The sequence below is a fragment of the Rattus norvegicus genome, chromosome 13, assembly GCF_021556685.1.
Source record: "Rattus norvegicus strain SHRSP/BbbUtx chromosome 13, alternate assembly SHRSP_T2T, whole genome shotgun sequence".
Taxonomy (NCBI): Eukaryota; Metazoa; Chordata; class Mammalia; order Rodentia; family Muridae; genus Rattus; species Rattus norvegicus.
This window is the reverse complement of record NC_141546.1, coordinates 84,449,219-84,521,307: the sequence shown is the minus strand read 5'-3', so window position 1 is coordinate 84,521,307 and position 72,089 is coordinate 84,449,219. Positions and strand designations below refer to the sequence as shown.

At 41.4% G+C, this 72,089-nt stretch overlaps 1 protein-coding gene across 1 annotated transcript; it reads right to left on the bottom strand.

The window, feature by feature from the left end:
* Window positions 1-27,400: 27,400 nt before the first annotated feature.
* On the bottom strand, window positions 27,401-64,214 carry Rgs5 (regulator of G-protein signaling 5). Its single transcript, NM_019341.1, is given in 5 exon segments — window positions 27,401-27,562; window positions 29,138-29,304; window positions 38,151-38,212; window positions 43,887-43,997; window positions 64,171-64,214. Coding segments are annotated over 5 exon segments (546 nt in total).
* Window positions 64,215-72,089: the final 7,875 nt, after the last annotated feature.

The following is a 72,089-nucleotide window of genomic DNA, read 5'->3' as shown; positions in this document are numbered from 1 at the left end:
CTGCAATTATTTTCATCTAGTTTGCAACTTGGCATTCCATTTTCATATTTGTTTGTTTGTTTATTTATTTATTTATTTATTCAAGGACCTGCACTGATGTCTCGTCATTCCTTGCAAATTTCAATTTTCTAGTCCCCGCCCCTTGGTCTCATCCATTTTCAAAATGGCAGCCTTTCAGCATTCCTGCTATTCTTCGTCACTTCCTTTCTCTTTCATTTTGTCTCCAGACCATTATTTCACACACTGTTTTCGCTCATGTCGTTCCATGTCTTTACTTCTTTTCTTTGGGAAAATTACTTAGACCATTCACTTTAGGTAGGGTAGACTACATTCTTTCAATGGAATCTAAGTAGCTAAATTCTAAATTATTCTTTAAGAAGAAACCTGGCTACAGTGGACAGAGTTTAATAATTATTCATCTAAAAGTTTTTCTATACTTCAATAGACTTTTTGAAGAGATATTTTAAGTTTATTAGTGAGTGAGTTTGTGTGTGTCTGTGTGTGTACATGGTTGTGTGTAACATTCATGAATGTGTGTGTGAGGATGTATAAGTGTGTATGTTTGTGTGTGTGTATTTGTGTGTGTGTGCATGCATGCGAGCATGCGCAAGTATGTGTATGTGTGTAGGAGCTTGTATAAGTGTGTGTATGTGTGTGAGCATGTGTAAGTGTGTGTTTGTGAGTGTGTGCATATGTGTGAGCATGTATGACTGTGTGTGAGCATGTGTGTGTGTGCATATGTATGCATGTGTGAGCATGTGTAAAGTATGTGTGTGTGCATGTGTGTGTGTGTGTGTGTGTGTGTGTGTGACTGTGAAGGGATGGTGCATGTATTTCACTCTCTACCTATGGGAGTCAGATGAATGCTTTCTGAAGCTGTATTTCTTATTTTTCCATTACCAAGTTATACAGCTAGAATTGATTGTGTAGCTATAATTGCATTTAGTAGAAATATTTACAATTTTTACTAAGTTGAAGTTATAATTTCTTACATTCAGACAAAATTGATTTTGATACAGAATTAAGGTTTTCATTGGTCTAAATTTCTTCTATTGATACAAAAATTTTAAGAGTACAAAGATTAGACCCAGTCCTTCTCTCACTGCCATTACAAACTGATTTTAGCTGATTAAGCATATGTGTTTAGGGCCAGATAGCAAATTCATGGCTCTGAGTTAATTGTTAGGGCGTTTTCAAAATATTTTAATTAGAAATAGCTGAGAGTAGTTAACAGACAATAGTCCAGATTACTTTGCATAGATAGTTTTCAAAAATGTCAGAAACTCACAGATTATGACATGTAAAGTTATTTAATCACTTATTGTTGAGACATACCTGCTCCTGATACCCCTTTCTTGGATTCAAAGAAGAACCTGAGCATCTCTACCTCAGATTGTGGCAAAGTTGTACTTTGTGGCAAGATAGCCATTGGTCAGAAAGTGTTCATCTCCAGACATATTACTGTCTAGAAAAAGGACACACTATGCAGAAGAGGCGACTGATTATCCTTGCCAAGAGAGAGTCGTCGATCCTTCATAATTCTTCATTTCAAAAGTCTGTGAGAGGATTCTGAGCCAAATGGCAAAATTGATGCTCCAATTTGTTGAGATATGAGAGACTATATAGTTAGGCAGCTGTCTATAATTTATCTCAGTTCTGAAAGCTGTGTTAGGCTTCTCACATTTTCAGATAATATTAGTCGTTCTTGAATTTCTGACAGAGTTGGAGACTGACTATAGTGTCATAGCCCTCTCCCACCCCAAGCTGTTTAGCATTGAGAAAGAAGGTATAGATTTGAGAGGATGGTTTCAGTTAGTGTACAAGCTAAGTCAGAACATAACAGATATGGAATTATAGCCTTTTAAAGTTAGGATAGATAACAGAGTGCTTTATTTAATTGACAAAAAAAATGATGGACTGGGTGTTAGGTTAATTTTATACTTTATACATTACAGAATGGTAGTAGTTGGGCTCAATTTATATTTGAGAGGAAAGAGCCTTTTAATTGGACAAAGGGAAATGTGGATTGCTGTTGATACACAGGTGAGGACAGTTGTAATATATGGCTGGAGTCTGTGATTGGGTATTGAAAAAAGGAGGTAGGCTGAAAGTTTTAGAGTCAGAGAGAGACAAAGAGGACAAAAGGACAAAGAAGATGGAAGAAGACGAAGAACCAGATCCACCTGGCTTTAAATAGCCACAGGTAGCTATGAGTATCCTAGAAGAGATAGAAGAACATAGGATAATTGGTCCAAACTAGGTGGACAGCTTGTATCAATATCATTTGACTCTGAGTTCATTGTGTGGGCATTTTTGTGGGTTGAGGATTTACTGATAGAAATCTGACTGACAAATTACAAGCCTCTAGAGTGTTGATCTTACTGGGATAGGGGGATTTGTGATAACTAGTCACAGGGGGATGGGAAGAGAGCGAGCGGTTGGGAGGTAGGCAAACTACAGGGGACATAAAAGACCGAGGCTTGCACACCCAATGGGGGCAGGCAAAACTTCATTATTAGAGCGTATCTGGAGAAACCTGGGTTGTTTTGTTTAATATTACACGCAACAAAACACCATCACTGAAATAACTTATTGAAAAGAATTTTTTTTGGGGGGGGATCTTATGGTTCTAGAGGAAAAATCTGCTCTAGTAGGGAGGTATGGTAGCAAGATCATGTTTGAAGGCAAGAGCAGGAAGTAGAGAAATCCAACTGAAAATGGCAGGGTTGAGGCCTTTAATCTCAAAGCTCTCCCTGAGTGACATACTTCCTCCAACAAGCTACACCTCTTAGATATGTCCGAAGACTGCTTCCAACTAAGGACCAAGTGTTCAGATCAATGCCTGAGACTATGAACAACATTTCTCTTCCAAATCACCATAGGATTCTCCCCATAAGTTCCAAGGGTTGGACTAAGGTCATCTAAAGTCCATTTAGGTATCTCTAAAGTACAAATTAGACATTTACAATTTTTGACTAATAATATTTAAAATGGAAATTAGGATTACTTAGGAGTAAATTTAATGAATGCCCTTCTAATTTCTTCTACAGCTGATTCCCCATTTCATGATGGTTCAAATTATGATTTTTCAAAAATTTCATGGTGGTATGAAATTAAATCCACACAACCATTCTGTGGTTCACTTAAAAATGAGTAACAAAAATTATTTCTGGGTCTGGTAGAGGGACAGATTTCAGGTGATTAGGTTCTTTAACAATGCAGGTAGAGGAGGCTGGAAAGAGATCCAATGACAACCTACCAAACAAAGAAAAGTCCTTACACTTACACACTTCTGTGGTTGTGGGATGGGGTCTCTGAGCTTGGAAGGGTAGAGATTTCTGTGTGTTAAACCAAGGAGTTTCTGAGTCTGGCAGATAGTATACAGGGTAGGGTATAAAGCACTAAGTTAGGGTCTTAATCCTATTCTCTTACCTACTTGGCCCTGCTACATGCTCGGAGTTTAGCAGCTAGGGAAGAATTAGCTAGACGGTGTGGCTGATCATTGTACAGAGGGAGTCTAACCACTGGGACCTACCATCTTTCTGTACTATATGCAGTCAGTTCCATGAGACGTTCAACACTTTATTAAAAGTCAGGCCTGTGAGACGGCTGTGTCCTGCTGTAGCAGTGTAAATGCTTGGGAGACCAGACATTAGACAGACTCCCTGGTAGGTACCAGACAGAGAGAGGGGGCATGGAGAGGTAAGAAAGGTGAAGAATTTAAAAAAATGGCTGGCTTCTGCCTCTCCTTCCTGCTTTGAGACAAATGCCTGGCAGATTAAAACAATGGCTTTGTAGGCCTTTGTCTCCCACCAGCAGCCCCCTGTTGATGGACTGGCCCAACAAATTCAAGACCTGCTCAGGACATGTCACACAACAGTTCTGGGTCAATCAACAATACTCGATTTTCTCAAGCTAAAGTAGGGAAGAAACTCTACAGAGGCTTCCTCTCCCAGCCTGGGAGAAGAGACTGCTTTCTGGATTTCTGAGGGTCTTTCTCTCTGTGCATCTGCTGCACACCTGTGTTTCCTCACTTTCAATAAACAGCTGTCTTCAATCCTAACCCTGTCTGGCAGTTCTCTACTGCTACGTGCCATACTCGAGATTTTATTAATTAATTAATTAATTAATTAGTTAAATTTGCCTTTTAATTCTTTAACTTGCAGAGAAAAATGAACCCAATCAAGACCCCTAGACTGCAACAATCTGAGCATGCTTGAGTTAGGCTAAAGTAAGCTATGCTATTCTATAGACGATTTATTAGAAACATTTTTGCTTAATGATATTTGAAATCTACAAGAGGTTTATTGTGGCCCAGTCCCATCAGAACTTGATGAGTGTCTGTGCTGAAGAGCATATGACATACCAGGAAGTTGATGCAAACCAGTTAGCTTGCCTCTTTTCAAAAATTATTCTTAAACTTAAATCTGAAATCAAGGGAGGCTGATACTGTTTCCATAGCATTACACACCAATTGATTATATTAAAATCAAGTTATCTACATGCGTGTCTATGATAAACAGGTAATGAGAAGAGAGAAGCATCTTCAATGGATACCGCTGGAGAGGCTGAGTATGTTCATTGAATAAAAATGCACCTTGACCCCCTCCCTCAAACCACTAGATAGGAGAGAAAGGATAGAGGGCAAAGAGAGAGAGAGAGATCCATGACTCTAATTTCTTTGCTTTTGTTTCTTCTTTGAACACCACCACTAACAAACTACAACCTTTCCCAACCCCACCGCTGAATGACCATCAACCACCAACCCTGCCTATGGGGCCTTAGCATTTATATACCCATTGAAAAGTTCCCAGAGTTCCAAACACCACACAATTGCAGAAACTATCCCCAGCTTGGAAAATCATGCTTCTGCTAGAGCACCGGGCAAATCACAATCAACTGCTGCGAAGCAACTCCCTCACACCTGGGATTAGGACAAAAAAAATTCTTATAATATTTCTGTGTTCTTTAAAAAGAAACCAAGATTCCAGAATTCTCAAAAATGTCACTACGCGTGTATTAAAAATTGAAACTAACTTTCAACAAGGACAACATAGGACACTATTCTCATGATCCTGCTTTAGATCAAGATTCTCTAAACACATACACATGAATATGAGCCATGAATGAAAATAATGGAAGTGATTTTGTATTATTTAAACACTTTTTTAGAATACGGTAATCCTAATAAATTAGAACGGCCCGCTATACCCCAGGAGAATGTTTGAAATAAATCTGGCAAAGGACATACACATAGAATATAAATAGAATTATTTCATTTTGACAATAAAAAGGAAAGGCATTAAAAATATTAGGCTGGAGCTGTCTAGATGTCTCACTTATTTTAAATCCCAAACTCTTAATAAAAATTTTCGTACAAAAAATTTGAAAAAAAATTGCAACATTAACAAGTATGGAGCCAAGAAAAATATACAAATAGCTAATAAGTATGTGTTTTAAAATTGCTTATCAGGACTGGTGAGATGACTCAAGGAGTAAGGGAACTTCTTACCTATTAATTTTCATAATTGTTTCATAATTGTTTCTACTCTATATTGTTTGTTATTATAAGAGAAAGAACTTTTTATTGGACAAAAAAGGGAATTATTGAGGTTAGGTCTGTTGCTATGTATCTTAATGCTAAATTCTGTACCTGAAGGTCTAGGCCTATGAGTGAATCCTTACTTTTATAAGCTTTTGTTGTTCAAACCTTGTTCCTTAATTTAAAACTATTGGTTAAATAAAGATGCCTACAGCCTACAGCCTATAGCTCGACAGAAGAGAGACAGGTGGGGTTTCAGTTCCTTGGCTTCGAGTCTGAGGAGGGACCAGGAGGAGGGAGAGAAGAAGGTAGAGAGAGAGGACACCAGGGGGTAAGTGAGTCATGAAAAAATAGCCACGAGGCTGGCCAATTGGAGTTAAGAGCAGCCCAGATGTAACACAGCACGTTATAACTCGGGGTTATTGATAGGGAAGTAGGCATAATAACATAGAGGGTAGACATCTGTCAGCTCCAGTGCTTTAAAGACTTATTATAAATATAAAAGAGTGTGTCTTTTATCTGGGAACTGAATGACTAAAGGCAGAGTAGAAACCCCGGTTGAGACGAATTATTATTACAATAGGTACTTTGCTGCCCTAGGGGCACAACTTGAGCTGAGTCCCTGATACCCACATAATGGAAGGAGAGAGCAGCCGCCAGAAAGTTATAGGATCACCACCACAAGGGCACCATGGCATTCCTGCATGAGCTGGTGAATGCATTTGTGCATGCACGTGACAGACAGACATACACACACACACATGCACGCACACACATGCACGCAAGCACTAAATAAGTGGGCTCATCTTCAGCAGCAGTCTGCTAAATCACAATAAAAACCACAACATATGCATTCAAATGACTAAAAGTGTAAAAGTCATACTGAACCTTGGTGAGAATTTGGGGCAACTCATTCCTGCATACACCACTGATGATAAAATAGTAAAAGTATTTTTGAAAGCCACTCCGAAGTCTCTTACGGAGTTACTACGTACTAAAGTAGCTCTGTAATGTGTCAGCTTGACCAAAGTGAACTTTGAATCTCCAAATTCCTCTCATGGTGGGTCACCAGTTAGAGAGCAGAGCACAAGAAAAGATACTTGTGAGAGATAAGAGGTGAAAATGAAGCTCAAGCCATTCCTTAGAAAGCCACATCATTTGTCTGCGGCTTTCATCCCTGGGGCTCTAGGCCGCTTCTGGACCTGCAGTTCCCTGCCCTCCTCTACCTCCTCCCACTCTCCCATCACAGAGAGAAACCAGAAGAACCCACATCAGCTTCAATCCTTCCCCTTCCTCCAACTTGGGTGGTAGCTTGCTCTTTTTCTTTCTTATTTCACATCTCCCTTCCTTCCCCAAATGTCTCCTCGATGGATGTCAAGCTCCTGCATCAGACATGATGATTAGAGACTTCTGGAGAATGCTTATTCAATTTCCATAACTGTATATTGTACAATTCCTCTCTTGCATTTGTTTCTAAATTTTTAAAAATTTTTCTGGGGGTTGGGGATTTAGCTCAGTGGTAGAGCGCTTGCCTAGCAAGCGCAAGGCCCTGGGTTCGGTCCTCAGCTCCGAAAAAAAAGAAAAAAAAAGACAATATAACAAAAATTTTTCCTTGAAACTTTTGTACATGCATACAATGTATTTTGATTATATTTATCGCCCTCCCTTACCCTTCCCACTGAACCCCTTCTTTCTAGAAAGTACTCCGTTTACTTTCAAGTGTTTTCATGTGTTTAGCTAGGGGTATTTGCATGAGTAGAGGCGCAGAGGTTTTTGTTTTTTTGTTTTTTTTTTTATTATTATTAACTTGAGTATTTCTTATATACATTTCGAGTGTTATTCCCTTTCCCGGTTTCCGGGCAAACATCCCCTTCCCCCCTCCCCTTCCTTATGGGTGTTCCCCTCCCAACCCTCCCCCTATTGCCGCCCTCCCCCCAACAGTCTAGTTCACTGGGGGTTCAGTCTTAGCAGGACCCAGGGCTTCCCCTTCCACTGGTGCTCTTACTAGGATACTCATTGCTACCTATGAGGTCAGAGTCCAGGGTCAGTCCATGTATAGTCTTTAGGTAGTGGCTTAGTCCCTGGAAGCTCTGGTTGCTTGGCATTGTTGTACATATGGGGTCTCGAGCCCCTTCAGTCTCCTCCAGTTCTTTCTCTGATTCCTTCAACGGGAGTCCTATTCTCAGTTCAGTGGTTTGCTGCTGGCATTCGCCTCTGTATTTGCGGTATTCTGGCTGTGTCTCTCAGGAGCGATCTACATCCGACTCCTGTCGGTCTGCACTTCTTTGCTTCATCCATCTTGTCTAATTGGGTGGCTGTATATGTATGGGCCAAATGTGGGGCAGGCTCTGAATGGGTGTTCCTTCAGTCTCTGTTTTAATCTTTGCCTCTCTCTTCCCTGCCAAGGGTATTCTTGTTCCCCTTTTAAAGAAGGAGTGAAGCATTCAAATTTTGATCATCTGTCTTGAGTTTCATTTGTTCTAGGCATCTAGGGTAATTCAAGGATTTGGGCTAATAGCCACTTATCAATGAGTGCATACCATGTATGTCTTTCTGTGATTGGGTTAGCTCACTCAGGATGATATTTTCCAGGTCCAACCATTTGCCCACGAATTTCATAAAGTCGTTGTTTTTGATAGCTGAGTAATATTCCATTGTGTAGATGTACCACATTTTCTGTATCCATTCCTCTGTTGAAGGGCATCTGGGTTCTTTCCATTTTCTGGCTATTATAAATAAGGCTGCGATGAACATAGTGGAGAACGTGTCTTTTTTATATGTTGGGGCATCTTTTGGGTATATGCCCAAGAGAGGTATAGCTGGATCCTCAGGCAGTTCAATGTCCAATTTTCTGAGGAACCTCCAGACTGATTTCCAGAATGGTTGTACCAGTCTGCAACCCCACCAACAATGGAGGAGTGTTCCTCTTTCTCCGCATCCTTGCCAGCATTTGCTGTCACCTGAGTTTTTGATCTTAGCCATTCTCACTGGTGTGAGGTGAAATCTCAGGGTTGTTTTGATTTGCATTTCCCTTATGACTAAAGATGTTGAACATTTCTTTAGGTGTTTCTCAGCCATTCGGCATTCCTCAGCTGTGAATTGTTTGTTTAGCTCTGAACCCCATTTTTAATAGGGTTATTTGTCTCCCTGTGATCTAACTTCTTGAGTTCTTTGTATATTTTGGATATAAGGCCTCTATCTGTTGTAGGATTGGTAAAGATCTTTTCCCAATCTGTTGGTTGCCGTTTTGTCCTAACCACAGTGTCCTTTGCCTTGCAGAAGCTTTGCAGTTTTATGAGATCCCATTTGTCGATTCTTGATCTTAGAGCATAAGCCATTGGTGTTTTGTTCAGGAAATTTTTTCCAGTGCCCATGTGTTCCAGATGCTTCCCTAGTTTTTCTTCTATTAGTTTGAGTGTGTCTGGTTTGATGTGGAGGTCCTTGATCCACTTGGACTTAAGCTTTGTACAGGGTGATAAGCATGGATCGATCTGCATTCTTCTACATGTTGCCCTCCAGTTGAACCAGCACCATTTGCTGAAAATGCTATCTTTTTTCCATTGGATGGTTTTGGCTCCTTTGTCAAAAATTAAGTGACCATAGGTGTGTGGGTTCATTTCTGGGTCTTCAATTCTATTCCATTGGTCTATCTGTCTGTCTCTGTACCAATACCATGCAGTTTTTATCACTATTGCTCTGTAATACTGCTTGAGTTCAGGGATAGTGATTCCCCCTGAAGTCCTTTTATTCTTGAGGATAGTTTTAGCTATCCTGGGTTTTTTGTTATTCCAGATGAATTTGCAAATTGTTCTGTCTAACTCTTTGAAGAATTGGATTGGTATTTTGATGGGGATGGCATTGAATCTGTAGATTGCTTTTGGTAAAATGGCCATTCTTACTATATTAATCCTGCCAATCCATGAGCATGGGAGATCTTTCCATTATCTGAGGTCTTCTTCAATTTCTTTCTTCAGTGTCTTGAAGTTCTTATTGTACAAATCTTTTACTTGCTTGGTTAAAGTCACACCGAGGTACTTTATATTATTTGGGTCCATTATGCAGGGTGTCGTTTCCCTAATTTCTTTCTCGGCTTGTTTCTCTTTTGTGTAGAGGAAGGCTACTGATTTATTTGAGTTAATTTTATACCCAGCCACTTTGTTGAAGTTGTTTATCAGCTTTAGTAGTTCTCTGGTGGAACTTTTGGGATCACTTAAATATACTATCATGTCATCTGCAAATAGTGATATTTTGACTTCTTCTTTTCCAATCTGTATCCCCTTGACCTCCTTTTGTTGTCTGATTGCTCTGGCTAGAACTTCAAGAACTATATTGAATAAGTAGGGAGAGAGTGGGCAGCCTTGTCTAGTCCCTGATTTTAGTGGGATTGCTTCAAGTTTCTCCCCATTTAGTTTAATGTTAGCAACTGGTTTGCTGTATATGGCTTTTACTATGTTTAGGTATGGGCCTTGAATTCCTATTCTTTCCAGGACTTTTATCATGAAGGGGTGTTGAATTTTGTCAAATGCTTTCTCAGCATCTAATGAAATGATCATGTGGTTTTGTTCTTTCAGTTTGTTTATATAATGGATCACGTTGATGGTTTTCCATATATTAAACCATCCCTGCATGCCTGGGATGAAGCCTACTTGATCATGGTGGATGATTGTTTTGATGTGCTCTTGGATTCGGTTTGCCAGAATTTTATTGAGTATTTTTGCGTCGATATTCATAAGGGAAATTGGTCTGAAGTTCTCTTTCTTTGTTGTGTCTTTGTGTGGTTTGGTATAAGAGTAATTGTGACTTCATAGAAGGAATTCGGGAGTGCTCCATCTGTTTCAATTTTGTGGAATAGTTTGGATAATATTGGTATGAGGTCTTCTATGAAGGTCTGATAGAATTCTGCACTAAACCCGTCTGGACCTGGGCTCTTTTTGGTTGGGAGACCTTTAATGACTGCTTCTATTTCTTTAGGAGTTATGGGGTTGTTTAACTGGTTTATCTGTTCCTGATTTAACTTCGGTAACTGGTACCTGTCTAGGAAATTGTCCATTTCCTGTAGATTTTCAAGTTTTGTTGAATATAGGCTTTTATAGTAAGATCTGATGATTTTTTTCAATTTCCTCTGAATCTGTATTTATGTTTCCCTTTTCATTTCTGATTTTGTTAATTTGGACACACTCTCTGTGTCCTCTCGTTAGTCTGGCTAAGAGCTTATCTATCTTGTTGATTTTCTCAAAGAACCAACTTTTGGTTCTGTTGATTCTTTCTATGGTCCTTTTTGTTTCTACTTGGTTGATTTCAGCTCTGAGTTTGATTATTTCCTGCCTTCTACTCCTCCTGGGTGTATTTGCTTCTTTTTGTTCTAGAGCGTTTAGGTGTGCTGTCAAGCTGCTGACATATGCTCTTTCCTGTTTCTTTCTGCAGGCACACAGAGCTATGAGTTTTCCTCTTAGCACAGCTTTCATTGTGTCCCATAAGTTTGGGTATGTTGTACCTTCATTTTCATTAAATTCTAAAAAGTCTTTAATTTCTTTCTTTATTTCTTCCTTGACCAGGTTATCATTGAGTAGAGCATTGTTCAATTTCCAGGTATATGTGGGCATTCTTCCCTTATTATTATTGAAGACCAGTTTTAGGCCATGGTGGTCTGATAGCACGCATGGGATTATTTCTATCTTTCTGTACCTGTTGAGGCCCATTTTTTGACCAATTATATGGTCAATTTTGGAGAAAGTACCATGAGGAGCTGAGAAGAAGCTATATCCTTTTGCTTTAGGATAGAATGTTCTATAAATATCTGTTAAGTCCATTTGGCTCATGACTTCTCTTTGTCTGTCCATGTCTCTGTTTAATTTCTGTTTCCGTGATCTGTCCATTGATGAGAGTGGGGTGTTGAAATCTCCTACTATTATTGTGTGAGGTGCAATGTGTGTTTTGTGCTTTAGTAAGGTTTCTTTTATGTATGTAGGTGCCCTTGTATTTGGGGCATAGATATTTAGGATTGAGAGTTCATCTTGGTGGATTTTTCCTTTGATGAATATGAAGTGTCCTTCCTTATCTTTTTTGATGACTTTTAGTTGAAAATTAATTTTATCTGATATTAGAATGGCTACTCCAGCTTGCTTCTTCTGACCATTTGCTTGGAAAGTTGTTTTCCAGCCTTTCACTCTGAGGTAGTGTCTGTCTTTGTCTCTGAGGTGTGTTTCCTGTAGGCAGTAGAATGCAGGGTCCTCGTTGTGTATCCAGTTTGTTAATCTATGTCTTTTTATTGGGGAGTTGAGGCCATTGATGTTGAGAGATATTAAGGAATAGTGATTATTGCTTCCTGTTATATTCATATTTGGATGTGAGGTTATGTTTGTGTGCTTTTCTTCTCTTTGTTTTGTTGCCAAGACGATTAGTTTCTTGCTTCTTCTAGGGTACAGCTTGCCTCCTTATGTTGGGCTTTACCATTTATTATCCTTTGTTGTGCTGGATTTGTAGAAAGATATTGTGTAAATTTGGTTTTGTCATGGAATATCTTGGTTTCTCCATCTATGTTAATTGAGAGTTTTGCAGGATACAGTAACCTGGGCTGGCATTTGTGTTCTCTTAGGGTCTGTATGACATCTGTCCAGGATCTTCTGGCCTTCATAGTTTCTGGAGAAAAGTCTGGTGTGATTCTGATAGGTCTGCCTTTATATGTTACTTGACCTTTTTCCCTTACTGCTTTTAATATTCTTTCTTTATTTTGTGCGTTTGGTGTTTTGACTATTATGTGACAGGAGGTGTTTCTTTTCTGGTCCAATCTATTTGGAGTTCTGTAGGCTTCTTGTATGCCTATGGGTATCTCTTTTTTTAGGTTAGGGAAGTTTTCTTCTATGATTTTGTTGAAGATATTTACTGGTCCTTTGAGCTGGGAGTCTTCACTCTCTTCTATACCTATTATCCTTAGGTTTGATCTTCTCATTGAGTCCTGGATTTCCTGTATGTTTTGGACCAGTAGCTTTTTCCGCTTTACATTATCTTTGACAGTTGAGTCAATGATTTCTATGGAATCTTCTGCTCCTGAGATTCTCTCTTCCATCTCTTGTATTCTGTTGGTGAAGCTCATATCTACAGCTCCTTGTCTCTTCTTTTGGTTTTCTATATCCAGGGTTGTTTCCATGTGTTCTTTCTTGATTGCTTCTATTTCCATTTTTAATTCTTTCAACTGTTTGATTGTGTTTTCCTGGAATTCTTTCAGGGATTTTTGTGACTCCTCTCTATGGGCTTCTACTTGTTTATTTATGATTTCCTGGAATTCTTTCAGGGATTTTTGCAAATCCTCTCTGTAGGCTTCTACTTGTTCTCTAAGGGAGTTTTTCACGTCTTTCTTGAAGTCCTCCAGCATCATGATCAAATATGATTTTGAAACCAGATGTTGCTTTTCTGGTGTGTTTGGATATTCCATGTTTGTTTTGATGGGAGAATTGGGCTCCGATGGTGCCATGTAGTCTTGGTTTCTGTTGCTTGGGTTCCTGCGCTTGCCTCTCGCCATCAGATTATCTCTAGTGTTACTTTGTTTGGCGCAGAAGTTTTTATTGAACGCTATCTTTTCTTCTGAGCTGACTATCCTTCTCCAGTGACTGTCTTCCGAAAGACGGATAGCATGTGTATAGCACATCTTTGGATCACATCCTTCATCTTGAGTGTATTGACTATCACTTTGTCTTTTGCTAGTGAGTCTAACCCTTTCACATTTAAATTCATCATATTTCAGAAGCATGAACTCACTGAACATATGTGGGCGTGCCGAGGGAGTGCTGAACTTGACCTGGGTATGGCAGCTCTCTGTCCCACCCCCATATCTTACCCTCTTCCCTCTTGTCTAGATGACTGTGGGATTCTTTGTAGTATCTTCTGTCGTAAATCAGTAATTGTGCTAGCCTCAGTTCCCTGAGCCAACCTAGCAAATGAGCCAAACCGAAGGAAGGTACGGAAGGAAATGTGACCTAAAGCTTGCTCACTAGTGGTGGGCATGACTGCTCACAGAAGCAACTGAGGTTGGGATGGTAGTGGGACTAGACCTTCAATCTGTGGGATTTGATGCCATCAGCCATAATTGGTTTATAGGAATCTCGTGTCTACTGGAGAACTAATAGGGATATGTAGAAAAATCCCCACATCAGGCCACAGAAATGTTATTTTTTTATTTTGAAAGTAGGGAGAGGAATGTTAGTTTACATATACAGGAGTGTGTCTGTCATTTGTGACACACCCTATCTGCTCCAGGATACTCAAGCCCAGAAGGAAGGTCACAGGTCTGCCTGCCTGCTGAGGGAGCATTGGCTCTTGTAGTCTGTCCTTCAGTTTGCAACCATTTCCTAGCCACAAGAGTAAGAAATCCTTTCCCTCCACAAGTCCTCTTCATTACAATTAAAATGACAACAGAATTTGCTAGATGTTACGCTAATCTCTGAGAATGATTAGCACAACTTTACTCCTGAACAATAAAATACTTTTATACTCTAGGTATATTTTTAAATTGTTTAGTAAAATTGCTTTGAATTTCACGAATAACTATTAGGAAGTTGTCAAATAAATTTAGTTAACAATGCCGATTGTCTCAGTAGCAAAATAGCGACAATTAATACCTTTCATCCCGCCATATCTTACCTCATCCTTAAAAATAACAATTTGACAGAATCTGCTCAATGATATGCTAATTTCCTCTCAAGGGAACCTAACTTGTCTTACTTGGTAGGAACTCGGAACAAGTCCAGAGGTGTTTGGATCAAATGCCTGAACCACAGAAATACTTTGCTTCTGGTGTTGTTTTGAGAAACCCTGGAATTGGGAGCAAGATGTGACTATGGACTATTGGCGGTCAGTGACAACAGCATTAAGTAAGTGTCCTGTGGGTCGGACACAGTGTCCTGGTCATAGGACATGGTGGCTAGAGCAGTTGTGAACTCAAATTGACTTGTGGGATTGATGACTAAGAGCAATGTCATGGACCAACATGTGTGGGAGGTCAAGGGAAAGGCCTCAGAGATCTGCTTTGGCAGGGTGACACCTGGTATTAAAGCAACCCCGGACTAGGAATCATGACATACACAGATCCCAACTCTTTTCTGCTTATGGAATTCACGCAGGAAGATTACTTACTCTCTTAATTTCTTCAAATTCACATCTGCTTTTCCCTACCTTACACAATCAGTTGAGTGGCACTTGTGCCTGGTTTCCTTTGATTGACTCACTAAAAAAAAATACACTTTAAATGTGTAATTTACCCCAGTCACAGTTCTGACCCATTTCTTTGGAATACGCAATCAAGTAAGACATTGGGGTCACAGTCTAGACGGTTAAAGAAACACTGGCTTTGGTAAGTTATTAAACCTCTCCTCCCAGTTTCAAAAAGGATTGCTGATACCACCTCCTACTTGTTCCTAGAAGCTATTGTGATAGTAGGCAGAAAGCACTAGGTAAAATACCTAGCATATAACAGAAACAAAAATTTTATTCTTACTACAAGTTTTATTTTAGAGAGATGCCATTGAGGAAAGATAGTCCATCTTTGAAGGAGGTGTGGTTAGAATATACATTCTCCATAAGTAAGTGAACTCATGGCTGTGTCTTTAAAAAATGGATGAAGAAGGCAAGCGAAGGGGGGAGGGGATAAGACTGGGGGTAAGAAGAGGGGATGGGGCTGTGTGCCCTACACCACCAGCTCTGAGGTAGAAAGTAAATAGCAGTGACAGGGTGACACTGGAAACATTGAAATTCACTTGCTGGACTAACTACATAGGGGTGGGGATGGGGTTTTTGAGTCACGAGGAGGCTTCCTTCTCTCCAATCAATTCCCACACTGTGAGCTTCAGCATGTCACTTGTCCCCTCCTTTGGTACTCCGTCTGCACATGGATCTCAACAAAAACCAGAGTCCCAGAGAGCAGAGACTTAGAGTTTCTTATGTCTGTATCTCTAGTTAGCATACAGCCTACCACACAGCCAAGACTCAGTTCATATACCCATCCCCATGGGGTAACTGCAAATAGATGAAATTAGGATGATTTTAAAATGAAGAAAAGTGTGGGGCTCTGGGATTTGCTTTTCTCAGACTCAGAATCAATCTGAGATCCTTGCGTTTATCCTTATAGACTGCATTTCCTAAAAGAAGTTTGGTTTTCTTTTTCTCCCTGTGCCTTGTTCCAGTAATCACTCATGATCCAGAAAATTGAGCTGTTTGTCTTTCGGAGTTTAGGAATGTGCTTTCCTACTGCTACTGATTGATTACCATTGCTCCAGTTATACAAACATGGTGTCTGGGAGAAGTCAGAATGTAGCAGGAGAAGCAGAGTTCCTAAACTCGCAGCAGGAACACAGAGTCTGACAAGTGCACTTGGAAGGAAAACAAGAGCATGTTTGACATGACAACTCTCACGGAAAATCTCTGTAACCCCTTGGCACTCTCAGCATAGTCCTTACTTCCTATGCTCAGAAAACACGTGAGTTCCTTGGGATCCTGTAGGACATTCTGAGAGGATGGTGATGATCTTCTACAGAGGGGTGAGGTACTGACCAAGAGTCATTTTTCTGGTGGAGAAAGCAGGAGAGGCACTCTGAACATGGAGCTCGGGGCCACTGAAAGAAACACACCTAAGAAAACCTAAGTCTCCTTCGTGGTAAAATATGTTGGTTTGAAGTTTAAAGGAAGAAGGAACAGAAGTGAAGGAAAGACTGAGAAAGAACATGTGGTATTTGTTGATGCCAGTTCCCTACCTTGGCTCTTCTCCAGCTGTGGGACTGGGTCACTGATGATATTCTTTGAGTCTCAGTTCCTCATGAGAAAAAAATGGAGCAAAAATTGATGTAGAGTCTGAAGAGATGACCAGCAGTCAAGAGCACTTTTTGATTTTGCAGGGGACCTGAGTTCTATTCCGTAGGTCCAGGGCATCTGACACTGCTGGCATCTCCAATCATCTGCAGACATATACACCTAGACATCATTAAAAATCATAAAGCAAAATCTTTAAAAATTTATGTTGTGAAACACCTGACTTAGTATTCACCAAGAATATAGACTATTAATTTTTGAGTAAGAAAGGGAAGATACTGTAAATATTGAATTTGTTAGCAGCACTCTGGAGAATCTGACATAAGAAAATGAGCTCTGAAGCTGAGAAAGGAGTGGGTCATCCCAGCACACGTGATGTAGGAACAAGGGACTGGATTATGCTGATGGATTTCCATATATTGAACCATCCTTGCATCCCTGGGATGAAGCCTACTTGATCATGGTGAATGATCATTTTGATGTGTTCTTGAATTCAGTTTGTGAGAATTTTATTGAGTAATTTTTGCATCAATATTCATAAGGGAAATTGGTTTGAAGTTCTCTTTCTTTGTAGGGTCCTTGTATGGTTTAGGTATAAGCATAATTGTAGCTTCAAAGAATGAATTGTGTAGTATTCCTTCTGTTTCTGTTTTGTGGAATAGTTTGAAGAATATTGGTATTAGGTATTCTTTGACGATCTGATAGAATTTTGCAGTAAACTAATCTGGTCCTGGGCTTTTTTTTTTTTTTTCTTTTTTGATTGGGAGACTTAGTGACTGCTTCTTATTTAACTTTGGTACCTGGTAACTGTCTAGAAAATTGTCCATTTTCTCCAGAAAATTTTCCAGTTTTGTTGAGTATAAGCTTTTATAATAGGATCTGATAAGTATTTGAATTTCCTCAGTTTCTACGTAATCCACTATATAAACAAACTCAAGGGAAAAAAAGCACACGCTCATTTTGTTAGATGTTGACAAAATTCAACACTCCTTCATGTTAAAAGTCTTGGAAAGATCAGGAATCCAAGCCCAATAGCTAAACATAGTAAAAGCAATATACAGCAAGCCAGTAGCCAACACCAAACTTGAAGAGAAACTTGAAGCAATCCCACCAAAATCAGAGACTAAACAAGGCTGCCCACTCACTCCCTACCTATTCAATAAAGTACTTGAAGTCCTAACCAGAGCAATTAGATAACAAAAAGAGTTCAAAGGGATACAAATTGGAAAGGAAGAAGTCAAAATATCACTATTTGCAGATCATATGATAGTATACTTAAAGGACCCCAAAAATTCCACCAGAGAACTACTAAACCTGATAAACAACTTCAGCAAAGTGGCTGGGTATAAAATTAACTCAAACAAATCAGGATAAACAGGCTGAGAAAGAAATTAGGGAAATTACACCCTTCATAATAGCCACAAGTAATATAAAATACTTTGTTGTGACTCTAACCAAGCAAATGAAAGATCTGTATGACCAGAATTTCAAGTCTCTGAAGAAAGAAATTGAGGAAGATCTCAGAAGATGGAAAGATCTCCCAAGATCATGGATTGGCAGGATTAATATTGTAAAATGGCCATCTTGCTGAAAGCGATCTACAGATTCAATGCAATCCCCATCAAAATTCCACCTCAATTCTTCATAGAATTAGAAAGAGCAATATGCAAATTCATTTGGAAAAGCAAAAAACCCAGGATAGTGAAAAATATTCTGAACAATAAAAGAACTTCTGGGGGAATCACCACTGTAATCTCAAGCTACATTACAGAGCAATTATGATAAAAAACAAACAAAAAACCCCTGCATGGTATTGGTACAGAGACAGGCAGGTAGATCAATGTAATAAAATTGAAGACCCAGAAATGAGCCCACACACCCTTGGTCACTTGATTTTTGACAAAGAAGGTAAAACTATCCCATGGAAAAAAAGCAGTTTCAACAAATCAGGCTGGTTCAACTGGAGATCAGCATGTAGAAGAATTCAAATTGAACCATTCTTATCTCCTTGTACAAAGCTCAAGTTCAAGTAGATCAAGGACCTCCACATAAAGCCAAATACATTCAAACTAATAGAAGAAAAAGTGGGGAAGGGCCTTGAACACATAGACACAGGGGAAAAGCATCCTAAACAGATCACCAATGGCTTATGCTCTATGATCAAGAATTGACAAATGGGACCTCATAATATTGCAAAGCTTCTGTAAGGCAAAGGACATTGTCAGGAGAACAAAATGGCAACTAACAGATTGGGAAAATGTCTTTACCAGTCCCACATCTGATAGAGGGCTAATATCTAATATATACAAAGAACTCAAGAAGTTAGATTCCAGAAATCAAACAATCCTATTTAAAATGGGGTACAGAGCTAAGCAAAGGATTCTCAATTGAGGAATACCTAATGATTGAGAAGCACCTAAAGAAATGTTCAACATTCTTAGTCATCAGGGAAATGCAAATCAAAACAACCCTGAGATTCCACCTCACATCAGTCAGAATGGTTAAGATAAAAAACTCAGGTGACCACAGATGCTGGCAAGGATGTGGAGAAATAGGAACACTCCTCCATTGTTGGTGGGATTGCAAGCTGGCACAACCACTCTGGAAATAAATCTGGAGGTTCCTCAGAAAATTGGTCATAGTAGTACCTGAGGACCCAGCTATCCCGCTCCTGGGAATACACCCAAAAGATGCTCCAACATATAACAAGGACACATGCTCTACTATGTTTACAGCAGTCAATTTATAATAGCCAGAAGCTGGAAAGAACCCAGATATCCTTCAACAGAGAAATGGATAAAGAAAATGTGGTACATTAACAAAATGAGTACTACTCAGCTACTGAAAAAATAACTACATGAAATTCTTAGGCAAGTGGATGGAACTAGAAAATCTCCTGAGTGAGGTAACTTAGTCACAAAGGATACCCATGGTATGCACTCACTGAGATGTGGATATTAGCCTGAAAGCTTGGAATACCTCAGAAAGATCCATAGATTATATGAAGCACAAGAAGAAGGAAGACCAAAATGTGGATACTTCATTCCGTCTTAGAAGGGAGAACAAAACACTCATGGCAGGAAATACAGGGACAGAATGGAGCAAGGAATGAAGAAAGGTCACCCAGAGACTCCACCATCTGGAGATCCATTTCATATGCATCCACAAAACCCAGTCACTATTGCTGATGCCAAGAAGTGCTTGCTGACAGGAACCAGGTATGGGTGTCCCCTGAGAGGCTGTGTCAGAGCCCTACTGATACAGATGAGGATGCTTGCAGCTAACCATTGGACTGAACAAGGGGACCCCAATGGAGGTGTTAGAGAAAAGACTGAAGGAGCTGAAGGGCTTTGCAACACCATAGGAAGAACAACGATATTAACCAACCAGACCCCGCCAGAGTTCCCAGGGACTAAATGACCAACCAATGAGTACACATGAAGGGAGCCATGACTCTAGCCCCATATGTAGCAGAGAGTGGCATTGTCTAGCATCAATAGGAGGAAAAGCCCTTTGTCCTGTGAAGGCTCGTTTCCCCAATGTAGGGTAATGCTAGGGTGTTGAGGTTGGAGTGGGTGGGTGAGAGTGAGAGCATCCTCATAGAAGCAGGGGGAGGAGGGTATGAGAGAAGGGAGGAAGGAGATAACATTTGAAATGTAAATACAGCATATATCCAAGAAAAATAAAATTTTAAAAAATGCATTTACAGCAATAAAAAGCTACAAGAAAAAGAAGAAAGAAAGAAAGAAACAGGGAACTGCCAGTTTGAGGACATCTTGAGCTACAGAGCAAGAACCTGTCTAAAAAAATTATAAACAAACAAACAAACAAACAAACAAGAGTGATGTAGATTGAGAAAGAGATAGAGATAGAGATAGAGATAGAGATAGAGATAGAGAGAGAGAGAGAGAGAGAGCGCACTTCAGTCACAGGGCCCATTCTCCTGTCCTCTGTGCCCTCCATGTTTGGCCTCTGCTGTTATTAACAGCGTGGCTTTGCAAAATCTTTAGATTTCTAAGGTTCAGACTTATTATGTGTAGAGTAAGCTTTTTGAATCATACTTTTCACTTCACCAAGTTACAATGATGAGCAAAGAAATGTAGTGGGGGAAAACTGCATGGGCAGTAGTTATAATGAGGTCATAGGGTATCCATAGCTAAAGGGTCAAGGCATCGCCAGCAGACAGCTGGTAGACCAGTTAGCTGCTCCCAGTTTTGCGTAAACTGTTGAGATTATTTTCGCAGGACATAATGGATGAAACACAGCTCCATACATATTGTAGCTCACAGTTATAAACTAGCACTAGGATGATGAAGACCTGTAACATTTGCGCTCTCTCTCTCTCTCTCTCTCTCTCTTTCTCTCTCTCTCTCTCTCTCTCTTTCTCCTGATAATAACTAATAATGTTTCTCTCTCTCTCTGACTATTCCTTAATAATTCATACCAGAAGGATGCTGCCCTAGTCAGCTTTAACTGTCAACTTGGTAGTCTAGTTTCACCTGAGAAGGGAGGCTAAACTGAGGAACTTCCCAAATCACATTGGCCCACAGGCCAGGCCAATGTCTGTGGGGGGTTATCTTTTGTTAACTCATATAGGAGGGCTTAGCACATTGTAGACAGCACTCTCTCCTATGTAGTTGATTCTTGGCTATAGAAGAAAGCTAGCTAAGCTTTAGGTTATGGGGGAGCCAACAAACGATGTTGCTCCATGGTTTCTGCTTCAAGAACTGCTTGAGTTCCTGCCCTGATTTCTCTCAAAAAATGTACTATGACCCAGAAGTACAAGCTAAATAATCCCTTTCCTCCCCTCGGTTGACTTTGGTCACAGTGTTTTATCACAGCAACCTAGAGGAACTAGAGCAGATGGTGCAAGAAGCAAATTGGCCTACTTACGGAGCCCAGAAAACAGCTTTGTCTCACAGGTTCCAAACCTTTCATAGATTTCATTAATTATATTTACTCTGGATCACTTCTCTGTGCTACAAAATATCCTTTTGGCACCAGAGTAAAATGATTCAGCTCAGGAGTTATTCGTGCTGTCTATGGTCCTGGAGAGGGAGAATGTAGCCTACAAACTCAAATTATGTGACTCTAAGCCACAGGAGACTGAGTCATCCAGAGGGAGAGGATGGATGGTTAGGACTAGAATACCATTCTCCCAGCCCTAAGGTCATCTCTGGACGCCTGCCCTTACAGTTCAAAGAGCCATGGACTTAGTTTGTATCAATTTATGACTTCTGGATCTTTGAGGTCTCCTTTTAGTCAGCTATGTGGTTTGAGGAGTTAGGATGTAAATAAATGTGTCCATTTTGATTTCATCTGTCTTCACCCTCATATGCAGACACTTTATTGCATGCTGATTAATAAAATAAAAGGTCCCCTCATATAAGCTAAAAAATATAGGCTATTTTACTTCCTTCACATACAATTAGTCATTTTAAAAGACCACTCGGGGAAATCACAAATCCCCAATGCCATTAAACCTTTTTGGAGGAAGCAAGAACTGCTTCAAATGAGTGAGATTAGCCTTCTCTCCATGTTTACCCCCAACTGGGAGGTAGAACTGATATCAGAATGAAAAGTCACGCAGTCGTTACCTGCCAGAAAAGATAGTCCAGACAGTTCATTTACTTGTCTCCCTTTCCAGTTTCTACTTAGAAAATTGGCTGGAGGTGCATGGAAACAAAGAATGTGACAGCTGCCTGACCTACTTATTTAGAAAAGAAGCTGGTGTCAGAGCCCAGGGCGTGCAGAACAGACACCTTAAAGGAGACAAACTGAAGCCTGGGCCCAGAGGAGTCTGTGGTTATTTGCAGGCCACTGTCTTCCATCTGCTTTTAGCTTAGCCTTTGCTGCTCCTCTCTGAATAGATATTTATCACTGTAGATGTCAGTGTGTGTGAGGACCATTGCTTCTTGACGGTAAAGCTTGAAGCAATACTAACTTTATTTTTCCTTCATTTGTCTGTCTTCCTGAGAAATCAGAGGAGGTGGTATCTGTACATTTTTTTTGTGGATGGATTTTTCATACATTAAAACCTCTCTTTTGCTAACATTCTTCTAAGAGAATTTCCTGACTGTTCTGGAGGGATGACATCCATTGAGGTTAGGTATGGTTGGGGGTGGATTAAGAATGGTGTCTCTGGAGAAGGTGACTTTTGCTTGCTAAATTCTCTGAGAATGCCTATGTATTAATAGGGTGAAGGCAGAGGAACATAATCAAAGGCCTTGATCAGGAGAGGGACTGGCGTGGTGAGGACTTTGAGAAGTAGCACGTGACTTACCGTCTTAGAGAACCTGAGTAACAGCTGAAGATTCAGGACGCTGGAGTGACCACCGTCAACATTTTAGTTCAATAACTCATTCAAAGTATAAGTGATTTCTGAGGAACCCCACATGAGGTTAAGTAATAATATTGTATATTGATTTAAATTATTCAAAATGTCAGGCCACCGATACTTAGAAATCTTCAAAGTGAATTTGTATTTTGCTGTTAATAATTCCTTGGGTGATTTGCCTGTTTAGATGAGTCCATGGCGGACTCCAATCTTTATGCCCTCAGCTGCTGTTCTTTCAGCTGAAGCAAACCTTCGTAGAGAAAAAAGTGAGCCTTAATCCTGTGTGGGCATATACAAGTGATTTCTGAATGTGGATTGTTTTTTAATATTTTATCACCCTCTCCTTACTCATTTTCGGTTAATTGCTAGAGAAACTGGAGTAGGTTGGGGTTTTAGTTGATAAATTAAGAGGTCCAAGTAAGTGTTCTCTTAAAGGAAATAATGAGGCATTAATGTCTGTTCACCTTATGCACTGAACCTCCTGCTTCTGCTCTAATACTCTCTTAAGTGTCTTTTATGTTTTCCCAGAATTCTGCTCTGGCATGATTCAAGGCAGAAATCCATTTCCCACATTTTATCTATAGTGAATACAGATAGGCCTTATGGGAACTGGGAATGACAACTCATTCTATTGCTCTTTCACTCTCTCCCCCTCTTTGTCTTTCCAAAATTCTCATCTTTGCTTCTCCTTGGTAAATCTAGTCTTATTTATTTGTTCTCTCTTCCTTTTTCATTTTTACATAAGCTCTGCCCTTCTACCCAGTCCCAATCCCACTAGCTGTGATCTTAACACCTCACCTAAAGGATCCTAACATCAAATTTAAAATTGTGGGATTTGAACTGTTCACAGTAGCACTGAGTTGATGCTTTTGGCCAATATTAAGAGACTTAATATGTGCCCTGAATATCACAGGATTCAAATTATACTGCTCCACTATTTCTGTGACAGCAGCTGGGCCAGCGGGTGATTGTCACTGCTACCCAAGGAGAAATGGTCACTAGAAGATTCGATGCTTTGTATTTCATGTTTTCTGAGTTTTGTTTAGCAGCCCCTGATGGGATTGAATCTTGTTGGTAGGAAACCCTTCCACACATCAAAGCTTCACAAATTGTAAACACTGTGAGGGGCAAGGAGGGATGATCCTTTCCTAGGAAAAAATGCTTCCTCAAAGAACATTTGGAAGTCAAGAAGAACTCAGGAGACCATTGCATACATACATATTTAACATAAAATGTGATTTCTGTTATAGGCTAATATTTCTTTTATTATCAGTAAGAGTGAGTTACATACTACACAAAATATTGGATACAATAATCATGAAACAAACATTATTGGTCCAGAATTTAAAACTTATGAGAGAAGTGCTGGCACAGGACTTAATAAACCCCTCAGCCCATTCCGTTCTACTCCCCAAAAGAATAACCTCCCAACTTATAGAATTAAAAACAAAACTGTAGTTCCTTCGCATCTCCATGATTTCACATCCTGCAATGTTTGGCAAGTGTTACTCGCCTCCTGTGACCTATTTCTCAGCATTTCCCTTCATTTCGTCTATGCTTTTGTCTGTGCCTCTTCTTAGGTAGGAACTTACGTGCTCTTAAACATAGTCACTATTACCTAAGTAGTGTGAGCTACGGTGTTTCAGAGAGGGAGGAGGGGAGAGCAAGTGAGGGAGGAGGAAAAGGCATATCAAATGAGGGAACATATTAAAGTGAGTATGAGCAAAATGGTTACATAGCCTCTCTACTCGATACGTATGATTAGTATTAAATAGTGAATTGAGGATAAAACTCCAAAGCTCCCCATGGGCTGTCTTCATCATTCTCTGCAATAAGCTTTCATTTAGAGTCCCGGATGTCTCCTAGTGGGGACAGCAGACACTATTCAGTTCCAGGGTGGCTTATTGAGGCTACAGAAAGCTTCTTCTTCGGTTACCAATTGCTTTCATTAGCCACAGGACTTATTTAATGGGAAGTGGGTCTAACACCGGAAGTAGCTTTGAAATTCTTGGCTTTGTGCTGAGAATGTTAAATGGATGCTGCAAGGCATGTGGAACGGAGACTCAACTCTGGAGAGTCTACTCACCAAGACTTACAGCCCAAACCTGCCTAGAGTTCGCTAGCTCTGTGGTTTGGGTGCTTGGATGCGCCAAACTGAACCCTCCGCTCTCTACTTTCTGCCCCACCCCCCCATCCCAAGTCTACTGGAAAAGAAGCCCTCCATCGTTGCCCCGTTTCTCTAGTTAATTTCCTGTAGGATCTTAAGATGAACTTCCCTGTCTCGCCTCATGGTGAGCCCTGAAACACCATCTGTAACCCCACAGGAAGACAGTGAGATGCGGTTTGATTATCCTTTATGTTGGGCTGTGCCTCTGTGCTTTCTAGCCAGTGGGCTAATTTTCCTAGGCCCGAGCGCTTACTCTTTGCTATTTCCCCTTTCTGCTTTATTATCCTTCTCCTTGTGTCCAATTATCTTCAAAATCTGCTAAATCCCCAGGAAGTGAAGGAAGTGCCTGTTAGAGGATACGGTTTCAGGAGTGAAAGTCATTCCTCCCAATTAACTGGCCACTTAAAGAATTCTCAAACCATCTCTTGTATGATGGCATAATTTGGCAAATCCCTGGAATGGAGTGCTTATTAGCTTATCAGTGGATCTGTTAATGGATGCCGATTGCTCTTCGGGAAATAATTGAATCCTCATTGAAATGGATTTTATACAGAAGGAGCATCAATCAAGAAGTCTATGTCTTTAAATGGAATAAAAGAAAAACTTTCTCTTAATTCACCTCATGCGTTCAAAATGAAAATGTGCTAAAAGTTCAGTGTTTACAGTAAGGTATGGTGGTGTATGGAATATGAACGAAGAGGGTAAAATATTCCATATATTTGGTCCTGCCTTTTGAAAGGTGTCCTCTATATAGGACAAAGTGTGTGTGTGAATGTGCATGTCTGTGTCGTTGTGTGTATGTCTGTGTTTGTGTGTCTGTATCTGTGTGTGTGTGCATGTGTGCAGATGCATGTGCATGTGTGTGTGTCCGTGTGTCTATTTACATGAACAATCCTGCTCTAATGCACACACATGGGACACAGACTCCTGAGACCGATGGTCTCTGCTGATTTGATTTAAAGATTAATCTGACCTTCAACCCAGAACTATATCAGACTCAGGCAGAAACCCATACTATGGGCCAGTTCCTAGGTGAACCACAGGCTTCCTTCAAGAACAAGAAGCACGTACTCTTGTTCACTGACCACAGTTTAGACCCGACCCTTTCCTACATCCCAGACCCACGTTTAGCCTAGCTGTGTTCTCCTGGAAGAGGGAGACCCAAGCAGCCCTGGGCTCATGCACTAAGTAAGCTTCATACTTTCTCAGGCAATTTACTCAAGGGAAACAGTCGAGCAGGGGAAGCAGGGGGAAGGAATGCTAAACAAATACTACATATTCTTTTCCTGGAAAGGTCATCCCACTTTTCCTAATTTCTCAGATTTGAAAGAATGTATTTTCTTCTTGTTACCATAGAAACTACTACTAACACAGAGGCTTGTTCTTGTCTTTTTTTTTTTCCCTCCAAAATGCTTCTAGTCCAATTTTAATACATTTGGCTTCTCCTTTGGATCTAGAATACTTACCTCCCATTGGCTGTCTTATATGCTAGAAGAATATATATATGTGTGTGTGTGTATATATATATTGCTTTAAACTTAAAATTATATAGAGATACAGTAAATGTCTGGATATATAATGCAGCCATTAGACTGCAGAAGCATACCTTCCTGCATTCTTTTGTGGCCTCACAGACTGCTCTTGAGGCGCCCTTCCCACCCTCCTCACCCTGCACTGACAAGACTAGTCACTCACTCAGTCAGTTTGTAAGCACAGTCGTTTGAGGTCTCCACAGCAAGAGTCATCTGGGTGAGTGTATAATAGCCGGCTGGTTCCTTGGGTATTTTCAGACGTTTGGATATCCAACTAATGTGAATAAAATATTTCAATTTAAAATTTTTTCCATTGTTTAAGGAACAGCTCAAGAAGATTTGGGGGTATTTAGCATTTCTGATTGTTCGAGAGAGTCAAAGGTTGACTTTTTCCCTCGTGATTCAGAAGCATAAGGGCGGAATTGAAATGACTTCTGTCTAGAAGCACAATATATCCATTGTACGTCTTACTGAGAAGGTCCATCTAACACAGCGGTACTCTAGAAAGGAGAAGTCAGTAATGTCAAATAATGTATTTGCTTAAAAACACAATGGTGGCTGCCTTATAACCAGCTTGCTGCTCTTTACTACCCAAATTCTGAAGTCATTAGAGGATAAGAATTAAAACAATAAACAAGACCAGTCAAATCCCCATGAAAGGGGACACTCGCATGTTTTTTTCTTTACAGTCTAGTTTCAAGAGCAGTCTATCACCTATTCTTTGCACAGACAACTTTATGTTTAACAGGGCATTTCTGTGACTTAGACTGACAGTAACTTGGTAAAATCTTTATTACAAAGCAGTCAGAAAGAACAAAAGAAAGTGAAGGGCCTTAGACAACAGATCCACACAACCAAACCAACATGAGTGAAAGAGTTAGCAACACGGCCTGTGGTTCGCCTATGTTTGGGTGTCTTGGAGCAAAGCTGCTATGGAGAAATGTGCAGGTGCCTAGGGGATGCTGTACTGCTCTAGAGGATGTAACTCAACTCACAGGGTGACTTTTTGATGCCTGACCCAATTACTAGTTGATTAACTCCTTATAAAACTCAGAGCGCACGAAGCGGGGCAGAGAATCCTTCTCCATCAGGGCGTAGATCCTTTTCTGGGCCAGGTCAAAGCTGTGAGGGGAAGGTTCCACCAGGTTCTTCATGGTGATGTCTTTAGTGAAGTGGTCAATGTTCACCTGTGGGTCAGGAAACAGGGGCACTGCATCAGCTCAGGCTTCAGGATTGGAAGAGGGTACCAGAGGGGTAGAGTTCTCACCAGCAAGATGAGAGGTAGGAGGATGTCATGCCACTGCTGTGTCAGAAGAACCAATATTGGAGTGAACATGTGATTCAGATACATATCGGATGGCTATTGGACACCTATCAGGTGTCCTCCACAAGTACCCAATCTATGCCTATACTATTTCATCCTTTAGCAACCTTAGAGTATATATAGAAAGTAAAGTGGCTTAAGATCATCTCTCTGTTAGGTGTTGTCAAATCTTTAGAAACAGATTTGAATGCACATGAATTGGTGCATGTTTTGATGCATCATCATTGATGATGATTTCATGTTTCTAACCCATTAAGTTTCATGCTTTCTGATGGCAGTGACAGAGAACAAATAATGTGTGACCAACTGACCCGTGACCGATTTCAGAGCTTTAGAATTGTTGTTTCCTGACAACAAATGAGGAAACAGTAGTTCTGATGACAGGACAAATACAGCCATGGACCAGCACTTTATCTACTGAGTGGTAAATCTGGGCCAGGGAGTGAACCCAGGACTTTCTGGATACTAGCAAGTGCTCTATGCTGAGCTCCATCCCTATACCCACATCCCTCTCTTAAGAGGGCCAACTAGAGATACTACACAACCAAAGGAATAGATATCTCATGTTGTATCTATAAGGTGTATCACACATGCACTAGAAGAGAAATGGTAGGAATCTTTCTTCTTATAAGGCATCTATAATAGATCACAGACTACACAAATGGCTCACTCAATCACCCGTGTGCTTGACTCCAAACCTTGATGACAATTTGGTGCCCATGCTGGATTCAAGAGAACCATGTAGGATTACAGTTCCTGCCCAGATGGACTAGTCTGGGTGTGGCTAGCCTGGAATTTTCCAACAAGCTTTTCAGTTTGGTTTCATTGATAGCAAAGATGAGAGCAGACAAACTTCCCCAAAGCTTTCTTGAAACCTGAATATATCTGGTCTTTAGCAGTCAATTCGTGGTATACTGGCTTTAAATTCCTTTTGCACTGTGAATTATTTTGGTTTTCATGAATGGGAGTCCTGTTGCCTCAACAAAGGACAAATGTCAAAGGCTAACAACAGGGGACTCACTGGCATCAATCAGTTCAAACATTCATGTGTGTTTTTATACTTACTGTTTAATTTAATTCTCACAACTTTACAAAAACAGTTGCAGTCATTCTTACTTTTCGAAGGGAGGAAACCAGTCCCCTCGTTTTGTCTCAAATCTTACATTGGCCTCCTTCCTGTTAAAGGTTACATGGCACTGAAGTGAGACTCCAATAGCTGTTGGCTGCACAATTGTCTGTACAGCATGTAAATCAGGCTCCTGACCCTATCACACTGCCTTTGTATTCAGTCAGTGCTTACTATGTGTGCACTCTAATCACAAGTACGGGGAGCCTTTAGCTCCAAATGTTATGTCTGCAGCTCTCGAAGCCGTACCTGGGAATGTGACCGTCTGGCTCTCACACAGCTGCACTCAGCCACATGCCCACCAGTACCAACCTCTTTAGGGGCCTCTGTCTGGATGAATTCTTCATAGATTTGCTTTGCCTTCTCTGCCATTTTGATGGGGGACTTGATCTTCTTGTAATTCTCACAGGCAACCCAGAACTCAAGGTTTTCCTCACTGAATTCAGACTTCAGGAAACTTTTGAAGCTGGCAAATCCGTCTAGCAGGTAAAAAATCATCAGGGAAATTTCATTAATTGATTTGACATTGAATCTGTATCTAGCTAAATAGCCCAATCTTACTTCCAACACAGTCTGCCATGGATGTAAAAATCTTACAAATAGAAATTCATTTAATTCTCAGTATATGCCCAAGACCAGGTACTATACGTGACCATTTGTAAACGAGGTCACAGAAGTTAAGGAACTGTTCCCAAATGCCCAGTGAGTAAGTACAGAGCCAGGACTTAGAGCCAGGTTATCTGATTCTATGAGATAAGTCTATTATCCTCAGGCATTTGTCAAGAGATGTATGATTCTGTTTCCTGGTACAGGAAATGTCCATTAGGAGCTGTCTACTCTCTCCTGCCCTTGAACTGAGAGAAAAGCAGAAGGCTAGAACAAAGGTGCTAGGGATGATGGGGAAAGGCTCCAAGATGCTGTCCCGTGCACAGACTTCAGTTTATCCTTGCCTGCCTTATCCCTTTGTTCAGATGCAGGCAGGCTGGGACAGAATCAGAGACAAAAGAGAACAGCTCTGCCTGACATACACTCTGAGACTGGAGAGAGGGCTTTACCTCACAGTGTGCTACACAAGGGAATGCAGTGTACGTTCAGGTGACAAATGTGTACAATGCTGAGGACTCACATCAGTGCTGATGACATGGAGGACACATGTCAAGTCCAAGGAAAACTTTTCTTCTTAGTGGTGAAAATTGAATTAAGAGCCTCATGCCTGCTACCCAAGCACTCTACCACAAAGCTATGTTCCCAGCCCCAGGGAAAATAGTTAAAACTTGGTTTGTCAAAGTAAGTAGTATTTGTAGTCACTGCCAGAAACTATTATCTCATTTCTTTTTACAGTTGAATTTTGTGTAAGTCACTATGGTAAATGAAATAAGCTTGGTTCCCCAGCAAAGTTTAGCGATTCTAAATAGAAAGGAAAATAATAAAAGAGGAGACTCGTGGTACAGCTTTACATCTACCCAACGAAGGGACACCTTTGAAGAGCAGCAGCGGAGTCCTAACATGAGCCTAGCTTCAGTTAGCAAGGACGGTGAAATACATGAATTAGGAATATTCCCACTGATGTCTGGATGAAAGGACCAGGTGAAGGTGTCACACACACAGAGTTATTATGTCCATCAGCTAATTGTATGTCTGTGTTTAGAATACAGAGAATGTAATATAACAACCTTGAGTTTGTATGCAGACATAGATGTTATCTGTGTACCTTTCATAATTCCTGGCCCTTATCCTTTCCTCTTTCTTGCCCTTCTAGAACATTCCAAATGATAGGTGGAAAGAATTTGCAAAGAGGATTTAACAAGGTGTTGAAGATGAAAAAGAAAACATCTAAATTTATGCTGTTTTCCTTCTGGTATTAAAGAATATAGCCTCTGTGTGTGTGTGTGTGTGTGTGTGTGTGTGTGTGTGTGTAATAAATGTACAATCTACAGTGAAGACAGCCACAAGTGTTCAAGGAAAAGAGAAATGAATTGGAATTCCGTAAAAAAAAAAATGAATCTAGAATGTGAATATGTTTCCTAAACAGAAATAATGAATGGTAGAGAGGTCCTGGTAGAAGTAAGGGGAAGCCTGTTCTCTGAAGTTGATGGCTATCATTTCTGTCTTCTGTCTCGGAAGACAAATGGCACACCAGGCCATGCTGTTAAGATTGTGACTTTGACATAGGCTGTGGAAACTAGAATGCTTCCTCTCCTTTGGAAATCTCCATTTTTCTTCCTAATAACATGATTCTCTTTTTACAGATACAGATGTTAGAATTTGGTTTGAAAAGTTTTGTGTGTGTGTGTGTGTGTGTGTGTGTGTGTGTGTGTGCGCACACGCGCGCGCACACGCGTGCACGTGCATGTATTATATATGTGTGTAATTGTGTGTGGGTATACATGTTGTTCTTGGATCCTGATGCACATGTGTGTGGGTACATGTGGAGGCCCAAGGTCTGGAATCTACATTGCTTTTTCACCTTATTCTTTGTGATATGAACTCTCAGTCAGACCCAGAGCTTGCTATAAGGCTAGTCTCAATGGCTAGTTTGCTCTGGGGTTTCCCTGTCTGTGTCCCAAGGGGCATGGAATTACTGCCAGTCAGCACTCCCACTGGGTAGTTATCTGGATTCTGCAGATTCAGACTCTGGTCCTTTTACTTACATTACAAGGTAGCACTTGACCACTGAGCAGCCTTGCTGATACCTTTTTATTCCTCCTGGGCTGTTCATATTATTTTCATTAGCCACACTCGATTCTTCAGGAAAAGAATGGCCAGGTTGGAAATTAACTGGGATTAGGTTCAGCATTGATCCCAGGACTCAAGCAACTTAATCCTTCCTCTGCCCTTCTAGGCCACTATTGTGAATCAACAGTAGAAATACCCAGGAGCATGAGCTTGCTTGAACAGCAGTTTTCTCTAAGAACCTGGCTGGTTAGTTGAATTACTTTAAAATCTTTTTGATAAAATCAGGCATGTTTCTTCTTCCCCACTGTAGTTTCTTCTGTATTACTTGACATTATCTAATGAGAACTGGTCAACATATACATTGAAAGAAGTAAGACCCACCCGTCCTTGTCTGTCTCACTGGGGTTTTTTTTTGTTTGTTTGTTTGTTTTTTAATAAATGTGTTAGATGTTCTTTACTGAAATGGAAAACTTCTTGTCACGTTTTAGCTACCAGGAAATAAGATCTTATAGGCATCCGCACAACCAGGTCTCAGACTTCAGAGGAAAATAACTCTGTAGACTATGCCTGTGGCAAACTCTCAGCCACATACACCCAGAGCCCCAGAGCCCCTCAACTCTGGAGCCCCTCAGTCCCTCAGCCTCTCAGTCCCTTGGCCCCACATCCCCACAGCCCCTCAGCCCCTCAGCCCCTCAGCCCCACATCACCTCAACCCACAAATTATCAGGCACCCCGAGTTGCCTATTCTGCTTCTTTGTAAAATTTTGAGATAATGGTCAGTCTTCCCAAACAGTGATATTTCAGACCTGAGGACATTTGTCAGGATTCCTCAGTGACCTGAGCATTCACCTCACAGCAGGAAATGAACTTATGAACCTGCTTTCTATTGCAGAAAGCCATATCCTGAATACTGTTTTTATCTCTCTGGTGAATTCTACAATACTATTTCAAGGGATTTTTTTTGTCAAAGTATGCACTTTAAACCAAAACACATAAAAGAGTTTTATGCCCTACTGGTCTGGGAACTATTTAAAGCTACTCTTTCTTACATATGGCTCCTGAGGACTCTCTATGGGGTCTCTCTTAGTAGAATCCTACACAGTCACTTCCAGTCAACATTCTACTCCACAGACTCTAGTTTTCTATTGGTCATTTCCTCAGGGACTCACTTCTGTTGAATTCCCATACATCTGCATGTATGGTTTGTTAGTTAGTTAATCAGTCAGTCAGTCAGTCAGTCAGTCAGTCAGTCAGTCAGTCAGTCAGCTAGTTAGTTTTTTGAGTCAGAATTGAAAAGATTCTAGTCCAAATATCTCTATTCTACAAGGTACACATATCTTTCATAAGCCACTGCTTTTACTTGGGGATTTCATACCACAGAACTCCAGCACATAACCCCAAGAAAGCATTATGAGACCTGTATGAACCAGCACAGAGCCTTAACATACCTCTTAGCACACACAGCTACCACTCACTACACAGGACTCTGATGAAGCCCATCTAATGACTGGCCATAAACCTTCTGTAGGTACAGTACTCATACATCATAAGGCCCCCCTTACATTGTACTCTCTGAGCTGCCCCTCATGTGTGATAGCAATTTTTGACATTAGGCAAATCAGAGTAATATCCTTGTATGGAGAGTGGGAAGGGTTGGAGGGAACCATCTGGAAAAACTACTTTGAAGATGAAAAGAGCATTAAACAAATCTAAGAATCCAAGTCATATTGTCATAAAATATTGAAAATGAGATTAGTACAGATGCTTTATTGAAGACAGGGTAGGGAGGAGACAGAAATGGCATCAGTAATTTATAAGAACCATAGCATGGCTTATTGATCCCAGAGCTCAGCTCAGTCTTAGACCCAAGATTGCCCAGTGGTGATTCCTGGCTTTACCTTATGAAATAACCCAAATAAGTTATTTGGCCTGTTGGAACCTCTGTCACTTGTCAAAGGAAAGTGATAATAAAACCTACATGACAGGGCTCTGGTAAAGACTAAATAATTCACACATGTGACTCTTCTATGGGGCCAAACTTAATTCTCATGACGTTCAGTACACACTGGCTTTTATCATCATTATTTACAACAAATTGGAAATTACAATCTGTCATTATTACAAGCCCAGCACAGATGTTATATCATCCGGGACATATTCTCCCTCTGCCACCTACTCACCTGAGGGTTTTTGTCCCCACCCCTCTCCCCTGGGACTCTCTGCTTGTTCAGCCATCTTTTCCATGAGGTTTATAGCTATTTGACTTCTCCTTATCTTCACTTCCCTGTTCTACCCCCTTCCTCGAATATATGCACCTATTATTTCTCAGCGGACTAGGAAATCCCTCCAACCTCTAGGACCAAAGAAATTATTCACTCTCCGAATAATGGATTCTTTTTCTGGAAGATCAAGGTTCTTATTGCACCTAAGTCACAAGATTACTGCAATCACTAAATAGACCAATACATGCAAATTACTTAGAACAACAGATAGAATATATGAACGAAAGATACCTTGTCTCTATCATGCATTTTATAATCATTGTCATAGGTGAAAATCATGGCTGCCCATCAGTGAAATATGAGAATGGGGACCCATGACACCAAAGGAAGAAAACTGGAAAGCAAAGAAAGAGAGCCCAAGCCAACTGTGAAGATGGGAACCAGAGGATCAGCTTGGAGCTCACTGCTTCGTGCCTCAAGAGACAGGCCAGCCCACGGGGGTGTCTGAGGAAATGCTCTGACCTTTTGCAACTCTTGGGAAAAGAGAATCCAAATAAAGACTGTGCTTCCACAGACTGGACTTCGTCCCCATTTGCTCTTAAAAAATGCTCATGTGGGAGAATCCATGTCCCTGGTGATGCTAGGATGAAATTATGCAAGCCCCGATGTGCAGTTTATTTTTGGTTTTAAAGATCAACATACTTGCTATGTGCCCTATAGACCTAACAAGTGAAAACAGATGGCTCCTGTTTCAGAACTGAAGGGAAAACTCCTAAAAATCTGATGTATTTTAAGAACAAAATCAAAGACCCCACCCCCCAAATAATTAACAATCATTTTGGGGGCCAGTGAAATGACTGAGCTGGTAAAGGCATTTGCTGTGCAAATCCAATGCCCTGAGATCTGTTCCAGAACCCTCAGTGGAAAGAGAGAACCAACTCCTGAAAGTTGCCCTGTGACCTCCCCACACATGTGTATGTACACACACACACACACACACACACACACACTGCATGCATTACTAATAATTTAAAAATTATTTTGAGTAAGTATATCATTGCTAATAAGAAGAGATTGAACATCAGCTTGTACAGGGTTTATTTCTATTAAAGAAAAATTGATTTAATGAATGCTTTTGTGACTATCAAGTCTGAGAGAAGCAATAGCCTATGTTAACACAAGGAATTCCAAATGTTCCTTGTAAATCAGAAAAATATGTTACCCCTACCCCTCCAGGAATTGGGGGTATTATTGTTTTATTTTTTTTCCGACATGTTACTCTTTAATTTAGATGGTCCAGAGCTCACAATGCAGCCCACACTAGCCTTAAGTTCACAATAGTCATTTTGTCTCAGCCTCTTAAGCACTTGAATTGCAAGTATGAACCACCATGCTCAACTTCAGATGGCTTAAATTTCTCAAGACAAGCATGCGGGAAGGAATCATTATACTTGGGATAATATGCCTTTTTAATGCATCTGCCTTTCTTACTTGCTTTGCTTCAATCACAGCTATTTAGTTCTTTCTGATGACAGGTTATCAGTTTCAACAGACCCAAAATGGGATACTTCTTAAGAGACATTGAATAGCCATAGCTTGATTTACATTTATCCATGAGGCATAATGGCTGACAGGCAGGTAACAAGTCACACTCTGCTTCTCCAGGCTGGTGACGCTGATGTGCCTGGATGCTGGCATGGAACTTTCTGGGCATACCTGTGGTCCCTATGTTTCCAACTTAGAAACGACTGGAGATTTAAATAAAAGCAGAGACAGAACAGTAAGAAAGACATAGAGAAAGAAGAGCCTCAGTGAGAATCAGAGATGAGAGACAATAATAGAAATATAATGGAGACAGACAGACAGAAATAACAGACAGTCTTACTCACAGTTTCACCCTCCTTACAAGGCACAGCTCCATTGTTTCCACTGGATCTTTCATACACGTACCTCAAACCCTTCTATTGATGGAACTACTTGGAATGAACAGATATCATGTTTAAGGAAAGGGTTGGCTAAAATAAATACTGAATGCTTTTCCATTTATTGCTTTGAGAAAATTATACACATATATGAGCAAATACTCATAGATAGAAGCATAAATTCTCCTCTGAAAAGTAGAAAACATTACAGTGAAATCTCAGGCCTTACAATTGGAAAGACTGTGGTCCCTCCACTATGTTAAGGTGTTAACATTACATACTTCTGGCTTAGCTCCCTCACTTAGCTTTCTTTTTTTTTCTTTTCTTTTTCTTTTTTTTTTTTTTTTTTTTTTTTTTTTGGAGCTGGGGACTGAACCCAGGGCCTTGTGCTTGCTAGGCAAGCGCTCTACCACTGAGCTAAATCCCCAACCCCGAGCTTTCTTATTCTAATAATTCTCTGTCCCCTTAAGATATATGAGTGTGTGGGCCTCAGAATTAGGGTGAGTGAAAAGAATTACAAACAAATACATTGGATACTTATCCCCCCTTTGAAGAATTCTGCAAACTTTTAAGTTTCTTTATAACAGCAGTGAATACTCGTGTAGGCTACTTAACATTCATAACTTATCAACACACTATGCTAAAATGCTATTGGCCCCAAAATTACTGAAATAAGACAATAAATCAATAAATGAACACAAATGTCCTTGTTCTACACAGCTGTTCTACATTTATGGGATTTCTAGTCCCAAGAAGCAAACTAAATTAAATTGCTCAGCCATTTAAAAGAGTATTCACTGAACACCTTGTATGTGTCAGGGTATGGTACTCTCTTTAGCAGAAACCTAAAAAGACTAAAAGAAGAATCAGAAGTGAATATGATTCAACTGTTTCAAATTAGAGGCTTTGGGTCTCTGTTCTAAAAGTTAGAGACAGAGTTTATTTCTTATAAGCAGAAGTTACTCCATGATAAACAAACTGGGAAAACACTGATGTAAGGTCTAGAGAGAGGCCCAGTAGTTAAAAGCACTGGCTACTCTTATATAAGACCCCAGTTTGGTTCCCAGCACACACACAGCAGCTTATACCCTTCTGTAACTCCAGTTCCAGGGCATCTGACACCCTCTTCTGGCCTCCACCAGCACCAGGCATACATAATATGCACGTTAGTACATGTAGGCAACACACACACACACACACACACACACACAAAATAAAAACTGAAACTTTGTTTTAAAATATTTACATACAATCCACCATGCAGTCACTGTCATTTACTCTGCCCTCTGTACTCATGGGGCTCTAGTAAAAAGCACTCTTTAAATCTTTATTATTTTAATCATTTTATGACATTTCATATTCCAAGCTTGTTGTGAAGATAAATAAGCAGGACATTGTAACTTGGTCACAAATTTAGAGCGAGTCAGCCAATAGATATTTATTCCCCATGCACTTTGTCTTTTGAGTCACCCAGGAGAAAAAGACAACATCCAGACTGTGAATGAGCTTATAACATGTCCCAGAAGGAAAACAACAGAACACAGATAGCCAGGACTAAGCACCATGAAAGATGTGCTGACAAATGGCGTTGGAACTTTTTAGAGTGACTGATTCATCCTAAATGGCCAAGGATGTCTAGGCATCTGACATTTGGGTTAGCTCTTCAAGAAAGAGAACTTCTTCCAATAAAGATCTAAGAACAAGCTATGTCTGTCAAAGAGTTTACATGGAGATCTCTCATAAACAGAGAATGTTTGGATGTGGTTATTGTGGGAAGTCTTAAACATTGGCAATTAGAAGTTGGTACTGTAAGCTTTAGGAACCAGTAAGGGCTGAGGAGTAGAGAAAAGGGTAAGTAATACTTGTTGTATTCATTCTAGCTTAAACAGAGTGTGTGTCCTTGTTGTATCTCAAATGAAGTTCTCAAAGCAAGGCTAACAAAAGAGGAAGCAGAGTTGTAGAGAGGGTCTGTCAAGGGGTGGAGATAGCATTCTTCTAAGGTCAAAAGAGCAGTTGATAGCAGGTTGAGCTAAGCAGGTGGCTTGTTTGAATAAGACTAAATCTAGTCTTAATCTATGAGGCAAAGCAAAAAAGTCGGTTTCTCTGGCCCACTCATGAGACCATGAAGAAGCATACAGAAACGGAGAGGATGATGTCCACTTGCAGTCCCAGCATTTGAGAGGTGGAGGCAGGAAGATCAAGAGTTCAAAGTCATCCTCAGATACATTGTGAGTTTGAGGGCCAGCCTGGACTACATGATACCCTGTCCCAACCAGAAAGGCACATGATGTGGCTTATACAAACCAACAAGGACAGGCATGAACATAGACTCAAATATCTGTCCTCACCTTCTCCACTGGTCACTTCCCCCTCTAGCCAACTGCACAATTGTACTCCCAGGCTCTCTCTACTTGCTCGAACCACACATTGGAGAAGGAAGGAGCAGAACAAAGATGTTTTGTGTCTGTCCCTAGTCTGTTCCTCCTGAGAACCATGTGAACTTACAGTTGCTCTGGAGAAGTTTGTCCAGGGATTGGCGCCATTGCAGGACCTCCTCCAGCGAGGGCCTAAACCAAGGATAAGGACAAAGGGGGACAGTATAAGAAGGAGGTTAACCACATGCGTGACAATAACTTGACTGGTTCTCTTAGGTGGCGATGACACAACTGATGATTGGAACTCAGAATAGGGACAGATGGATTATTTTCTCATGATGCGGTCTGATTAGCTAGTTTGCTACCTGATATCTGCAGGCATCTTTATTGTTTTCTGAACAATCTGATTAAACAGGTTTCTTTTACAAGTAGAGTCTATTTGTCCTGAGGCTGTGTCCAGTAGTCTTATAAATTCCATATGAGTGAATCAAGATTATCTTTACTTCAAACAGAGGTTAATGAAATCCGACTGTCCCTTCACAGAGGCTAAATAATGTTCTGGGTTTCACAATGCCACACATTAGTCACCGACATAACCAGCAAATGGTATTTGGTGGAGACCCCAACACCACAGCTATCTCATTAAGGATAATAGAAGACAGTCAGTTTGATTTTACCCTGTACTGGGAGTATGATAGAAAAATAAAATCTACCTTTATTTATTTATTTTTCCTTCCCAGTTAGGATAGAGGGATACTTTTTGGAAGTTTACATTTTCTCAAAAGAAAAGTCTTTAGTATCTCTTAAGTCAGAATGTTGAACATAAGTGTTGACTTAAAAGATTGTTAATAGCAAAGATATAATAATAATAATAATAATAATAATAATAATAATAATAATCTACTTTTCCTTTAACATTTGCATCCACAGAAACCCCACAGCTATACTCTCCTCTCTCATCAGAATGTACCTTCCAGGGTGCATCGTGCTTGAATCCTTGAATCACTATATTTGGTCTTTATCATCCAACTAAAGCAGACAGGCAAGACATTTATTATGAGACGAAAATGATAAGGTGTTTTTCCCTAGGTCTTAGGTTGTTTAGTAACTGTTCCAGACAACTAAGAAACATTCTTGCTTCTAGTTTTTATGAAATCATATCCTTGGAGAGTAAAGTCATTGATAGTAGCAACTGATGTTACTGAAATAATTTTCAGTCTGTATTTTACTTCTCAGGCTTATGCATTCTCACTGTATCTCTGTGAGGAATCCAAGATGGTCTTTCAACTCCAGTGTTGTGACCACCTCCTAAAATCTCTTTGTAAGCTATGTGTCAATTAAATCCTAAATTGATTTGATTTTTTTCTCAAATTTGTGTCTTCTCTTTTTTGAAAGCCAAACTTAACAAAAAGCAGGGGAAATAAATCTTGTGAAATAAACTTTGATAGGTTCTGTTTTTCTAGCTGGACACATGAATCTCAGATGAAAGAAATGAATTCCTCACAAGGTTATTTCTCACACATGGACTGACTTCCCTCTTCCCCTTCCCCCCTGATTACTATAAAGGAACAGAGAGAGGAGAGATAGCATGAAGATGGCTTACAAGTATGTTCTTTTTCATTCACTTCATTGATAACACAAAATGGCATGTTTTCATATGGCCGATAACTCCTTTTGGTCACTTGGTGTTACCGCATACCAAGCACTTTGGCTCCATGCATATTCTTTTGTATGTACTTTACACATAGCAGAACATTTTCATGTCCAAGTGTTCTCAGAACCCAGAGCACGTTCAATGAAACAATAAGAAACTAACTTAGAGCAAAGGGTAGGCCTGGTTCATGCCACAAGTCTCCTGACTGTATATGTATTTTCATAAAATGAAATAGCTTTTTCTGCCCATGTTCTTTGGCTAGTATAAAGGCACACAGGAAAAATGCCACAAGCAAGTGTCCCTGACTTAAACATATTACCAGATGCAATCTGTCCCAAAAGGTCTCATTATAAAACCAAGTAATGGTCAATATCAGCAGCACATCACGGCCAAGATTAAATTCCTGAAAGGGACATGTGCCGAGTCTGCTTGGGGGTGAAATTAGTCCAAATTGATTTAAGGGTGTAGTTGAACAGGACACATCCCCCCGCGGCATGTAGCCCAGTGTTCTGATTACCAGTCTAGGAGGAAACAGGTTCATCCTGTCCTGATTCTCAGAATTTGCCAGCCCTCATTAAGTGTGACTTCTTTGGAAACAAGATAGATGCAGATCTAAATAGCCAATGAGCATCCTTTTCCCCAAGGTCACTGCTGACCATAGAGGGCAAGCAGAGTCTTCTCTCCCTGTGTGGGTGTGAGGGACAGAAAGGAAGGTAGCACAGATAAAAGACAAGATGGACAGTTTTAGGAGTCATTAGCTATGTGTTTTCTAATGCCCAGTGCAAATGCCATCTGATTGAGGAAGTGACCACATCAGTTTGGAAACCGGAGCTTTTCCCATTGTTAAATGCCCTTCACTTGAAGGACCTTTCATAGGGTAACAGTGAGCATAACCCCTGTAGAGATTGTGTTATTCCTGGAGATTTTCCCCACAGCATCAGTCTGAAGGAATGAATGAGGTTGGCTGCAAAGATCAGAGATAAAGGTTCAATTATGGACATCAAAATATGGCAAGACTTTTCATCTGTACCCAAGTATAGTTTGTATTTCAGTGATGGCAATTGGATGAGGGCCCAATCCATGTTTATAGGCTTGAGGGGTCAGGGGCAGAGACATCTTTTAGTAAACAGGTGCCAAGTTGAAAGGCAAAGTCTGCCCTAGTTTACCCAGAGTTAACCTTCTTGAAAGCCACAGCTAGTTCAATACTTAGATCTGAATGAACAAACAAGCCATTGCTACCCCTGCTGGTGATACTGGCCAATATTATCTGTAGCACTGGAAAAGAAGGTAGCTTGGCTGAGCACCAGTGGCTGGGGTTTGTAGGTTTCCGTTTGGTTTTGGTTTGGTTAGTCTTCTACAGTGTCTTGTACAATACTTCATTATCCTTGATCATGCTTGCCCATGTTCTTGCCTTTGACAAGGAAATCAAACCTTGAGTTCCTCAGTGTTATTTATGAAAGCCTGATTTATTCTTCCTTCCTGTCCTCCAGAGTCCAAGCAGGCTCAAGTCCATGCCCGTTGATTGAGTCCTTGCTCCACGGCCAGTGGCACTCCTGCAGACTTTTGAAAGGCCGCTTCTTTGTGTCCGTAAAGTTGTACACATTTTCTTTCAAGGCTCACTCTGTAGTTAACCAGCTGCAGGAACACACAGGATGACTGACTTGCTGTGACTAGTCATCAGCCGGTGTTCTGACTGGTGACTTTTGGAGGCCATTCTTGGGCTTTAGAATGACCAACACAATGAGATCAATGCATTCAGTTAAAATTGGTAACAGATGTCAAGGAGGGACATTTAGAACTTTAAAGAAACCTATTGAAAGACTGTCTGCCCCTGGCATTTTGCAATTCAGTGTGTATTACAGACCATAATATTATTACAAACTCAATGTATGTGGCTTACCTTTCTGGTTATTATTTATTCTGAAGACCCGGAGCAGAGCCTCTCAGAATGCAGGGGTTGGGCAGAGCAGGACGAGGAGAGGGAGAACAATTTTTAAATGAGTTTAAAAAAGAGAGTTCTGATAAAGAGGAAGCCATGACAGCAGGCCATATAAGTCAGCCAGCCAGCCTTAGAAACAATATCTTCATCCAGAATATAGGCCTTTTAGAGAAGGAGAAAGTCTGCAGGCAAGCCAATGAAAGCAAAGAGAAAGGAATAAGGGTCAAAAGGATGAGGGAGGGACATTTCTTTCCAGCATGGAATAAGAACACTTGTTTTTCTCCTAATGGAAGACGAGCCAGGGCCAATTTTGAAATACCAAAATGATAGGAGAAGTTGGGACTGGGTACAAGCAAATAAGACAGCTTCTTTTCTATTTTTTCCCCAGGGGCTCAAGTTTTTGATCAGATGAAGAGTTTAAAATATATTAAAAAATAGAAGCACTTCTTCAAAGCAATTGCCCAAAGATGAGAGAAGCTAAAAATACATACCTTCCATCAAGAGGTTTATTTTTTCCTCAGAAGATACGGGTTTTATATAAAAAAAAAAACCCCACGGAGAGAAATGTGGAAATGAAGAAATGAGTTTGCCTGTGCTCATGCAGAGCAAGAGCAAGGTCGTTCCCTGAAGGCTAAAAGCACAGAAATCTATCCAAAGGGAAGAGATAGAATAGGGCACTTATATTTGCAAGGAGCACTTCCTCACTGTGGAAAGCAGCTGTCACATACAAGCATCCCCTGGGGGTGGGGGGCTGGGAGGGTGTTGTCTTTCCCAGAAAGAAATAATATTTTTGGAAGAAGAAAGGGAAGGAATGAAAGGCAAGGAGAGAAGGTAAGTCAATAAGTTTCAGCCCCAGGTTTTCTCCAACAATTTCTCTTCTGATTCCCTAAGAGCCAGGTGGTTCAAGTGTCTGTGTGGCATTCTTAAGTAGACAATCAAGGTAGGAAATAGAGGGCTACATTTGAAAATGTTAATCCCAACAGATCAATAATTACCACATTGTTTGCTTCAAAATAGACCTTTTGACCTGCTAGCTATGAGGTGGTTCTTGCTCTCCACCAGTCCAGGCAGCCTGCTGCTCCACATTGAATTAGCCTCTCCTTTTTAAAGGCAGAAAATTCAATTATGCCTCACTTCCGGTTTGTGAACACTTTGAAGTAATAAAAGGAAGAAAATGGAAAATATCCACTTAGGATGATGGAAAATGACTTTAAAAACAGAATAACCCAGTTCTCTATCCCCCAGCCAATCAACTATATTAAGTTGAAGGTCATTTGGACAAAGGATAGGATGGCCAATTTATACAAATATTGGATTTAAAAGGAGATACGAAAGTTAAAAAAGTACTTTACTTTTCCCACTCATCTGTGATCTTGGAGCTTTTTAGAATGAAGGAATTAGCATCCTTCGGATGGTCCAGCTTCCCTTCTTCATTTCTATGGATACGTCTGCTATAAAAGGAGGATTCAGTGCATTTGTCCAGACAGTAAGGGAGCTAATGGAAGATGATGGACAGTGGTGACAGTATGGGTGGTATTACTGAGTTAACATAGGTGAATTCATGGGCATAGCCTCTTCATGTTTTGGAATCATACTTTCTTGTTATGCTTTCACTGAAGAGAGGGAGTGGGTATGATGTACACAGCTCAAGCTGACTCTAAAACCACGATCAAGAATATGATTTTTTTTTTATGAGTTGGGAAGGCAACACTTGGTGTGCATTAAGTGGGAACAGCCAGGCAAGTCTTCATTCCTCCCGGAAGTAGCAATTTGGCTCTTCCGCCAGACCTTGAAGAGAACCTAGTATACTCAAGAAGAAACTATTGAGTCCTAGATTGTCTGCCTTTTCGTCAGCATGCACTTGCTCACAGATCCCTCCCAAGGAAGAGGCCTTGGCTATTACTTTATCTGAGTGCCCGGGGCTTACAATTAATTGGATCAGGATTGCTTGACCCAAGCCAATAAATTATCAGAGGTTTTGACCTTCTAGTCAATAACTGAGTGGCTGGTGCCATTTTATAAAGTACAGTTCATCTTTCCAAAGATGAGGCAAGGCTTGATTTCTTTTAATTCTGTAACTATTTAATGTTAGGATCTAGACGTGGGAGTATTAAAAAACACACACACTATTTATGAAGCAACTTTCAGAGGACTCAGCTGTTCTTCAGTGAATAACTGAAGGGGGTGGTTGTACAGATGAGTGGCAGCAGCATACGCTTGAGAAACAGCCATCATCTTGGGGAGAATGAGAGGATCCCATATTCGGAACTCACTTGTGCGCCTTGGCAGGCTTCTCCGGCTTCTCATTATATGGAATGACAAGGTCAACAGCAGAGTCTGGCTTCTGGAGAAGAATACCCAATTTGATCTTGATCTCTTTGGCCCTGAAAAAATAAATGTCAGGGGACAGGAATGACACATGGGCACACAAATCTAAAACACTGATTTCTTTTCTGCATCAGAGAAAGAAAAATGCAAAGAACCTCTTTCACTTCTTCCATTTCTATTACAGCAAAAACAGCAGCAACAATAACAAAAACGCATAAAGAAAGAAAACAGGGCACATGGGTTCCACATGGTTTAGAAGACACCAATTATTTGCATTATCTTATTCCAATCTTAATTGTTCTTTTCATATTTTCTAATTTCTATATGGCAGGTAATATGGTCTTGTTCCCATTTTGTAGAGGGGGAAAACTGAATGACAGAAAATTTAAATATCTTAATACAGCCCAGTAAGTGTGCGATCAAGCCCAAGTAGTTTGTCTCCAGAATTCCCAAGTGTAATTACTAACTGAAATGTCTATCAGTCTCCTGAGGGCTCAGGCTCTGGCCATCAACTAGATGCATTACATTCAAGTAATTTTGTTTTTATTTTTACTGCCAGATCTCTTTTCCCCTTCTATGAAAGCATAGAGTAAAGCTAGCTGTCTTAGAAAGCCATTTGCAATCCTAACATTGCAGTATCTTTGCCTAATTGTTCTAAAAACCCTTGCTCTGTTCCACTATAGCTGTTAGAGTAGCCTACTTGCCGCAACCTTCCCAGAAGAGATTCCTGTTCAGTGGATAGACTAGAGAGTTCATAGTCCTTTAACTTCAGCATTTTAGTGAGCAGATGTGGTCAGAATTCTGGATAGTCTCTCATCATAAGTTGGGATGCAATGATTTTCACTCGGTTTTAAAACCAATCTTTGAAGCAAGTCTTCTTCATGATTATACTTTAAACAGGCCATGGAAATTTGTATAAACATTTATGTTTCTTTCTGTGCATATATCTATGCATCTATCTATCTATCTATCTATCTATCTATCTATCTATCTATCTATCTATCATCTATTCATCTATCTATAGTGTGTGTGTGTATGTGTGTGTGTGTGTGTGTGTGTGTGTGTGTGTGTGTGTGTGTTCACATGTGCCAAGACACATCTGTGAAGGTCAGAGAACAACTTTGGGTAGGTGATTCTCTCCTACCTCCTCGTTTGGGCAAAGGTCTTTCATTTCTGCTACTCTGACATTCTTGTCCCCTGACATCTAGTCTTTCAGGGCCAAGAAGATCAAGATCAAGTTGGGAAATCTTCCAGAAGCCAGACTCTGATCCTCCAATCTAAATGCTCTGACCTATTCCATATAATTCTCCTGTTTCCACCTCCCATCTCATTGTAGGCATGGCTGGATTACAGATTTGAGCCCCAGGAACGAGCTTGTTTTGTTTTCTGGGGATGGAACACAGATTATGGGAGCTTGTGTTGAAAGTGTGTTTATCAGCTGAGCCATCGCTCCAGTCCTAAAACCTTAATCTCAAATAGTAACTCAGAGCTCAGTTGTGTATTAGGAAACCCCAGAGTGTTTGTCCTTTATCACTGTGGCTCTTCACGTGCACTTTTAGGATAGGGCTTATCATATTGCATTATGACTATTGATTTGTGCCTGTTTTCTAAGCTGTACAGAAGAACCCTTTCAAGGTAGGAGTTGAGTCTTAAATGCCTTTTAATCTCTGTGCCTGGCACGGTTGCTTGGCAACCTAGCAAATATTCAATAGTATTTGTCAATGTGAACTGAAATTATCTCGATTTTATTTCTTACCAATCTGTTAACATTTGTCTCCAAGTCAGTGCCAATCAGAAGCAAAGCCTTAAAGAGCTATGGGCGGGGGGCGGGGGTGTGTGTCACGTTATAAGCAGACAGAATTTTGATAATGCAAACCTACTTTCCTATTTGATGCATAGAGATAGCGAGGAGGTGACATACACAGACCAATATTAACAATTTTGCATCTTAGAGAAAGCCCCGTTTTTAACTTACAAAAGCCACAGATACCCAATTACTGTATTGACTGTCCTATTAGCTCAGAATATGATATGGAAACTGACTTAGAAATAGTCTGTGCTATCTTTTTGTTTGTGTTTCTTTTTGCTTTTGTTCTTTCTGCAGACACTTCCCAGTGAGTGAACCCAGCTCCAGAGTGCCTACCATCAGGCAGAGCTCAGCTAAACAAAGTGTTATGATAAGAATTGAGAATGATCTGCTGGGAGGGTTGTGGGGGAGGGGATGGCTTACATCACACAGTGAGTGATATACTCTTCCTTTGAGTTCAGGCTCTACAAGTTACATAAATTATCTCATGTTAAGTATTTCTGGCTTGGAAGTTGGGACTGGTGAAATGGTTAAGTTCTCAGACTTTTGTGGTGATGGAATGTGCTAGCTTTAATTATACAATCATTGTTTTCATCCAGCTCGAGCCTCTGTTTCCCACCGATAAGCACCAAATGCAATGGTCAGGAAATTAGATAGGAGGGGGAAGCCCTTGGTCCTGCCAAGGTTGGACCCCCAGTGCAGGGGAGTGTGGGGGAGGGGGTAAGGAGGATGGAAGGAGGGGGAACACCCAGATGGGGGAGGGGGAGGGGATGGGGGCTTATGGACAGGAAACTTGGAAAGGGAATAGCATTTGAAATGTAAGTAAAGAAATATATCTAATAAAAATAGTTAAAAATAAATAAATATTAAAAAAAGAAAATAAACATAAAGAAAGAAAATGAGCTAGGTTACTTTTTTAAGTCGTAAAAGGTTTTTCTAACATTCTAACTCTGGATGTAAGACTATCCATATTATAATATCTGGAATAAAAAATGTATTATTGGGAGTTGCTTGGGCAATGTGTCCAGCACTTGTGACTACCCTTTGCTGGTCAGTATGAAGCACTGCTCTCAGAAATACAAGGTCTGTCTTCTCACAGGCACACCTCATTATCCAGTAAGAAGAGTCATCTGCCTCCTGGTCTCCACATGCCGCTCCCTTAGTGCACATAAAGAAAGCTGTTATCACTGTTGGTCTTGACACAACGTTGAATCCACCAACCCTTGCATAAAGACTAGTGATAAGCTCTCATGTTTGGGGATTTTGAATAGTTTTGTTGGTCCTTTAGAATTTAGGCTTCCTCCCTTTCCCCCTCCTCCTCCTCTTCTAATTCTTTGTTCTTTTCTCTTTTGCTTCATCAGGGCCATTTGCTTTTGTAAAGGCAGAAAGGTTCTGCTTTATAATTTTTCATGCAAGAGCAACGGTCAAGCATCCATGACAATGTAACAACAGAGTTAAAATATTCTTGCTAATTTACAAATTGACTATGTTTGCTGTACCAGGAAGTACATAATAATCGTACAAACACCCATAGGCCTTGGTCTTTGCTTTTAAGATCCCTATAGCCTATTGAAGTCCTTCCATTGGGGTTTCCAGAAGGGAGCAGACCCTGAAGAAATAGTCCCAGTTCCCACTAGGGTGAATCCAGGGAACTTCTCAAAAGAGGCAGAAGTAGAGTTAGAGATTGGCCAGTTGTCGCCCAACTGAGCAAGTTCTGTTTTTGTTTGTCTGTTTTTTTCTTACATATCTGTTAACAATAGCCTGACTGACCTTTCAGGACAGAGAAGGCCAGATGAATGGACTGCTTGATTGTGAAATGTGATGTAGGGATTCAAAGTTGTATTGAATGAGGCCAATGGAAGAAGAATGACAAGGGACCAGTATGCTGTACCTAGCTTGAGACATATTTGGCACATGTGCAAGAAAGAGTTAAAACCAGAGAGAGGATGCTTCCATGTTTCCATGTAAAGAGGAGGCCAACTATTTTATTAACTTGGGTTGGTTCAAGTTGTCTTTGGCAGTCCATTGCTGGATGCACATTCCAGGAAGGAGTGTTTATAAATGGCCACTCATTTCCTAAGACAGTACATACACACACACACACACACACACACACACACACACACACACACACACACACACACAAGTGAAACAAAACTCTAGACAGAGTTTATTTATATCAATTGTCAAGTGGCCATTTTTGTGTGTTGTGGGATCTAGAAAAGAAGTACTGTTTTTAACATCACTTATTTTTTTTTAAATCATGTTCTGAGGATAAACCTCAGTTGGTTGTTTATCTAGTGTGTAAGAAGTCCTGGGTTTGAACCTTGGAACCATGTAAACTGGGCATAGTGACCAAAGCCTATAATCCCACCATATAGGATGCCAAGGCAGGTAGATGCATGTGCGCGTGCCCACATGTGCATGAAAGACCATGCACACATGTGTCTTCCTCTTCTCAGACCTGACATCCTATACTAGCACACACCAGGTCCTCCTTTCCTCTTCGCCTTGGCAATTCGAGAGAGGGGAAACTGTGCTTCGGAGAGCACTGTTACCAAGGCTTCATTCCTGGTCTGGTTACATAGGCTCAAGGAAACGTTGAGAAGTCATCAGGAAGTCCAACTGACCTACTTATTCATGTGTAATCATGCAGAAAAGGATGAGTCGGATTCTATTCACACTCATCGAGCAGTAACCATTTAAAACAGTTCCAGTCACTCTGAAGACTTAGCATCTTCACAAAAACAAAGCAAGCAAGGAAACAAAACCCCCGAAATCAAAAAACAAAACCACAGATTTGCTACATGGCTCTCAAGAGTTCCTGGAAAACAGCCTCACCCTCGATTGCCTTCCTTCCTGTCAGAGGCGCACACAGAGTGGGGATAGTGCAAATCGATGGGAAAACCGAATAAGCTCAAACTCGGCCAAATTCGTTTCCCGTTTCTGGATAATTTGGACAGATCTGACATTAATTGAATTTCAAAATCATCTCTATCTGGAGAGGAGAACTTTCTAATGTGTTCACCGCATCTGCTGTGGTCCCTAGCTTTCTTCGACTGCATACGAGGCATTTCTCCCTGGCTAAATTACATGAATGTTGATTAACAAGAGATGATTTGTGTCTGCTTGGGTCTGTTATCCTTTTGTGTTACAAGGAAAAAGAAAACTTGCTTTGAAATAAAGTCAATTGGAAATGCCTGGTGGAGCGTTTAATCAGAGAAGATAATTCTCAAGCTTCAAGGTCCAAATAGTAGTAGCCTCCTGCAATGGCGAATCTGCTCCCAGTGTAGGATGTTGGCCAGAGGATAGAAATCCCGGAAACCCACCGACCACCTTAGTCCTTTCTGCCAGTGAGGAGGCAAGTTTTTTTTTTTTTTTGGTTCTTTTTTTTCGGAGCTGGGGACCGAACCCAAGAGGAGGCAAGTTTTAACCTTCAGATATATGTGTGAATGTGCGAGGCCAGCACCAGGACTCACTATAAACAAACACATGGCTGACTTTTAAGAGCTAGAACTATATTCAAGAAAACTTGATTGAGAGCCTATAGAGAGACTCTGATTCTAGATGTTTCAAGGATTAAGATGGTGTTTCTGGCCCTGGTGGTATCTGGAACAACTCCAAAGAGCTCATTGTATACACATAAACTCATAGTAGGCATTTTCCCATCATTAAAAGTATTGATGGAGCACAAGAATGAAGATATGATGTGTGTTCTTGCTTCATAAAAAAAACAATAAATTTCTATGGGAATGCACACACACACACACACACACACACACACACACACACACACATACACTCAATTCCCTGAGATCTTCTGAATATAACTGCTTAAAATTACAATCACCTAATATGACCAAAGATGTATAAGGCCACTAGATGACTGCAAGGACCATAAAATGGCTGAGTTCTGTTCCTATCTTTAAAGTAATCAGAGTCAGAGAATGAGCTACAGAGGCTGGGAATGAAGCTTGGTGAGTGCTTGCCTAGCGTGGGAAAAGGCCTGGGTAGGTTTCCAGCACCCGAAATAAAAACAAGAAAAAGAAGAAGAAAAACAAGAAAGAAGCAAGATGAAAACTGGTGAGTGGGGCTTAAGTGGAACATGCATTCAGTTATTCATATCACTTATATAGGGTATATTTTAATGAGAAGAGAAATCTGAATATAATGAGAAACCTACATCCCACCATGTTAAAGAGACAGAGGGGCTGTAAGGGTCCTGTGCTTAGGACACATCTGGCAATCACACACAGGTTTAATCCTAGACACCAGACACATTTCAAGAACACCCACAAAGAAAAGCACTTGCCGGCAGCTTGGGCCTCTGTTTCAAAACTGGTTTCCAAAAGTCTTGCTCTTTCCTTGGACACAGTGAAACTCAACACAACCCAAATCTGTGTTGCAGATGCCCCCTGCTGGCCATGAAGAGGCATGAGCTACAATTGCTGTAGAAAGAGCCCTGGATCTGGCTAAGGAAACCCTGCAGGCTTTCATCCACAAAAGTGAAAAGAATCTTGCTGCCCCAATAAATACCCAAGAATATGTGTACAACACATACACACACACACACCACACACACACACACACACACACACACACACACACACACACACACACGAGATGCTTGCTATCTATTGTCTTTGGCTACTTCCTCTCACATCTTCTGAACATGACTGCTAAAAATCAAGCTCGACTTCTCAAGACTAGGGAGAAGGCAGGGCTGGACCATATAGATGGCGAAAGACTCAACTCCACCACTCTACTATTCCATCTGACTCAAAACAAAACACCCATTGCTTTTGTTTTAGCCATCTAACACAGCGTGTTATATGAAAATTTGCCTAATGTCTTACCTGCTTTTCATAATTTATTTATGATATCTTAGGCAAATGACCTTACAGTTAGTTTGTATAAAATATCCCTGGGTGACATAAGCAGTAGAAAGGTGAAGAAGGCTGGCAAAAAATATACAGTGTCATCATTGTTAAGAAACTGAGATGTGGCTTCAGCAATGACAGCTCTCTCCCAGCGCTCATGTGATTAGTTGCATTAGACGACATTCTGAACTACGAGACAGTTGGAAAATAATAGAACTGACAACAGCAGCTGTCAACTATGGCATATTTATGGAGAAAACATTTATCTCTCACATCCCTCAAGCTCTTGTTACTTCACACCATTTCCTATTAGACTTAATAACAACTGCCATTTTTTGTGCTCTTAATTGAGCTGTACCCAAACCGTTGTCATTCAGATGCCCTCATAGGCAAAGGCCACGAAACACTAGGAAAGGCTCGGGCCCAGAAAGTGTTCACTTTGTAGGCATGAAGAAACCAGAAACTAGGTGTAAAAGGTAATGTCAGGCACTGTGGTGTGCACGTATAGTCTCCATGCAGGATAGTAGGAGACGTGCAGGTTCTCGGTTTCTCACTGGCTAGTCAGCCTGGGCTACTTTATGAACTAAAAGTCAATGACAGGCTCTGTCTCAAAAATAAACAAATAAGTAAATAAACGAACCCTGAAGAATGACCACCAGGGTTGTCCTCTGACCTCTCCACAAATGTGCACATATATGTACAGACCACACACACACACACACACACACACACACACACACACACACACACGCATGCACAGGTAGTCAACAGAAAACTTGTCCAGATAAGCTAACGTCTTCATAAGACAGTGTCAATTATAAACCTAGGCCACACGCAGTTTCTTCTGCGCTCACTTACTTACTTAAGAGACTAAGGAGCAGTATCTTTGCAGTGTGCCTGCCCATGTCACACACTACCACTTGTAAGGAACTCTGTGGAATCAAAGGCAAAAGCCAAAGGATGAGGAACAATGAAATCTGTTAGCTATTATACTTTCAGCCGCTTACAGTTGATACTCTGTGAGATGGGTGTAGGTCAGTAGGTGTCTGCTCTAACCCGATGTGTACTTCTCAGTGGTGATCTGCAAGCCTTTTTAGAAAGTCCAGGTTCTGGTCAGGCCTTCTATAACTGTTCCTGCTGGTCTGATCAAGACAATTGATAATGGAATGTTTGCTAGAAATGACTTTTTAAAAAATGTGCAGTCAATAATAATCTCTCTAGTCACAGGAGCTATGCTCGGACTTGGATTGGTAAAGCCTACTGTGGACCATGTTAAACCAAGTTTATAAAGATGGAGATAACCTTTCACTCCTAGAGATGGGCCCTGTGGTTTAGTCATTGACTCCTGAGGTTTCCTGTCTAGTATCAACCACGAGGGCATCAGAATCTCAACTCAGATCCTCTTGTGGGTTAGCAAATCCTTCATACAGGGGCAAGCAGAACACAGACACCCAGGACTTTGTTGATACTGAGGAATGAATTATATAAACACTTTACATCAGCTTGTTAGAAAAGGTATGTGTTCACTTTGATTCCATTGCAGGTACAGTGGTCCTGCTTTCATAAACTGATGGTGAAGCTTTGAGAAATGACTACTAGTCTAGCTAATGTAACCACGACTAACCACTAATAGACTTGTTTATCTGCCAAAGATAACCTAGAATTGGCCTTGAACGGATCATCTCACTCTCCTTTAGCCACTTACTCTCTGAGTGAACCGATGCAAGCTGTGGACCCCTGCGCCTCAACAACAGATCTGTAAGATTAGGATGAATTAGGAGACGATGTAAGAATTTCTTCGAGGAGAGCAAGGGATGACTGTACAGGCTGGTCCAGTCCCTGGTACATAAACAGTATGCCATTGTGCTGGCCACTGTGATTACTACCATTGTTATCATGGTCACCATCATCACCATGTCTATTCATTTAGCAGAGCCCTCCCAGTGCCAACTCTAACTCTAATATTCCTTTGCCTTGGGGACTTGTAACCCTGAACTTCTATAAAAATGGATGATGATGAAGGGGAGGGCAGTATTCCACCTCAGTCTCTCTTCTCCTCCACAGGGGGACACTATGACTTCCTCCAATAAACAGTATTGGAGACACAGAAAGAAAATATATGTGTATATATACATATATGTTCCAAATATATATATGGAGAGAGAGGGGGGAGGGACAGAGAGAGAGAGAGAGAGAGAGAGAGAGAGAGAGAGAGAGAGAGAGAGAGAGATCCACAATACTCTACTAGGCTCCAGAACTAGTCAGTTCCATTACTGCAGCTGCACGTCTCTGCCCATTTTCACACACACTGGGATGATGGTGGGACTGCACTGGTGGCAAGAAGGATAGACAGTGCCCATAGTAATTCCAAACCCAAAGCCGCAGAGCTTGCAGCTCGACCCAAGACCTAGCCCTGAGACCCTGGAGTGACTGCCAGAGATGCTGGAGCTTCAAACAAGAAACTTAAAAATAATGGTCTCCATTTAACATGATTCAAGCAATCAGTATTTTTTTTTTTTTTTGGTAAGTAGAAAAATGTTTCAGCAGAAGAGAGCAAGATTGCTCAGATTTAAACAGGAGGCGTTTAGGAGAACTTATGAGCTGTAACTGTGATGAAACCGTGGAAACAGTGAACAGTAAATGCGGAGAAGTTTCCATTACCGAGAAAAGCCATCAAGGCCAGAGTAGCAGCCAGCTGCTTTGGATAACCAGGTCATGTGACCACCTGGAACCATCCCAGTGACATCATATGACACTTTCCAGATCTGCAGTCCAGCTTATACTTACAAACAATCCATCGAACCCTGTTTAATCTCTGCCCTGCACTTGGCAGAGAAGACCCATCTGCCTTTAACTGGTAAAAATCCCACCTCAGATCATGGGACCAAAAGCAACGTCGGAAGGGATGTTCCTTGAGAGAAGCCAAGGGGATACTGAGCGCCTGACCAGACAGCTCTCATTGCATCCTAAACAAGCTCCTTTTTCTCAAAGGAAAAGACAGAATAGCATAGTGACCCAAGGCAGACATGGCAGCCTCGGACTTCTCAGATCACCTTGCTTCACGCACAGCTTTGGGTACTTCCTGATCTGTTTGCTTGTTTTCAGATCTCTAAAATACAACAAAAATAGTTGTGCGTACGTTTTAAGTATCTTTTATGAGAGTGAAATGAGCTACCGCATGTGAGGCCTTTCCCCTGGTGCCCAGTACATCTACCAGGGCACACCATAAATTGCAGGGTTTATAATTTCTAATGTTGTTACAGAAAGTCCTGTGCTAAGGAAGGAACATGTCTAGGGCAGTCACAGGACAAAAGGCAATCGGCAGAAAGGGAAACACGTTGTGACAATGTGCCTTTGATTAAATCCTTCTGACAATCTAGTCAATTTGCTGAGTGATCTTGGGTAAGTATTTGAGTTCTCTGGTCTGGTCAAAAGGGGTGGGGGGGTAGGTGGTAAGACTCCTGCTGACCTTCTAGCTATAGTGAGATTTCATGGTTTTAACACTTGACATCTTTGGAATATAAATAAGAAAACCAAGGGCCCAAAATCTTTATAAGCTGTGAGTGGTACCTTTTATACCTTTTCAATGGCCTGTTTCATCTGTAACTACGACCATCTTATTCCCATAACCTCTATCCCCGATCCTTACAGACTGTCTTCCTCATTCCAACAGCTGATTGATTGCTCTTTCTTTCCAGAAAATTCTTGCAATGTGTCCTCCACACTTAAATTTACCAGTCCTGAAGAATTGAGCTGCAGTGTCATCCTGCCTCGTGTGACATCCTGCCTCATGTAATAGCCTGCCTCACTATCCTCATCCTTCCCTTCCCATGGTATCACCCACCACCATGACACACAGCCTTATCATGGCTGGATGAGCTGCTTGTCTATCCCAAACTCAAAACATCACTTTCTGGCTTCCCACATCTCCAGTTACCAGTCTTGTTTCCCACTGTCTTCCCATAATTTCTTACATGCACTCCCCATCATCTCTCTTCTACCACACACAAGTTTAAAAACCCTTCTGATCTCCTTCCTGCCTGCAAAATCTGTTACCACTTCAGCCTATCAGGTTGCTTTAGCTATTGCGGTGGAGTGGAAAATGGAAGCCAGCCGAGTCACACCGCATGGCTGCATCTTCTACTTCCCACCATCCACTGAGCATCACTACTCACTTTGCATAACAAAATGGTGATGGAGATCTGTGGGGACACCTCAGTGATATGGTTATCTCACTGAGGTGTCCACAGTAGCCCTCTGTGCACAGTAAATATCTGAAAAGCATGTGTGTTGTTACTAATGCTGTCCCTATCATAGCATTGTGTAGACAGGTTCCTTACAGCCTTTCTGTACTGGTCTATATGTCAGACTTCAGGGGAACAGCTGCTGTCTGTCATGGTCTGTGTGGGTTGATAGACATGCATTGAACAAGAAGATAGTGTACACCCAACAGGTTTGTGCTTAGTCGACCTTAAGATCAGTTTCTTTCAGATAGTCTCTACCTCACAACATGAGCAACTCTGAAAGCATTGGAGGATGTGTAGAGATTGTTCTATGAGGTTACCTGCTGTAAGGCTCCTATGGCTGCCCAGTGCAATGCAATGATGTTGTAGTATCTCTTTCCTTGTGTTGTTGGCTTACTGTGTATTTTTATAATGATGTTGCTTTTCCCAAGCTCTGTCTCTCCCTACTCAAAAATTCCCAGGATATTTGGGACATTTCCCAAGATTTTATGGCCTGTCTCTGACATACTCATCACTCAGGGTAGGTTACTGGGTGTAATGAAGAAACAGTGTAGGGACAAGATGGTCAGGCCAGAACAACTCATTCCCCTTTGACCTTCAGTTCCCCATCTTATTCTAAATAGTGTCGGCAGGAATGCTGGACTTTTGGTAATTACATTTGGAAACCAGATAATAGATAATGGGAAACAGTCCTGCAGTTGGGGAAGAGAGATATTTGTGGAAAATTTGAGCTCCAAAGGTGGAAGGGTCAGCGATATTCCCACGAGAGCTTCTGTAGACACTGGTGGTACCCACAACCACCACACATCCTTTTGTGTTCAATCACAGAGAGGCTCCCCAGACTAAACACTTATTCCTGCACGTGGCTCCTACTTTAAACTCATTTAGCATATCCCAAGTGAAAGAATAAATAAAGGGTGCTAAAGAAGGAGAGAAAGAAAGAGAAGAGGAGAATTCACCAAGATGGAGATCTTATTAAAGACCAGCCTGCTTTGTATCAGTTCACAAACTTTGTCTTGCCACCCTGACACACTCAGGGTCTTATTCAATGCTTCTCTTTGCCAAATGACTAAAAGGGTCTGGTAAGTGAAATAATGGCTTAGCAATGAGGAACCAGAGAATGGCTTCCATGGCTAGAATTGGATTTTAAATAATCTTTTCTCTTTCCCTGAAAAAAACTATTGATTTCTCTTTTTAAGAGTTATCCATGCTACTTCATCCTCAACTCTCCTCCCCATGCCCGTGTCCCAGATAAACTCTATTCTATACTAAAAAAAATAGTTACCCATTGACTCATAAATTTATTTCTATAGTAACTTACTTATCCCATTTTAATGAAGCAGCTGCTGTTTGTCATAGTCTATGATAAATAGTGTGGGAATACTTTATAATATTAGTAAGAAACATTTCTGGCTTCTGGTAGCTTCCCCTGTATATTGAGACAGGATGGAGTGATTTATTTGAATGCAGCTTGAAGATGACTTGGTGTTAACATACCTGTGGTCAAACTGAGGTTTGTGGGGTTCCTTGTCTGACTAAGAGCAGACATTTATTCCTAAGTAAATTAGCGACACGACAACATCTATGTCACATGACTGTTATGAAAATTCGATACCAAATATCCAACCAAAGGGGAAGATGTGATGCATGGTAGTTCACATCTGCAACCTCAGCACAAGAGGTCAAGGCAGTGGGATTACAGGTGTGACGCCATCCCCACCCCACCTCCCTTTCTCCCCAAAAGTGGTATGAGCTGTGTAGAAGGTAAAAAACTTTTGTGGGGGAACTCAAGAGAGGGAGAATGGTTTCTCCCTGAGGGGAAGGGGGATTACAAGGATTCTAAGAAACTTACAGAAGGACCATTGTTTGGGGGTGCGTGATTTGATAAGACTGTATGCCAGGGTGTAGAGGTGTCTGTTGGAACCCAAGAAATCTCAATTTCTTCTTACCCTTGCCCTAACTCTTCAGAGATTCTTCCCAAACTTTAAGTGGAAGTTTGCATTTTCCTTAAACACTTTTTAAAATTTTCAAAGTGACCCATGCAGTCTATTATATAGCTTTCACATGTTGAATACTGAAGAATAGAAAGTGCGTGGAGTTGTTACTAAATTATAGATCTGGGCTTGTTGTGGCAGCAGGGTCTAGGAACCAGGCAGGCAGTCACTCAGCTGCCACAAGCCAGGAGCCATGATGTTGACAAACATGAGCACATATTATGTCAGCCTTTGGACTGAGCACCTTCCTCTGACTGGGACTTTAGCCAGCTTAGAAAGACATAAATCTATCTATCACGTGTTGTAAGTCAGAATTGATACAAAGCCTGTCCAAGAAAAAAGAAAGGTCTGGGGATTTGGAGAAGCAATGCCAGAGGGAGCCTAGGAGCATCCCACAGACGACAGAAGCAATGAGCAACATCTTCTAGAAGGAAAAGAAAATCTGTGAAAAGCCTTGAAAAGACATGGCCTATGGCTGAGATATTTCCGATGAAGATGATGGACAGCAGGCAGGATAGAATAGAAGCAGACACGGGAGGAGAGTGAGTCACATCTGGTTTCATGTTCACATCTCCCACATGTACACATAGTTTTTGCAGATGTGATAAAATTAAGGTGAGCTCACTGTAAATCGGTCACTGTCTAAAGAAGGCACGAGGACCGTGATCTTATGGTAATGTGACAATGAGAGCAGAGATGCTAGGAAATCGCTGGCTTTAAGGATGAAGCTAGGGCCATAAGCCAAGGAACACAGGTCAGTCACCTCCTAATGCTGTAAAAGGCAAAGAAGTCATTCTCCTTTACAATGTCCAGAATGAAAGCAGCCCTGGGGAACCATTCTAGACTTCAGTCTCTAGAACTGCATGAGAATAAATGTGTGTTGCTTCAAGCCACGGAACTCATAGCAACTGTTACACTGGCAGCAGGAAATAAGTCTACCATCGTCTCATGGTTGCTTTTGAGATATGGTTAACTGCACATAAAGCAGAGTCTAAAAGCCAGTCTAACATACTACATACTACATACACACACACACACACACACACACACACACACCACATACACACATACCTGCACACACAAATAAACGCAGTAAGAGAAAGTCATTCAGTTCTCCAAAGTGTCTGAGTAAACCCCTGACTTCAACAAAAGAAACATCTTTTATCAAAGTCATAAAAGTACCATACAAGGATTCATGTATTAATTTACTCATTCAACTGGCTTACTTGTTTTAGACATGGGGGACTCAGAAGCAGATGTAAGATTCTAGAAACTTATACCACAGTAAGGGCCAGACACCAGATTATCTACACAATCCCCCCCAGGCATGTTAGGTCTCATAGGTCCAGAGACCCAAATGTCCCTTGTAAGCTACCACTTAAAGCAAGCTGCCAAAATACAGAAAGCCACTTTTTAGATGGAATGTCTTAATTCTTTCCAAACTTCTTGAATCCTGTAGATGAGTGCTTCACCAAAAAAACAGATGTTCTGCACACACACAAATCAACAGAAGTCACAGCTTGACCAAAATAGCTGTCTGCACTTCACTGCTAATAATAAATGCTTAGGGAGCAGGGTGCTTTACACTGTCACAAGCACTTTGCTTCCTCCTCCTCCTCCTCCTCCTCCCCCTCCTTCTCCTCCTCCTCCCCCTCCTTCTCCTCCTCCCCCTCCTCCTTCTCCTCCTCCTCTCCCTCCTCCTTCTCCTCCTTCTCCTCCTCCTCCTCCTCCTCCCCCTCCTCCTTCTCCTCCTCCTCCTCCTTCTCCTCCTCCTCCTCCTCCCCTCCCCCCCTCCTCCTCCTCCTCCTCTGATTCTAAAGAGACAGTTCCAACATCTTTCTAGATATGGGGTTTAAGAAATAGAAGTGAGAATCTGTCCAGTTGAACTTGGTGCTGCTTGAGAAGTGTCAGGAGAGGCAATGAGAGAGGACAGAACACCGGTCTTCGTCTAACTTGCTATTCACAGTGTAGATCTGCTCAAGTTGTTACTGTCCAAAGAATTCCAAAGTTGTTTGGCTCAACCCTTTAATCCCTGAAGCATTTCCTTTTTAAAGAAAATATTAGGTGGCTAGTTAAGGTATCTTCCTGGGTACAGCAACAGTAGAATGCGTCTCCTGGAAGCATCTTGTGGTTATTCCTGGAGCTCTATAGTCAGGTGAGTAGCCCAAAGCTACGTGTGGATTGGATGTGTTGACAATACATGCTTCTGACCTTCAGGCTGATTAGAACCACTGATATTCTAGGAAAGACCCAATTGGCCCACCCCACCCTGGTGTGTGTGTGTGTGTGTGTGTGTGTGTGTGTGTGTGCAGAGGTGTGTAAGCAGGTAGGTATGTGTTTGTGTGCCTGTGGAGGTATGGGTGCACCTACAGTACATACTCCATGTTCACGAAATCAATCTCAATTAAACTACATGGGACCCACTCACACAACAAACAAACAAACAAACAAACAAAAATCCTCAGACAAGTAGGCATGAGACTTGTTTGGTAGAAGACAATATAATACTGTCAACAAATACATGTAATATTTTTTTAAATTCTACATTTCAGACAGCTCTGTGGATAGGTACACATCTAGTGAGATATAATTGCTACAGCTTTTAAATATGTGCACTGGATCTAGGTGCAGAAAATTATTAAAAGAAAATGAAAAATAGTAATATATAAAGTCCAAATTTAGAAAAGAAACGTGGCAGGGCTAGGAGTATGGAGGATCATGCATGATCATGTCTCTTTGTAAGTATGGTAGAGAGTCCTAGAGATGGGGCTCAGGACTGGCCCTTAGCTATTAAAAGCCAAGATTATAGTTCAGGACTCTGCCCAATCCCCTTCTAAAAACTGTCTAAAGCATAAGCATAGCTTCCTAAATTGTACCTGCAAATCATGTGTTAAGTGATGGGAGAGGATGTTGGGGCATTTATTAGGAGATCTAAGAGTCCAATCTAAGGTATGTCAAGTTGTGAATCCTAATTCAAAGAGCCCAGTTGTAGAATGGTCACAAGTGTTAGAGAGCACTGCTGTTAATTTCTGGATAAGAATCATGGTTTTTAATGAGTTTTCTAATGTTGTATACAAAGTGCTCAGTGTGTTTTCTAAAACAAAGAGAGAGAGAGAGAGAGAGAGAGAGAGAGAGAGAGAGAGAGAGAGAGAAACATGAATACTTCAGGATGGTGAATGATTATGTATGAAATAAATGTTTGACAAAGGCTTTGATGCAGAACTGATTATAAAGAATGTTTTCAGGGCTGCCTACAATACAGAGAGGGATGGTGGCGGGGAATTTCTTGGTAGGGTCTATGTGTGACCCTACCTTGTGGGTTTTATTGTGGCTTTTTTCTTGTGGTACTTCTTTTCAACAAGATTCTTAACTCATTTTCAGGTGAGAAAATGAGGCTCAGAGAGAGCCAGGGCTTCCTTGGCTCCCTGGGGGAAGTGAGAGAAAGACCGTGTGGTCTCTGCTTCTTCTGCATCCTTGTTCCAGAGCTAAAGCAGATGCAGGGATGGGAGACTACAAAGCTACCTCTCCTGCCCTGAAGCATCCTCCTCCTTCTGCTGCCTGTGTGTCTGTCCCCCAGTCACTTTCTGGGGCAGTCAGAGGGTCAGTCTATAGCTGCCTTGCAACTGAACTCAGCTTTTAAATTATGGTCCACAGTCCACATGTTATCTGGGAGCTGATTGAAACTCAAAAGGAAAAGGAGAAAGAGGAACCGCTATTGGCTGGCTTCCATTCACATCCTGCTTCCTGTTGCTAATGATTGATCCTGCCTGGATTAATTAAAGTTTCACTCCTTTTCTCTCCAGCCAGCAAGACAAGCCATTGACACCGGCCCAAGAAACATCAATAAACTTCATTTTATTATCATCTACCCACTTTAATCTGTAGTTCTTACTAGAAAAGGAAGAAGATATTAGATAACCTTCCAAAGACCCTTCCTGACTAAGCTTCTGGAAACTGACAACATAAACCGGTTAATAGAGACGGAGAGCGAGGAGAGGTGATCAGTGAATACAGGAATATAGGAAGCCACAAAAGCAGCTGTGGTGGTGGCTCCCAGAGAAACAGACGGGGCTGTGAATTTCCTTAAAGTCTAAAAGCCAAAGTTTTGCCATCCTCAGAAACAGACTACGCTCCTATTGACCAAACCTTCCCTGCCCAGGTTGTAGAAATGCTGGGCTTCCTTTCACTTTCTTCCCCTCACCCTCCCCCAACCCTGCAGGAAACCCTCAATACCTCATCATTCAGAAACATGATCACTTTTCCCCCATTGTGACCTAGCATGTCCCTGCTAATGTTTGTTTTTCCAGATCCCCCTGGAAAGCAGAGAAAAGTGCCAGGCGGACATTGGGCAGCCCTGTCTCCAGCTATTATCAATTAGTCAAGAACGTTTTCAGGAATGTATTTATCAAAAGCCCACTGTATAGCAAAGGCTGATGGTCTTTGTAAAACTCAGGCAAAGAAAGAATCTTATTCCAGGCAAACGTCTTTAGTTCTCACTGTAGCAAAATACGTGAGGCCTTCCAGTTCTGTAGGATCTTGAGGTTTTGGAGTATGGTCCTGGTGCCAGCTTGGACCTGGTGAGGATCACATTACGTGTGGAAGGAAGACACCACTTAGTGAGGGGAGGGTCCCAAAAGGACCACCTACTAAGCCCTGTTATGGTTTGTGTCTTTAATATCTCTCCCCAGAGATCCAAAGATGCATACAAAATGCTAGGTCTGCAGGAGGTGCTAATGGAGGGAGGGGGTCGTTAAGAGGAAGGACCCAGAGAGCCAAGGATGGTAATGTCCTCACAGGGGTGTGAGGCCGCCAGCCTCCCATCCTTTCTAGCGTGGGAATGGGCTGAGGAGCTTTGCTGCTCCATGTGCTCCATCTTGTAAACCGGTCCAAAATCAAAATCAGTGTAGCCAGTTGATTAAGGATTAGAACTCCCAAAGCCCAGAGCTAAAGTGGACCCTTTCTCTCTGTAAATTGATTTTCTCAGGTGTTTTGTTATTGGGATGAAAATCCACCAGCCACAGCCACAGCTCTTAAATATTCAATGGCGCTATGAGATGATCTCTACCACATACATCCTTGGGGGACAAAGCAAATCCAAACCATGGAATAAAGAGTGAGGAGTGCTGCCTTTGAGGCTGTGCCAAGTATGGCTGAAAACTTGGGGGTGCCCCTCCTTGATAAATATGTCCCTGAGGCTTGCATTAGAGAGGGTGTAATATGAAGGAAAATACCACACAGTGAGGGGAGGGGGGGTCTCATGAGAACCACCTACTAAGCCCTGTTATGGTTCGTATCTTGAATGCCTCCCCAAAGATCCACACAAAATGCTCGCTCTGTAGGAGGTGCTATTGGAAGATGGTAGACTCTCTCAGAGGCAGGACCTTGAGAGTCAGAGATGGTATGTCCTCACAGTGGACACACAACAAATGCATGTCGCCTGAATCTTGGTACGGGTTGCATTCACACTGGCCAAACTTTCTGCACCCTCTTACATTCTTGTTTGTACATGCAGCCTGTCCCCTTGGCCTTGAAGGCATTCCTCACATCTTTTTCTCCTACACATACCTGCCTGACTCTTCTACCCTGGAAGATCAGTTTAAGCGTCATTTTTTGAACCCCTTGTGAAGTCCTCCCCAACTGTCAAAGGCTCTGAGGCCCATCCAGGTCCCCACCTTTTACTTCTAGTGAGTACTCTGTACCTACTCCTCTTTGCTGGCCCACAGCACTCAGTGATACGAATACTCATTTACCTTCCTACCTAGGGAACACTGTCCTGTGAGCAGGGTATGGCTTGCCATCCAGATGCCTAAGAGATGGGCACAGGCTTGGAATAACTGAAATTGTTTCATCATTAAGACTTCACAGTTTCTCTGTGGCCTCTCCTCTCCATGATTAATTTACTGTGTTCTTAACATTATGAATTCTGAGATGTGTTCAATTATGTCACTAGCCTATCAGCTGCAGTGGGTTTCAAATGAATATGTTTCCAGCAAGAAGAGCACCAACCCCCAACTAGAAAGTCTCAGCTTTAGTGAATAAATGGTAAGTGAAAATGTAAATAAATTCTACTGTTGATAATGAACCTACTACATGACAGCAATAGAAATAAATGCAAAAATACCATCATTTTTACTTCTTTTAATGATTGAAGGTCAAAGCAAATCCAATCAGGACCAATCACCAACAGCGCAGAACCTTTCTACCTAAACAGATCACATCCGGTTAAGTTTTTTTTTTTTCATGTGTTAACCAAGTCTTAAGGAATTTAATAATTGGACAATGGTATCTCACAAAAGTACATCTGCCATCTTATTTCTGAATCAGTGAAGTTTGACCTTTTATATCTGTTACCTATCCAGAACTAATTTAAACAAATTGCATTTATTGCCTTTTCTTTTTTTTATTTTTTTTTTTTTTATTAACTTGAGTATTTCTTATATACATTTCAAGTGTTATTCCCTTTCCCGGTTTCCGGGCAAACATCCCCCTCCCCCCTCCCCTTCTAGTGAGATGATTACTTTAGATGTGGGATTCTCTACAGACCATAGCACAGTCCTGGACAACCGTGTGTCTCAGAGCTCCAGGTCACAAACAAACCTTGTTTCCCAGGGGCTTTTCCTTTGCCCAGTAATCCAGCTACTCCTATCTAACCAGTAGGGAATAATGGGGAGCTCCCTCTGCCCCCACTGCAAACCTGCCTGCAGAGCCCTCACACCCCATCTCTGTGTGAATTCAGGTCACTCTTCCCACAGTTTACTGAGTTAAGACATTCTTCTGAGCACTTCACACACATGAACACTCACTCAGCCCTCAAGACCAGCCTGTGAGATAGACTTGCTTCCTACCCCCTCTTTACAGATGTAGAAAGTGAGAGGTTAAAGAAATTGCTCAAAGCTACCCAAGAAATAAGGGGAGACAACTCAAACCCGGATGCTTTTATTCTTCAGTGCTGGAAGTTACCTTTTAACACACACAGCGCACGAGCGCACACGAGCGAGCAAACACACACACACACACACACACACACACACACAAAACCACCTGCAGAATAGGCATCCTCTGGTAGGAAACAACACTCTGACACTCTGTATCTTAAATGGCACGTGGACTATCCTCTCTTGAATCCGTAACTCAGATCTTTCTAAATTTCTGTATTGCTACAGATAAGACAATGCCAAGTCTATCATCACCAAGCATCTGTTTCATCTCAGTGGGACCCCATCCCACAGTGCCTCTGGGTATCCTCCCTTGAATAAAGGCTCGCCACACCTTCATCTCTTACACTGAAGAAGTTCGGTTCTCACCTTTCCAGGCATGAGTGTGGCAGAGCTGCCAGTCCCTTACACATTTTGGCGCGCGGCTCAGGTCCTCAACTTGAGCACGAACCTCTCAACAGACGAACAAGTAAAGTCTGTGGAAACTTCAACACTGTCTGGGGCAGCCTTTCCCTTTGAGGAATATATACAAGCTCTCTCACAGCTCTGTGGCTCCTGGGAGCCTGGGAGGAAATTGTGGGCGGGAGCACAGCAACAATTTGCCTTAGGTGGGGGCTGGGAGCCCTTTCTGCTTGCAGGAACTGCTTGGGCAGACTTCCGACTGCTTCTGTCACAGCAGTCTCTTGTTTGTTTAGTCAGGGCTGAGTTAGACCCTAAATTGAGATAAGATCATTAGTGCCTGAAGCCTGAAAGCCCACTTCAGCCTGAACAGTGATGTGCGCTTTCATCGAAAGCAGGTTACCTTGAGCCACTTCAGATATGCCAAGGGTCCTGGGTATACAACACTGAACCCACCTCACAGTGGAGGAAACTGCTTCTTTTCCACGTTTCTCCACACAGTGGAGAGAGTGTGTACCTGAGGATCTCTTACTGCAGGAGCACTGAGATGGATGCTAGGAATTCAGAGCTAAAGAACCAACCAGCCCAGGCTCGGGTGATGCAGATGTGTGATACCTTGGTGCAGTTAGATATAAGCAACAACTTCCCAGGCACTTTGTTGCCAGACTTAGGGGTCATAGCCTGTGTGCCTAACAAGTTCTACTCAGCCTCTTTTCTTCAGTGAGTCAATTAAGGGAGCCAAGTTAATGGTGAAATTCAGAAAAAGATTTGTTCAATGTGGCCCTACTCCTACTAAGGGCCTGACATGACGTAGGGTAGGGTGTAAACAGAAAGCAAGGGACACACCTAACTAAAGAGACAAGGCAAAGTGTGGTCCCCTGCCCACCAATGTCCCAACTCCAAGTGTCTCCCTCGAGTCAGTCTGACACTAGGTCAAGGTCATTGCACAAGCTGTAAATCTTCCTCCAGGAGAGGAATTCCTACTCTGGATGCCCCCAGGGCTTCAGCTGTTTCCTCTCCCTGAAGGAGATTAGGAGAAGGGGGAAGAGAGTAATTGCTCAGAGTTCTTTCAGCAGTCTGGTAATCAAAGAGGGGAAGACAAATGTCTCCTTAGAATGTTTGTTCCTGGCAGATAGGTCTGTAACCTGCCCCACTCTTTGCTTTAACACCTAGTGTTGAAGTGAAATAGGCCTGCAACTGAAAACAAGTCACAAAGAGAATAGGAGTAGGCACCAAGGTTAGAATACGCTCAGGCGCTCCCTACTAAGTACCATTTCCCCATAACTCTTGGTTTTAGTTTCCTTTCGAAGGCTGGGACAAACACATCCCTTCTGTTGACCTGGAAAGGGGTCTCTCTACCATGAAATGGCAGGTTGGCCTCAAACTTCTGTTCCCCCTGCATCAGCCTCCCAAATTGTGAGTTTGTAAGCAGCCACTATTCTGCCCCGTGTGACTCCATTTCAATCCTGACAACTTTCCCCTTTGTCTCTGCACAGTGTTCTCTGAAGACATGATTAGGCATCTGATGGTTTGTTTTCCACTGTCCCTGGCAACGGTATAAACTGACTACACGACCCCTCTATGGTATGGGTAAGGAGGTTTATTGTATCTATGAGAGAGAGAGAACAGCCAGAGGCCTCTGGAAGAGGCCAGAACAGAGAGAGAAAGTAAACTGAACATGGCTAGCAGACTGGACCTGGGTATGACAAACAGGAGCAGAGCACAGAGCAGAGAGGAGCAGAGCAGGAAGGAGAGCACAGGGGAGCAGAGAGAGAGACGGAGAGGGACAGAGAGGTCGTGACTGAGAGAGGAAGACAGAGAATGAACATGTTGAAAATAACAGGGTTATAAGGGCAGTGAGTAGGGAGGGAAGTCTGTGGACTGGGGAAGTTTAGGGCAGTAGAGGGAGTGAGGAGAGCCAGGAAGCTAGTTAGCATGGACTCTGAAATGTGTGATACCAAGTGATCCTGGAGGCCAGAATGTGCTAATAGGCACCACAGATAACCATTTATCCCTTTTGCCTTTTAGAGTTTGGGGAAATGGAGTTTCCTTTGGACCTGACAGTAACCATGATTAGACTAGTCCTGACTGGTCTGATTTGATCCCATGGATGGGAGGAATGATAGATATCTAGAGGTTAGTGCCAGTAAACCCTGTGGGCCAATTTTAAGGAAGCCCTAAGACGTATAAAAGGAGTATCTCTTAGGTAAGGGGTAACAGGGATCCTTTCTGTTTGTCCTTAGTATCCTAAAAATGTTGTTTAGATTCTGTCATGATTAGAGTAGAAATCACCCCCCTAGACTCTTGTATGTGAGAGCTTGGCCCGTAGGGAATGACACTATTAGGAGGTGTGGCTTTGTTGGGGCATGTGTGTCCTTGGCAGAGGAAGCATGTCATTGGGGGCAGGTCTGAGGTCTTACAAGCTCAAGTCTGACCGTTCTGACCGTTTCACAGTTTCTCCTGGCTGCCTGCAGACTAAGATGAAGACACTCGCCTCCAATTCCAGCACCGTGTCTTCCCGCAGGCCGCCATGTTTTCCACTGTGATGATAATGGACTCAACCTCTGAACCTGTAAACCATCCCCCAATTAAATGTTTCCTTTTGTAAGAGTTGCCATGGTCACGGTGTCTCTTTACAGCAACAAAACCCTAACTAAGACAGGTACTCTTTCCAGAGACTTTCTGTAGAGTCCCCTGTGGCTTTTGTGACGCTATAAGGCTTTACCAATAATAATAATAATAATAATAATAATAATAATAATAATAATAATAACAAAAAAACTAGGCTTTACAAAAAAACCAAACAAATGAAAAAAAAAAAAAAAAAACAAGAATAACCCTAATTCAAAATTGATGTGCAGAGAGCACAGCCTGTGGGCTGAGGCAGTCAGGGATTGGGATGTCCACACAAGATCTGACTTTCAAACGCGCTCAGTTTACTCGTGCAAACATTCCTTATAATATCATGTTACTGTAAGAGTCAAACAGACATCTCCCCAAGCAGGGAACAGTTGGGTGGGCGGGAAATGCTGCTGCAGATTCCACTGGAGAATGCTTCAGTGAGGAAGCATCAGAAGCTTGCAAGCTCAACCCATGTCTGCCATGAAGTCCTTTAGCTATGACAGACCCTGGGAAGATGGCTTTGGTGGAAGTCCAGAAGGCCCTTGAGAGTATCTGGCCAGCAGCTATCACTGACAGATGGGCATGTGTAAGCCAGCAATGGTGCTGAAACTCCAATGGTCACCAAAGTCAGAGACACACACAGAGGCCATTTGAAGTCCTCTTGCCAGTGGATAGCAATACACAGGCTAGAGAAGACATGTCTTGGGAACAAAGCAATGCAAGCCTAGAGATCATTTCCAAAGTTTCATTTTTTGTATCTCTCATTGGGCAGTAGTTTTGTGCTATCAGGTCTCACAGCTTAAGGCTGGTTCACTACGCTATCAATGCCACCTTGGGGTTAGTTCCTTAACATATCCAAACATGTTTTGATCTCAGCTCATATCTGAGCTGTCCTATGAACACAACAGATCTTGCCTCTGGTGGCTATCTCTTATTAGAGGTGCGTGGTGGCCAGCTCCTATTTTACAGGTGTTACATTATTTCAAGCCACACAACATGTAATGTTTCTAGTGCTAAGTGACTGGTACAAACTTCTAATGGTACAAAGTTCTAATGCCAACCAATCCTTAGAAGGCTTCCACAGTACAGGAAACATATATACAGTGTAAAGAGCCAGTAGCTATTAGCTTCCTTATACAGAAGAGCTAGATAGAAGCCTATTACATACTAATTTGACTTACTTCTAAAGAACAATCTAGGGTGTTTGGTTTAGTTGCCTGTGTCTACAGCATTGATGATCAAAATATTAAACCTCTTACTTATTCAGGACCCAGGTTAGTTATTTAAAAAAAATTATGTATAAGTGGAGCCCATACATTAACACAATGCTTATTTAGACAAAGAGGATTGTACCAGCTTTTCAGAGGTTATCTAGATGGCAGTTTTCCAAGAGGTCTCTTTAAGTCTAAGTGTCTTGAAGATACTAGGAAGTCAGCATTATACCACACATGCAGTGAAACCTTTCTTTGGAGGGTGGCCAGGATCTCTGAAAATCCAGCATTACCCATTTTAAGCAGATTCCAGTTGGATTCTGGAGTCAGTTGTTAAGGAAACTAAAGAAAAATGTTAACAAGTCCCAGTACAGCATGAAAAGATTCCTTTATTTGTGTCAGTTGTTCTTTGAAATAGTCAACGTTACACACAACTTTGTGGATGGGAGGAGTTTCCTTACTAGCTACCCAGAATCCACAAATACCATGAGTTGTCCATATTTCTCAGCCAGGGTACTGTCATGTGTTTTGGGGGTTACCTTGCATTTATCCAGGGTCATCAGGAGTAACACAAGCTATTTGGCCTGACTCAGGGCTAGGCCCCTGTGCTCTGGCCTTCTGTGACCATTGCTGAGGCTGCCTCTGGCTGCAGCTGTAGTCATTGTACTTCCTTCAGGCACACATAGTTGCAGAGGAAGTTTTGTGCAATGCTTTTGCCCACGTAAAGTCCAATATGCATCTCTACATATTTCCAGTGATGTAGGGCATTAAATGTATTGAAATACTTGCTTACAAAGAGGTCTTTTAAAAGACTTCAACACAGATACTTAAATAAACCTTGGCTTTGTTAAGACAATTCTCTAGGATAAAAGTCTGAAATGTAGACATCAAAAATTATTTTTACAAAGCATAAAAGATTTTGCCTTTTGTGTGAATTGCAATGGTACTAATGTTAGAAATAAAGAATCTTGTTGGTGTCATATGAGTCAAGGAACACACAGAGAGAAAATAGTTTAATAGGGAAATTATTTTTGTACAAGGGGTACACCAAGTCCCAACCTAGGCTGACAAGCACACTTGCCCAAGATGGCTTTCATTCTTTTCACTGACATAGGTTATGACTGTCTTGTCCCATTCATTGGAGTTCATTCAGCTTCATGATCTGACACAACTTGCTGACATGTACAGAGGGGTAGAAGAAGGCTCAGTTAATACAAATCCTTGCTGTGTTCATTGCCTTTGATAGAAACAAACTTCTCACAAAAGTAGGAACATAAACCTTTCTAAACTAGACGAATCTTAGATATTTAGTAATGGGGGTATTCTAATTCATTGCTTGTATTCTTCTTCGTCTTCTTTCAAAGGCAGAAAAAAAATTCCCTAACTGTCCTAGTTAGGGTTAATATTGCTGTGATAAAATACCATGACAAAAAACAACTAAGGAAGGGTTTATTTGATTTACATGTCCTCATCACCGTTCATCATGGAAGGGAGTCAGGGCAGGAACCTCTGCTTACTAGCTTACTTCTCATAGCTTGCTTAGTGAGATTCTTATAGAAACCAGCGCACCAGCCCAGGGGTGTCTCCTCCCACAATGGACTGACCTCTTCCTCATCAATCACTAATCAAGAAAAATGCCCTACAGGTTTACCTACAGCCCCAGCCCAATCTGATGAAAGCACTTTCCCAAGTGAGGCTTTCTTTTCTCTGAGGACTGAAACTTGTGTTAAGTTGACAGAAAACCAGTCAGCCGACCAAACAAATACAGAAGGGTTCACCTCCATCCACTATTCATGTTTAAGTTTCCAAACGTCAGAAGATAACAGGCAGTCATTTACAGAAGTAAATTGTCCTGTTTTTTTTTTCTAGCCTTCCAAATGACAAAGCCTGTACAAAGCACACAGATTGTTCTATAAGCGATAATGTGTGCCCACCCATTACTCATTTTAATAGCCAAGCAACTGACCAGTCATGTTTCTTATGTCTCCCACTGTAACAAGACAATCCTTGAATGACTTGAAAATTTTCATATCGCTACATTTTTAAATTTTGAGGGAGGGGAATTAAGAACATGAGAGGGAAAGAATCCTTTTATCCTAGAGTCCCAGTAAAGCTTCTTGACACTGAAAAGCAAGCTTTCCAGCACAGTTAACATTTACTGTAAAGACTTCCCACAAACGTTAAAGTTCTTTTCACAAATATATATTTTCCTCATTTTTATTAATTCTTTGAGAATTTTGTACGATGTATGTAGATATATTTGCTCCCTCTCCAAACTCCTCCGAAACCCACCCTTACTCCCTCCCTACCCATCTAATCTTGTGACCTCTTTATTTTCAACTTACCAGTTCAGTTGGTGCTCTCCATAGACACTTGTATGTGTGGCCTTCTGCTAGAGTCAGTCTGCCCAGACCACAGCCTTAAAGAAAGCTGACCCTTCCTTTCCCAGAAGCTATAAATGGCCTAGAGTTCCTTAACTAGGTGTGGGACTTTAAGCCCACCTCCTCTCTCCATAGTAGGATTTGTTCTGGTTTATGCAAGCCTTGTGACTGCTTTCATAGCTGCTGGGATTTCGTAAGTTCAGATGTCCTCCTATGTCCTGGCAACACAACCTTTTCACAGTCATCCATGGCCTCTGACTCTTACAGCTATTTTGTCCCCCTTTCTGCAATGATCCCTGAAGAATGGAGAATGGGCACAATATAGATTTTTTTTTATGCTAAAACTACGACGACGACGCAGGTTGAAGGCCTGAATACATATGGTTTTGAGCAAGACTGCATTCATTCCTTTTCTCTGACATTTTCCAAAAGCATCTTAAACAAGCTTAAGTCTATATTAAAAATATCTTCCCAACTCCATCTTCCTACCTTGTACTGAAACTCACTGGAGCATCAAAACCAGGGATCTTGGCTAGACTTGAGTTGAGGCTCCTAAAACTCTCAAGGAATACTTTGGCTGCACAGGGTAACAGTGGGGGAGTGTGCCTCTTCGACCGAATTATGTCCAGACTATAATACACAGGATTAGGACTTGGAAAAAAAGGCTAAAAACTCAAAACACAGGTCAGTGCCAGACTGAAGACCATGTTTTCCCTGCAAACAAGGCATTATTGACTGGGATGACCAAGGAGAGAGGACAGAGAGGGGAGGAGCAGCCCCTTGAATCACAAAGAGGGCATCAGGGTTTATCCAAAGCTGGGAACAAAAGGCAGGTTCCCAAATGAATTTTTGATGCTGGAATTCTGCCATAGGATGCTTGTGCCCACAGATACTCTTGTGTGGTCACTGCATCTTGGAAACACGGCCGAACAAATAGATCTAATGCCATTTTCATCACGTTTTATCTGCCAAAGTAATAGAGTGCATCGCAGGTGTCACGAGAATGTTCTAGTTATAAATATGAATCTGAAGTATAAATTAAGCAGCAGCTCTAACACTGCCCCTTGGTGAGCAGTATCTTTTTCTTATGTATTTTGTGGTGTATATTTACCTCAAAGTGTTAAGCTGGAAGGGAGAAAGCAAATACCAAGCTTGGAGCTAAGTAAGGTTGGACCCCCCCTCTTCATGGGCACCTGGGACCCCTTCTCACTTTATTTTATGCAGGTAACACACACACACACACACACACACACACACACACACACAGAGGAAGTGACATAATTGCTCATTGTGAAGACCCAAAATACCTTGCGGAAAGGAGGATGCAAGCATCTGAGCTTGCTCAAGGCCCATTAAGTCACAGCAATTTCTCCTGGTCAAAAGGTTGACCCCCGAGTGCTATCTGTGACCCTGGGTGGCAACCTCACACTCCCAACCGTCCCAAAGATCTCAGATTTGTGCTCTGTGGTCTGCTTCCTCAGTACAGCTAGGCACACATCTTCACTGTTAAACTTGCTTGCATTTTTCTCGTTCCAACTCAAAAAGAAAACTTTCCTTCTTACCCCTTTCTATCTCTCTCTCTCTTTTTTTTTTTTCTTTTCTATTTTTCGGAGCTGGGGACCGAACCCAGGGCCTTGTGCTTGCTAGGCAAGCGCTCTACCACTGAGCTAAATCC